Genomic DNA, 72,089 nt, shown 5'->3' with positions numbered 1-72,089 from the left:
AGACTGGTAAAAATGTGCAAAATGAGGCTGCCTAAAGGCAGAATGCTGTTGTAGTCAACTTTTGAAGGTCTTTCTCAACTCAAAATTGAGCTCATGATAGCGCATTGGAAAGATATTTGTGTCTAGTTATCATTTGACTCATCAAGAAAGTCATTTGGCCAACAAAGCTAGGAGAAAACTTGATTTTACCAAGGTCACTTCAGAGGTGCATCAATTCTCCTGAGGCAACTATATTTTTGACATTTCTCTAAAACCATGACACCTGTGTAAAAAGTGAAGGAGGTTTTCCTTCCTTGGCATATTGTGAACAAAAATATCTCTCAGTTTTCCCAATTTCTTCTTTTATTTCTCAGAAACATCATTGGAGTAAAACCTATCCCGATGTGTGGAACAGGGGATTTGTCGAAATGAAGTGAAATGAAGGGGATAAGGGGCTTCTAAATTCTTGAGAAAATTTTGGGAAGTACGGAGAGATGTTAGGAAGCAGGGGAAAGTGGAATTTCAAATATTGAGTGAGGGGAAGGGGTCCAAAAGGGCAAAACACAGGTCTAACCTAGAAAATTGCCAAGTTGTAGCAAGAAACTAAGGTGGGGATCTCAGTGATGGGAAGTGTTTAATAAGGTACATTAAGGATAGGGGAAGGTGTATGAACATCAGGATACAAGTTTTGCTGATGATTTGACCATCCAAGAGAAATTTCCTTCAAAACCCTAGGAGAGGGAAATGAACCTTACCTAGGCACAACTAAAGCATGAATAAGGTGTAAAATGACCCAGTGGAACTTGACATGATGATGACAACCCTATGAATGATGGTGCACTTAGCTGAATGGTGACATGGACTGACATTTGAACAACTTTGAAAGGAGTAAAAGCAAACCCTAGGCCTAATACCTAGTGAACAAATTTGTTTGAAGACTCACTGAAATGATAAAATTTTACCTTGACACCTTTAAATCACTTTGTAAGAGCATGTTTGATTACTAGAGGAAGGCTGTAAAGACTGACACTAACATAGGGTAGAAGTTCACATCTAAGTGCGCGGACCCCTTCAGTTGTGTGTGCAGGGTGGACAGAGTCTGTAAACACTTGGAAGATATTAATAAAGAGAGATATTCTACAATTTCTTTGTCTTTGTTCTATTGATACATCTGGATATTTATGTATGAATTTCCTTTTATTGTGCTTATATGATGTGAAAGACAATAATTACATTAATTAATTGGATGCAATTATGAATATCTGGTTACACGGTGTTAACCATAACTGTTTGATAAGATAAGCAAGTCACTTAGATTAATTGGGGAACTTGTACAACACACTGCTCTAGCAGCATGAAAGTACCTGAGCAGCAGGTTAGGGCTACGCGAAGGTTGATCATATACTTTCCCAAAGGTATTAAAGGCCGGAATAGAGGGTTTGTCTTGCAAGTCCTAGAGCAAAGCGACCTGCGCGAAGGCAGGGATAGAAGGAATCAAACTATATCACAACCATCTCAGGGTGTGGAAACTTGGTTCCAGCATCCCCCCATACTGCCTCGGATAATACTTCGGTCCGCGCTCCGCGAGCTGATGCCGAAAGGGCTAGTAGTGTAGGGATTTGCTTGGATAATTAACATTGAACCTAGGTCAGGCCCCCTCAAGCCAACATCTTGAAATGAAGGATCTTGGAAAACATAAGAATGATTGAAAGCACCTTCACCTTCCTGGTCCTCCACCTGTGTAGACTAACTTCCTTTTGCATGATTTTAATTTGAACCAGCAACGTGAAAAATCAAGAAAGTGTGGAATACTAGTTGGTGGAACATATTTCTCAAGTGGATCATGATATAATGAGTCATAGCCTATAGATGATAGAGGATGGGAGAAATCCATATTAGATCCAGGATTCGAGTTATGAACAATGACATCATCTTGTAGACTAGAGGATTTAGTCTTCTCCATAGGCCTCATAAGCCATTATGGATTTCCTCCATTGAATCTGAGTCATGAAAGGTAGGAGAAGAACAAAAGATGGATTGGGAATTTGATTTGTGGACTTTTCAACTTTGTTACCATTGTAGAGAGGCACCCCTATCGGAACTGGAAAAGGAGGATGACAAAGAACAAAAGGGGCAATAAATTTATCCTCTGAAATTAGAGGTGTCTCATGATTCACAAGAGTTGGGGAAGAAAAAAATCAGGGGGTTTAGGTTCACTGCATGAAGCGATAAGAACCAAGCCCTTTAAATATTGTTTCAAGAATTCCAAATTCAAATCTTCTTATGGAATTTCATAGCAAAGGTGAAGGAACCGATCACAAAAATTATCAACTTATTCATTAGGCTCCATTCATAAGAGATTGATTCTTTTACAAAATTATAGCCACCAAAGGCTTGATGAAGCTCCCTGATGATGTGACGAAGGGAATGAATGGAAGCAGGTGGCAAGGAATCACACCAATGATTAGCATGACATATAACAGTGAGGAAGAAAATCACACAATCCAATTCTTCATCATCGATTTCGTAAGATTCACAAAATTTAAGAAAATTGGGAATGTGCTCAATTATGGATGTTCCATCCTCATCATCAAACTTTAACTGGGACAAGTGATTGAGAGGCTCATTGGGGGCTAAAAATTGATGAAGGGAAAAATTGGAGAAACACTGCAGGAGTATGATTTGTGTATGAGCCATATTAGATAAGAGATTCAAGCCAGATGCAATGGGCTCATCTTGTCATTTGGCCGTCCTTCTAATGCCATTTTTTGATGGTGTTGGAAATCCATCAACCAAGGGGATATCACCGATATGAAGTCCCAATCAAACCTCACACCATTTGGTGTAGGAGTCCCATCCAGTATAAAGATTTGGTTTCCAAATCCTTAAAGATTTTCCTTGGCTCTCATTGTCAGCACAAGATAGTGATGTAATGGTATCCTTGAAAAGAAAGGTGAGTGTTCCTAGTGAGTGTGCAGTGCAATTGTGTCTAGGTTCTCTAACTACAAAAGGGGGAGAAAAATGGGCCTCTAAGTGAGAGGTAGTAGTAGCACCTAGGAAGAGACACACATGAACCAGAAGGACTTTTCCAACATCTAGTGGAATAGTCCACAGTGGATGCGAAATTCGTTGCAACCAATGAACAATGAAATATCCATCTAACATCCAGCGGAATAGTCCACAACGGGTATGAAAATCATTATAACTGATAAGTAAATAAATTTTTTATGGTATCCCACAGAATATTCCATAAGGATGAGACAACATTAACAACCATTACAACACATTCTCAGCAACGAAAATAGTTCAACTATGTTAGTACATGTGAAAGAAAACATGAAATACAAATGTTCATAAGTCATGCATGAAGAATTTGTTGGCCTTAAAAGGCTTTTTTTATTAAGAAAAAGTTCCAAGACACATATTTACATTATACATCACTAGCCCTAGTAGTGGGACATTGGAGCCACTCCTTGCTCCTCAAAGAACTAGTTAATCTCTCTAATGCCTTGTGGGAGGAGCCAAGGTGAAAAGTCCTTTGCTCATACAATTAAGGGGTATATATAACCAAGGGTGATTCCTTCCCCTTGTGACTCTTCGACTACCCTCATGACTGTTCAACTTCGTATGACCTTTCAACTTACATGACTCTTCATATTCTTGTGTGCCCATTGGACTATAGTGATGTGGCGCATGACAACTCATGACACGACTTGACATGACACTGCTAACATATACTATCTTGATGATATTGTTAATGAATGCTAGATGTGTTCTTGGATATGTTTTCTCTTCTCCTCCGCAAAGCTTGATGATGCAGAGTTTTCAATGATCTTTAGTCTTGGGAGGTGGTCGCAAAATTGTTTCCCTTTGCTTTCTCTTCATAGGTTCACTCATTCATTTAGCTACTAGTGAGTATTTAGGCATTCTTCCCTCCTTCTTCTCCTTATTCATCATTTCATCATGACTTGATAATGTACCTATTCCAGCAATTCGCTCATGACTGGACGACATCAATCCGAAAACTATCTACTCTAAGATGGTGCATTATTATACATGAATTGAGCTTGGGACAAGTCACAGGTTGGGAGGTAGGGATTAGTGACTGTGCATTGTGCAATTCCAGCTGGAAGGGAGAGAGATTGGTCATTGTGACTGCGCAGAGTGCAACTCAGGCTTGACTTAGGAACTTTTGTGCATAGTCCTCACTAAGGAGAAAAATTATGGAGTGGCCATTAGGAGTCAGGATTGCGCAGTTCAAGAAGACAATGGTTGATGCAGGATGAGATAATGGGAGATAGATCTATGCAATTTATAGAGGCAAGGATGATTGGTCAGCAGAGAGTCTTGGAGGATAAATCTTCGCAGTTCTTGAGGATAGTGAGCTCCGGTTGAGGGAAGGTCAATGGAGTATACACCTGCGTAGTTTTGGAGGCCAAGGGAGGCTTGGTTCTCTAAGAATTATGGGTTTCCATTAAGAAAGGGAAAAGCTTGAGGAATGAAAGTGCGAAGTGCACAGTTCAAGCAAGCTAGGAGGCACAACTGCACAATTTTGGGGGTCAAGGAAGGTTGTTGGACTCAAGAATTGTGCAAAGCAACAGCCCTCGAGGAGAGTGATTGTGAAATTCGTAGTTCCAAGTAGTAAGGTCACATCCATGGGGGTTGAGACTACGCATTTCACAGCTCAGACAAGGCCCGATGAAGCTGAGTTTCCTGATCGGGAATATTTTCCAAAAATGGATGTGTAGAAGGAAGATAGACTCATGATGAACTTGAATTGTGATCAACACTTAGCATACTTCGATTACATGAAAACATATACCATCGGGACAAAAAAAAAAGAATTAACCTCTATGTGACTGTCTCAGGTCAAGAAGCGACAAGTGCGACACATGAGATAGACTTTAGGACATTCGTGTTGACATTTGTGTGACAGTGCTCAAGACTTTGTGTATGAGTGTCACGGGTGTTTACATGGCTAGGAAAACTTAAACATGTCATAACAGTCAAACATGCCAAGATATGACAGTTGATCCAACAAGCGAAAGGGAGAAAAACACTTGGAGAAAGCACATGGAATGAATTTTAGTGTTTGCGACCATACATGTCATTGAAGACATAATGGTATGACAATGATAAGTTGTCATTCATACTATGCTAAGAGGTGTATTTCAATATTTATGTGATGTGATTTGTTTTTTGTGCTTACCCTCCAAAGGGTTATGAAACATATGGAGTCTTCATGCGCTCCCGATCTTCTATAATATCCCCGGTTCCTTGGTCTTCTTATCTTATAACTATCTTTTATCCTCATCTCATAAGAGTCATCTAGCATGTCCTCCTTCTTCATCATCTTTCCATAGCTTGGTAGAATTCCTGTATATGTAATCCACTTATGACAAAACGAAATTTGTCTTATAAACCCCTAGTCTAAGATGTTGCATGATAATCCACTAACTGAGGTAGAACTGGTATTAGGTCATGAGGGATAAGGCTTAATGACTTGGTTGGACTGATGGATAAAGCTGCACATTTCCCACTGAGCGAAAAAATTACATAGTGCCCACTGAGGGAAAAAATTGTGCAATTCCCACTAAGGGACAAAATTGCGTAATTCAAGCAAGCAAGGGTTGTTGCAGGATGAGGCCCTAGAGGAAAATTTTGTGTAGTTTTCAGAGGCATGGGGGACTGGGTAGCAGAGAGGCTTGGAGGAAAAATATGTGCAATTCTTAAGGGAAGTAAGCTTCAGGTGAGGGAAGGTCACTTGAGGTAGCCTCTACGTAGTGTTGGATGCCAGGGGATGTTGGGCTTTCTATGCATTATGCAGTTTGAGCAAGCAAGGAAAAGGCGTGAGGGTTATATATGTGAAGTGTGCAATTTAGTAAGGCCAGATGAGGCTCGGTTGCTAGGAATCCTCTAGAATTTGGCTAAGTGTGGGATCAATGGAACCGATGTGAATAGTGATAGAACTTGACAGTGAACACACACTTGGACACTTAGTGATACAACATAGATCATCCATAACATATGAAAACATAGTTTGCTTAATGCAACAAACTTTGTGGTAGCTTATAACAAGTATGGATCTGACAATAGACTTTGTGAGGATAATGACGATAATTGTGTAATAGTGTGTGAAACTTTGGAAATGAGTGAGAAACATGTCTACATGATGGGAACAACTCATTTTCACAAATATTTCCCCTTGAAGCAAACCAAAACTTCCAATTTCATGACAAACGATAATCTTCCATGCCCAAAGATGACACTTTCTATATAAAGATAGAAGCATTAATGACTCTTGAGATCAAAGAAGAGAGGTTGAAATCATTAGCATACCAATAAGTGTCTACGGAACGACCAATCACAGGATCCACATTAGGCTCCAAAATTTGAGTGTAGGCCAAAATTTTGGAGGGTGTTGCAGTCGCTATAACACCCCCAAGACCAAAAAACCTAATTCACATGTGTGAGCTCAGACCCTACAATTTCGGACCTGTATGAATAAATTTCGTGAATTAACCTTAGAACTGTGTGAGTCAAATCAAATAAGAGAGAAGAAGAAGATGCTTGATTAGTTTTTCCAAACGATGTTCACTTGACTTATATATATATGCTTCCAAGGGTATCCAACTTCTCTTTAACATCAACCTGTCCTTTTGTTCACATGTGGGTTTCCATATTAAAAATAAATTTTTCCTTAGCCAAATTAAATTCTTCCAAGGGCTAGGACAGGTCTTTCTTGATGAGGAAGATCATCCAAAGGAGGGAATCCAAGGGCTAGGATGGGTCTTTCTTGATGAGGAAGATTGTCCAAAGGATGGGTATTTCTTGATGAGGAATATTTTTCCTTAAGCTACCAAATTAACATTGGTGATCAATCTCATATTTTATCCATCTTTTCTCTATCTTAATTTCGGTCCTTTCAAGGCTAGAGAAGAAATCTAGGGATTGGTGCAAATTTCTAGGGAAGGATGATTTTGGTGGTTGGAAAGCCTAAGCATCAAGCTGGTAGGGATTATCACAAAACTTATAAATTTGGTGGAAATCCACTTCAATTTCATCCATAAATTCTCTTTCCCTAGGCATTTTTCTTAATATGGAAACCCTAGTTTTTCTTCCCTAAACTTAAGGAATTTATTGAAGTTTTCATGAGATTTGGATTAGCTAACATTCATTTTAAGAAACCTTTCATCCTTGTCTTAACCTTGAGTTATCCCAAGACTCATCAAAACAATCAAGCCCTAGGTATTGTGCCTTCATTTTTAGGTATCTTCATAGAAAGTGATTTATTTCCTTGTGAAGCCTTGAACCAAAATTGTTTCTTTCTTGAAGATCTGTGAAAGTCCATAAAGAGCAGGGGGTTTTAGCTGTGGTGATAGTGGGCCATGTTGATTTTTACATGTTCTATACTAATAATTATTTTTTATGATTTAATTCATTTTTTATTCCTAATCATTACTTCACCATTCAATAATTACACAGAAGACATCAACCATATAATACTTAAGACAGAAGGATCATAAAGAGTCAACCACAAAAGGAACACAAGTAATTTACCTTGGAAATTTACCCTCATGAGGAAAAACCCAATAACCATTTCAATAAAGAATTCTTTAATTCAACATAGACACATCAAAGTCAACAACTAGGATAAACCTATTCCATTTTGTTGGAAAATCAAGGAAACTGTAGATGAAGGGTTATTTTCCTTACTTGATAATTACTTGTGATATTTGTTGGATCTTTATTATTTAGTTTTATTTCTACATCAAGCAATTACAAAAACATGAATATCACAAATACACAAACAACATAAGATATAGGCTCCAATCCATGACAAAAATCCACAATTGGGGAAAACCTAAAAAATCCTCTTCTTATAGAATTAGATCAAATAATACCTCCAAGACCCAAATACCAAATCCAAGACATCCTCAACACCCATGTCATCCATTCAAAAGTATTTCTCAATCAAGTCAAATCTCTCCAAGTCAAATATGCCCAAACTCCATAAATCTCATTCCTCTTCATTAGGTCTAGAATTTGGCCTACAATCTTCACTCCTGCAATAGCTGTAGAAATCCTAGGAGTTTCACACATGTAAGAAGAAATGATCAAAAACATTATATTTTCTTCTTCTTCTTGACTTGGTCCTCCTTCCTCTTCCTTAACTCTTATTTCTTTTTATCTTGGTGTAGAGATCGAATGCTTGATTGTATGTCCCAATAAGTCGAAGTCTTCTTTCGATATATACCCTTTTTAAGGGGTTGAATAGGACTCTCCTAGGTTGAATTTCTCTGGCAAGGCTGATTTGGTCTTGGAAGATAAAATTGACTTTCTAGACTCAAAAATATCTTTTCTTTCTTGTTAAAAATTTCCCAAATGGGTCTTATACATATGGAAAATATTATTTTGACTCAATTAACCCTAGGAGCATGAAAAATATGCTTGACCTAGACTTGAGCATGAAATTCATGCTTAAATAAAATTATTATTTTTATCTTACAGGGAATTTGATAAAAGTACAAAGATAAATATGAATACTAAATCTAGTTAATTTTCCAACACATCCTCCTGGTCAATTCAAAGAGCCCATGTTCTGGTTTATCCTTCTTCTTCACTCAGAATTATTCCTCAGAATCTTGTTTCCTCAGAAGACATATATTTTGGCTAGCTCATGTCATATACTTGCTGCCTCAAAAGACATATCTTTTCTGCCTCGAAGACCTTAAATTCGTTGCCTCAAAGAAATCCTTTGTTGCCTCATAATTGGCCCTTAGAATAGGTCGAACCATAGAGAAGAAGAGACCCAAATTGATCAATGTGAATTTCCTTTTGGATGCAGAGAAGTCACCCCTATTACAAATATTTGATGGATAAAAGGGTGTGTATTTAGCTGGAGCCGACTTGAATTCTTGATGAGTCTGACTTGAATTGGAGGAGCCTAATTTTACATTTTGGAGCCAAAAACTTTGATTTCAAAAATTCCAAATTTCTTTCTCTTGAAATTCCAAATGGGAACTGACACAATAATTTTTATTTTGGCTCTAATCATTTAAAATATGCTCAAAAAATTCATTGTGACTCAAACATAAATTATGAATACCGACCATAATTACAAAAATAAGCACTCCCTCATAACTAGGGGGTATTCATAATGGCTATCTAGATGTCCTTGTGTTGACAAATTTTTTCTATGAAAAGGTTATAACAAATCCAAGTACCATAATTAGGTCAACAATTGTGACATATGGTACATAATATTAAGATAAGCATCATCATCAATATCAGAATCACTAGCATCAACCACATTTCCATAACAATACTTGTGACATATGGCACATTTACATCATTTAATATTCACCAATAGGCCTCAACAAACAAGTTCACTCGAGATAGAGATCAGAGCATGATGCCAAAACATGCTCACTCAAGAAAGAGATCAAAGCACAAGTTGGTATGCTACAACCTCTAGTACCATTCTCCCTAATTCATGTCAAGGTGACATAGGGAAAACATCCCTAATCAGGTCACTATACAATGACACAGGGAGAATGATTTTACTTTGGTAGACCATCTTCTTATACAGGTCAAAGTGACACGGGGATTACATCCCTAATCAAGTCACTATACAATGACATAATAAAATGTCTATCCACTGGACCATTCTTTCTAATTCGGGTCAAAGTGACAAAGGGACTATAACCCTAATCAGGTCACTATCTAATGACATAGGAAGAATTTCAATCCATGATGTTATCTAATACGTCAAACCATTCTCCCTAATTCCATAAAATGTACTTGAAAAGGGGATAGCATCCATAATTCCGGTCAAAGTACATTACACAAGGAGAAACCACATCCATGATGCAATCATCACTCCCTCCCAATTTGAGAGGCATTTTCCACTAGCCCAAGCTTATCCTGAAAGTTAAAAAACTTATCTCTAGAAAGTGTCTTCATCAACATATCGGCTATCTTCTTATTAATGAATATATTATCGAGATTCGTTGCTCCCATATAAATCATATTGATTATGATGGTCATCTCCTACTCTTGATCAAAACCTGTAAGTAACCTCTGCAATATTGCTTCATACTCATCAAAGAAATTATAATGGAGCCCAAACTAAAGCAATATCTTGATGAAATTTGTGCAACTTCACATGATCCATCATCAAAGATGTTTTTCAAGTCACCTTGACTGGGTAATCCCTCTCACACTGACAATTCATTGTCTAGGAATTTGGTATCAAGTCTGATATCAACAATAGGGCCCGCTAACTGCTCCCTTTGGAAGCAATTACTTCTCCACAGCTACTCCCTCTAACACATGAATCCTTCTTCTTTCATCAGAGAAAAACTATATATGATCATCCTTGATCCATTCAGTCAAGCCCAAGTTACAAATTCTTCTTCAATCATGAGACTTCTTTTCATTTTCTTCAAAATCTTGAGATAGTTCTTACAACAGAGGTAAACATCTTGTCATGATTCTCTCCCACTTGTTGGAAGATACTTCTCAAATATTACTTTCATGATTCCATATGTTTCATGCTAAATCATGAATTTTCTTAAGCATTGTTGGGTGATTTAATTGTGAGTTAAATCCCTGTCATTAAATTGTCAACCCAAGGTTCGTGAATTGATGAGGTATACGTGCAATATATGTACTATGTAATTATTTCTCAGAATAGATTAATCTAATGCAAGAAACATGAAACTAATTTCAAAGCAAATTAAATCAATCCAACCCAATCCAAGCATAAGGAAATTGAATCAATCTTAACAAAACAACATGAATCAAAATAACATGAAAGAAACTAAACTAAACATTCATAAATGAAACTACACTTTGTTAGGACCCTATACTACTAGGGTAACCCCTTATTGTTATTAGTACAACCCCCTTATTATATTGATGTACCCATGTAGTTCCCATATTGTTACTATTGTGCCCCATAAAATCCCATTATTGTTATTATTGTGCCCTTACATTATTATTGTTATGTCAGCTCTGATTATATTATGACCCCTTATACTCCTATATATAGAAAGGACGTTTTTTCATTTGTATCATACAAGAATTATTCATTTGTGTAATGTAAATGAGGTTATCCCCTCGAAGAGATTGAATTCTAAGGCATTGATCTATCTTTTCTATCTTTTTGTGAGCTGGTTTCATAACATTTGGTATCAGAGCTTTGGATTCTAAGGTTTCACTGCTCCAAATAGGTCATCTTGGCATTTTCGCTATAATTTTTTTTTTGCAATGTTTTAGAAGTGAAAAAGAAACCCATTTGAGAAAAAATCACATTGAACCTGAGGTCTGAATTTCAGAGCTTTTGGCACTATATTTGAGGAGATATGATCTGAGGAAGTTGGTCTTTTTGCAGACTCCTGAATTACATTCCAAACAGGTGACCTGGGGAAAATCGTCATAATTTTCTCTCTGAGCATCATATTTAAATTTCGTAAGAGGTTACAAAAAGAGACGGACTGTAGTTTCTTTTATATGTTTTACAGAGCCAAATCTCGAAACAGTGACACGTGGCACATCGTACAAGTTCGCTCTACTAAACTAGTCTATAATCAGGTCACTGTGGGAGATTTGGCATAACTCTTCCTTGGAGAATCCAATTTGGATCAGTCTGGTGGCATTGGAAAGAGGACGCATAGGGATACTGCAGATCACAATTTCAAAACTTGAAGAATTAAAATTACAGAGTTATAGTCATTTCAAGATCAAGCTCCTAAAATCAAGAAAAGGCGATATGAGGAAGTTTGATGGAAAGGATCCGGTAAATTGGATACTTCAGATGGAGCAATATTTTGATCTACATGGTGTACCACTGTTACAAAAGGTATGTATTTCATCTTCATATTTATAACCAGACCAATTTTTATGGTATAAAGGGCTTTGTTCTTGTAAACAACTTGTTACGTGGTCAATTTTCACGGAGGAAATGATAGCACATTATGAGGATACTGTTAGGCCCCTATACTACTAGTGTAACCCCTTATTGTTATTAGTACAACCCACTTATTATATTGATGTACCCATGTAGTGCCCATATTGTTACTAATGTGCCCCATAGAAGCCCACTATTGTTATTATTGTGCCCTTACATTATTATTGTTATGTCGGCTCTGATTATGTTATGAACCATTAGACTCCTATATATAGAAAGGAGGTATTTTCATTTGTATCATCCAAGAATTGTTCATTTATGTAATGTAAAGGAGGTCGCCCCCTCGAAGAGGCTGAATTCTAAGGCGTTGATCTGTCTTTTCTATCTTTTCTTGAGCTGGTTTCATAACATTTGGTATGAGAGCTTTGGATTCTAGGGTTTCGCTGCTCCAAACAGGTCATCGTGGAATTTTTGCTATAACTTTCTTTCTGCGACGTTTCAGAAGTTGCAAAAAAAACCCATTTGAGAAGACATCGTGCTGAACCTCGGGTCTGAATTTCAAAGCTTTTAGCGCTATATTTGCAGAGATATGATTTGAGGAAGTTGGTCTTTTTGCAGACTCCTGAATTACATTCCAAACATGTGACCTGGGAAAAATAGTCATAATTTTCTCTCTGAGAATTGGATTGAAATTTCGTAAGAAGGTACAGAAAGAGGACGGAATGTAGTTTCTTGTATATCGTTTTCAGAGCCAAAGGTCGAAAAATTGACACGTGTCACTTCATACAATTTCACTCTTCTGGAAAGGTCTATAATCAGGTCATCTTGGGATATTGTGCATAACTCTTTTTTGGAGAATCCAATTTGGATCAGACTGGTGGCATTGGAAAGAGGACATAGAGGGCTACTATAGGTAGCAATTTCAGAAATTAAATATCCGCAAGTACAGAGTTACAGTCATTTCAAGATCGAGGTCCTAAAATCAAGAAAAAGCAAGATGAGGAAGTTTGATGGCAAGGATCCGGTAAATTGGATACTTCAGATGGAGCAATATTTTGATCTACATGGTGTACCACTGTTACAAAAGGTATGTATTGCATCTTCATATTTAGAACCGGATCAATTTTTATGGTATAAAGGGCTTTGTTCTCGTAAACAACTTGTTACGTGGTCAATTCTCACGGAGGAAATGATAGCACATTATGAGGATACAAAGAGCAACACCTTCTTTAGAGCAACACCACAACAATTGGAAAGAGTAAAAGGGATTTGTGACATATTTGAAAGTAAAATTATGACAACAAGGAAGTCTAACCCTCACAACTTTAAAGATGGACGTGTTGTTTCTCCTAGCCTTCCACAACCTACAAGGGTTACACCACAACAATTGGAAGAAAAAGAGAAAAAGGGATTTGTTACAATTGTGACAGCAAATGCACTAAAGGTCATAAGTGTGCTGAGAAGAAATTATTTTACATAGAGTATGAAGGGGAGGAAGAAAAGGATCAAGAAACATCAAAATAAGAGGATATATGCTAGGACCCAACCCCAGAGAAAGAAGAAATGAATCAGAACATATCTTGTAAACTATTGGCAAGAATGACCACTCCTCAAACTCTCAAGATAGAAGGACATATCAAGAAGAAAAAGGTGCAAGAAGTGAAACATCACATCAAGAAAGAAGAAATGAATCCAGCCATATCTTGTAATTCACTGATCGGAATTACCACTCCTCAAACTATCAAGATAGAAGGACATATCAAGAAGAAAAATGTTCAAGAAGTGAAAGATCACATCGAGCGTCAAGAAATGAAACCGGCCATATCTTGTAAAGGATTGGAAGAAATTACCACTCCTCAAAATCTAAATATAGAAGGACATATCAAGAAGAAAAAGGTTCAAGCAGTGAAAGATCACATCGAGCATCAACAACAAGTTCTCCAACTTTTAAAGGATAACATCAATTTGGTGCAAAATCAAATGAAACAACAGGTAGATCAACATCATAGTGAAAAATGTTTTGATGTAGGTGACTGGGTATTTTTACTGCTACATCTAAAGCAAGCTATTTATGAGAAGGAAATGTTGGCAATACTACATGCACTTAAAAAATGGTGACCTTACCGAATGGGAAGACTCTTCAAGGATGAGGATGTGGAAGCATTGTTTTGTGCTATTTCTATTATCCAACCAGATTGGATAAACGAAGCAAGGGATGAATGGAAGAAGGACAAAGAAGTATGGCCACTTATTCAAAAGTTGCAAAAGATCCCAATTCAAACAATATTGTCAGATATTGAAAAGGAAGGAAAAATCATATTGGAACCTGGAGCAATCACAGAAACAAGAACCCAACAGCTACGAAATCGATCAATTTCAGAGTATCTCATCAAGTGGACGAACTTACCCACTGAAGATTCCACATGGGAGGACAAGAATTTTATACAGAAGCATCAAGAACTACTCAAGCATTGAGGACAACACTTTTTGAAGGAGAGGAGCATGTTAGGCCCCTATACTACTAGTGTAACCCCTTATTGTTATTAGTACAACCCACTTATTATATTGATGTACCCATGTAGTGCCCATATTGTTACTAATGTGCCCCATAGAAGCCCACTATTGTTATTATTGTGCCCTTACATTATTATTGTTATGTCGGCTCTGATTATGTTATGAACCATTAGACTCCTATATATAGAAAGGAGGTCTTTTCATTTGTATCATCCAAGAATTGTTCATTTATGTAATGTAAAGGAGGTCACCCCCTCGAAGAGGCTGAATTCTAAGGCGTTGATCTATCTTTTCTATCTTTTCTTGAGCTGGTTTCATAACATTTGGTATGAGAGCTTTGGATTCTAGGGTTTCGCTGCTCCAAACAGGTCATCGTGGAATTTTTCTATAACTTTATTTCTGCGATGTTTCAGAAGTTGAAAAAAAAACCCATTTGAGAAGACATCGTGCTGAACCTCGGGTCTGAATTTCAAATCTTTTAGCGCTATATTTGCGGAGATATGATCTGAGGAAGTTGGTCTTTTTGCAGACTCCTAAATTACATTCCAAACATGTGACCTGGGAAAAATAGTCATAACTTTCTCTCTGAGAATTCGATTGAAATTTCGTAAGAAGGTACAGAAAGAGGACAGACTTAGTTTCTTGTATATCGTTTTCAGAGCCAAAGGTCGAAAAATTGACACGTGTCACTTCATACAATTTCGCTCTTCTGGAAAGGTCTATAATCAGGTCATCTTGGGAGATTGTGCATAACTCTTTTTTGGAGAATCCAATTTGGATCAGACTGGTGGCATTGGAAAGAGGACATAGAGGGCTACTACAGGTAGCAATTTCAGAACTTAAATATCCGCAAGTACAGAGTTACAGTCGTTTCAAGATCGAGGTCCTAAAATCAAGAAAAAGCAAGATGAGGAAGTTTGATGGCAAGGATCCGGTAAATTGGATACTTCAGATGGAGCAATATTTTGATCTACATGGTGTACCACTGTTACAAAAGGTATGTATTGCATCTTCATATTTAGAACCGGATCAATTTTTATGGTATAAAGGGCTTTGTTCTCGTAAACAACTTGTTACGTGGTCAATTCTCACGGAGGAAATGATAGCACATTATGAGGATACAAAGAGCAACACCTTCTTTAGAGCAACACCACAACAATTGGAAAGAGTAAAAGGGATTTGTGACATATTTGAAAGTAAAATTATGAAAACAAGGAAGTCTAACCCTCACAACTTTAAAGATGTACGTGTTGTTTCTCCTAGCCTTCCACAACCTACAAGGGTTACACCACAACAATTGGAAGAAAAAGAGAAAAAGGGATTTGTTACAATTGTGACAGCAAATGCACTAAAGGTCATAAGTGTGCTGAGAAGAAATTATTTTACATAGAGTATGAAGGGGAGGAAGAAAAGGATCAAGAAACATCAAAATAAGAGGATATATGCTAGGACCCAACCCCAGAGAAAGAAGAAATGAATCAGAACATATCTTGTAAACTATTGGCAAGAATGACCACTCCTCAAACTCTCAAGATAGAAGGACATATCAAGAAGAAAAAGGTGCAAGAAGTGAAAGATCACATCAAGAAAGAAGAAATGAATCCAGCCATATCTTGTAATTCACTGGTCAGAATTACCACTCAAACTATCAAGATAGAAGGACATATAAAGAAGAAAAATGTTCAAGAAGTGAAAGATCACATCGAGCGTCAAGAAATGAAACCGGCCATATCTTGTAAAGGATTGGAAGAAATTACCACTCCTCAAAATCTAAAGATAGAAGGACATATCAAGAAGAAAAAGGTTCAAGCAGTGAAAGATCACATCGAGCATCAACAACAAGTTCTCCAACTTTTAAAGGATAACATCACTTTGGTGCAAAATCAAATGAAACAACAGGTAGATCAACATCATAGTGAAAAATGTTTTGATGTAGGCGACTGGGTATTTTTACTGCTACATCTAAAGCAAGCTATTTATGAGAAGGAAATGTTGGCAATACTACATGCACTTAAAAATTGGTGACCTTACCGAATGGGAAGACTCTTCAAGGATGAGGATGTGGAAGCATTGTTTTGTGCTATTTCTATTATCCAACCAGATTGGATAAACGAAGCAAGGGATGAATGGAAGAAGGACAAAGAAGTATGGCCACTTATTCAAAAGTTGCAAAAGATCCCAATTCAAACAATATTGTCAAATATTGAAAAGGAAGGAAAAATCATATTGGAACCTGGAGCAGTCACAGAAACAAGAACCCAACAGCTACGAAATCGATCAATTTCAGAGTATCTCATCAAGTGGACGAACTTACCCGCTGAAGATTCCACATGGGAGGACAAGAATTTTATACAGAAGCATCAAGAACTACTCAAGCGTTGAGGACAACACTTTTTGAAGGAAAGGAGCATGTTAGGCCCCTATACTACTAGTGTAACCCCTTATTGTTATTAGTACAACCCACTTATTATATTGATGTACCCATGTAGTGCCCATATTGTTACTAATGTGCCCCATAGAAGCCCACTATTGTTATTATTGTGCCCTTACATTATTATTGTTATGTCGGCTCTGATTATGTTATGACCCATTAGACTCCTATATATAGAAAGGAGGTCTTTTCATTTGTATCATCCAAGAATTGTTCATTTATGTAATGTAAAGGAGGTCGCCCCCTCGAAGAGGCTGAATTCTAAGGCGTTGATCTATCTTTTCTATCTTTTCTTGAGCTGGTTTCGTAACAGATACAAAGAGCAACACCTTCTTTAGAGCAACACCACAACAATTGGAAAGACTAAAAGGGCTTTTTTAGAGAGTGGAAAGTAAAATTATGGAAACAAGGAAGTCTACCCCTCACAACTATAAAGAAGTGTTGTTTCTCCTAGCCTTCCACAACCTACAAGGGTTACACCACAACAATTGGAAGAAAAAAGAGAAAAAGTGCTCTGTTACAATTGTGATAGAAAATGCACTGAAGGTCATAAGTGTGCTGAGAAGAAATTATTTTACATAGAGTATGAAGAGGAGGAAGAAAAGGATCAAGAAACATCAAAAGAAGAGGATATATGCCAAGACCCAACCCCAGAGAAAGAAGAAATGAATCATACCATATCTTGTAAAGCATTGGCAAGAATTACCACTCCTCAAACTCTCAAGATAGGAGGACATATCAAGAAGAAAAAGGTGCAAGAAGTGATATATCACATCAATAAAGAAGAAATGAATCCAACCATATCTTGTAATTCATTGGTCAGAATTACCACTCCTCAAACTATCAAGATAGAAGGACATATCAAGAAGAAAAATGTTCAAGAAGTGAAAGATCACATCGAGCATCAAGAAATGAATCCGACCATATCTTGTAAAGGATTGGAAGAAATTACCACTCCTCAAACTCTAAAGATAGAAGAACATATCAAGAAGAAAAGGTTCAAGTAGTGAAGGATCACATCTAGCATCAACAACAAGTTCTCCAACTTTTAAAGGATAATGCCACTTTGGTGCAAAATCGATTGAAACAATAGGTAGATCAATATCATAGTGAAAAATGTTTTGATCTAGGTGATTGGGTATTTTTATTGCTACATCTCAAGAAAGCTATTTATGAGAAGGAAATGTTGGAAATACTACATGTACTTAAGAAATGGCGACCTTACTGAATGGGAAGACACTTCAAGGTAAAAATGGATCATGATAGTCTTAAATACTTTTTAGAACAACTATTATCTTTAGAAGAAAAAAAAAATGTGTCACAAATATGATGGGTTATGACTTTGACATCATCTATAGAAAATGGAAGCAAAATTTTGTTACAGATGCACTTTCAAGAAAGGATGAGGATGTGGAAGCATTGTTTTGTGCTATTTCTATTATCCAACTAGATTAGATAAACAAAGAAAGGGATGAACGCAAGAAGGACGAAGAAGTATGGCCACTTATTCAAAAGTTGCAAAAGATCCAAATTCAAACAATATTGCCAGAAATTGAAGAGGAAGGAAAAATCATATTGGAACCTGAAGCAATCATAGAAACAAGAACCTGTTATGAAACCAGCTCAAAAAAATATAGAAAATATAGATCAACGCCTTAGAATTCAGCCTCTTCGAGGGGGCAACCTCTTTTACATTACATAAATGAACAATTCTTGGATGATACAAATGAAAAGACCTCCTTTCTATATATAGGAGTCTAAGGGGTCATAACATAATCAGAGCTGACATAACAATAATAATGTAAGGGCACAATAATAACAATAGTGGGCTTTTATGGGGCACAATAGTAACAATATCAGCACTACATGGGTACATCAATATAATAAGTGGGTTGTACTAATAACAATAAGGGGTTACAATAATAGTATAGGGGCCTAACATGCCCCTCTCCTTCAAAAGCGTTGTCCTCAATGCTTGAGTAGTTCTTGATGCTTCTGTATAAAATTCTTGTCCTCCCATGTGAAATCTTCAGCGTGTAAGTTCTTCCACTTGATGAGATACTTTGAAATTGATTGATTTCGTAGCTGTCGAGTTCTTGTTTCTATGACTGCTCCAAGTTCCAATATGATTTTTCCTTCCTCGTCAAGTTCTAGCAATATTGTTTGAACTGGGAGCTTGTCGCCTATAACCTTCTTTAAACATGAAACATGGAAAACTGGGTGCAATCGAGAAGCTGCAGGAAGCTCCAATTTGTATGCCATAGTACCAATCTTTTGCAACACCTTGTACGGACCATAATACTTTGGTGATAATTTATTATCCTTCTTAGCTTTCTTAAGGGACATTTGCTTATATGCTTGTAGCCGTAGGAATACCCAATCACCTACATCAAAACTTCTTTCGCTGCGATGTTGATCTGCCTATTGTTTCATTCTATTCTGTGCCAACACGAGGTTATCCTTTAAGAGTTGGAGGACTTGTTGTTGATGTTCGATGTGATGTTCCACTGCTTGAACCTTAGAATTTTCTCTTAAATATGATGTGATGGATGGTGGCTTATATCCATAAAGTGCCATAAATGTTGCTGTATGGAAGGAAGTGTTATACCACCATTCAGCCAGAGGCAACCATTTGACCCATTGTGTCTGTTTATTAGATACAAAGCAATGAAGATATCCTTCTAAACATTTGTTTACTATCTCAGTTTGCCCATCAGAATGAGGATGATAAGATGAGCTATGAGCTAACTGAGTACCAAGACAAGAAAATAATTCTGTCCAAAAATTTCTAGTGAAAATGGGATCTCTGTCACTTACAATAATCTTTGGGTTTCCATGTAGCTTTTGAATTGTTTCCATAATTGCAGTAGAAATTGTACTGGCTTTAAATGGATGTGATAATGCACAAAAGTGTGCATACTTGGTAAGTCTGTCAACTACCACCATGATGACACTCTTTCCCTCAGAATTGGGTAAACCTGTGATAAAATCCATTGAAACCTCCTCCGAACGTTGGCTTGGAATGGATAAAGGTTGTAATAGACCCAGTGTCTTAATTGTTTCAACTTTATTTTGTTGGCAAACCAAACATTCCACCACAAAATTTTGAATATCTGATTTAAGGCCATCCCAAAAGGATTCCTTCTTAACCCTATGGTAAGTTTTTAAAAATCCTGAGTGCCCTCCTAAGGGAGAAGTGTGCAATTCCATAAGAATCTTTTGTTTTAGCTAGGAATTCTTATAGAGGTATAAGCGATCTTTGTACCATAACAAATCATTTTTCCAGCTAAATGTATCAGATGTACTGGAGTCTTGTTGTAACTTTCGAATAAGTGCCCACACTTCTTCATTATTATTCCATTCCTCCCTTGCTTCGTTTATCCAATCTGGTTGGATAATAGAAATGGCGCAAAACAATGCTTCCACATCCTCATCCTTGAGAGTGCATCTACCACCACATTTTGCTTCCTTTTTTTGTAGATGATTTCAAAGTCATAACCCGACATCTTTGTGACCCACTTTTGTTTCTCTTCAGAGGATAATATTTGTTCTAAAAAGTATTTAAGGCTATCATGATCTGTTTTTACCTTGAAATGTCTTCCCATTAGGTAGGGTCGCCATTTCTTAAGTGCATGGAGTATTGCCAACATTTCCTTCTCATAAATAGCTTTGTGTAAAAAATTTCCCTTGATTGGACGACTTTCAAAAGAAATGGGTCTTTCATCTTGCATTAAAACAGCGTCAAGTCCATTTCCTGAAGCATCACATTCCACAATAAATTTTTTGTGAAGTCTGGTGTAGCTAAGACCGGTGCTTGGCACATTGCCTCTTTAAGATGCTCGAAGGCCTTTGTTGCTTCTAGAGTCCATGAAAATGCACCTTTCTTCAATAATGTTGTTAGAAGTGCTGCTATTCTCCCATAATTCTTAACAAACTTGCAATAATACACTGTCAACCCGAGAAAAACTTACAGATGCTTTATGGATGTGGGGATTTTCCATTCCTTAATGGCTTTAATTTTGCTAGGGTCTACCTTAACTCCTTCATGAGATACAATATGACCCAGATATTCCACCTCTTGTACTCCAAAGAAACATTTGGATCTTTTTGCATATAATTGTTTCTCCTCCAATAGTTGTAGCACGCTGTCAACATGTTCAACATGATCCTTGCACGATTTGTTGTAGATTAGTATATCATCAAAAAATACTAACACAAATTTTCTAAGGAATGGTTTGAAAATGGAATTCATCAAACCTTGAAATGTTGAAGGTGCATTGGTAAGGCCAAAAGGCATGACCAAAAATTCATAATGACCCTCATGAGTTCTAAACGTTGTTTTCAGAATGTCTTCAGTCTTCATTCTGATTTGATGATATCCTGAACGAAGATCCAACTTGGTGAAGTAAATTGATCCATGCAATTCATCCAGTAATTCATCAATGACAGGAATGGGAAACTTATCTTTAATAGTGAGCTTGTTGAGCTCCCTATAATCTGAACACATGCGCCATGATCCATCCTTCTTGTGCACCAATACTACTGGAGTAGAGAAAGAACTTTGACTCGGTTGAATTATACCAGCCTCTAGCATTTATGCAACCATACGTTCAATTTCACTCTTTTAGGCATAGGGATATCTATACGGCCTGATGTTTGGAGGAACACTTCCTGGAATCATATGAATAGCATGATCATGATCACGAATAGGTGGAAGACCTTTGGGAGTCTCAAATACCTTGGAATGATTATCCAAGACTTTTTGGAGATCTGGAGAAATAGATTCCAATGTGGAAACATCTAGCGAACACAATTGTGCAATTACACCTATTTGTTCCTTTTGTAGAAGCTTTGTCATATCGTTAGAGTTGATTATCTTTCATGGTTTCCCTGCAATACCCCTTAATTCAACTTCCTTTCCTTCCATAGAAAATTTCATGAAAAGTTCTTGAAAATTAAAAGCTATTGTACCCAAGGATTGTAGCCATTGGACTCATAGTACAACATCAACACCTCCCATTGGAATGGAAAGCATTGGGCTAGTCAATACATATTCTCCCATGGATAGCTTGATATTATGGCACTTTCCAGAGCAATTTACTGTTCCTCCATTTGCAACCATCACTTGACACTCTGGTGCTGGATATAAGAAGCAATTCAATCCTTTTGCTACCTTACAATGAATAAAATTGTGGGTACTTCCTGAATCAATCAACACTATTACCTTTTTCTTCTTGATTTGTCCTTCTATCTTGATGGTTTGACGAGTGGTAATTCCTGCCAATGCATTACATGATATGGTCGGATTCATTTCTTCTTTATCTAGGCTTTGTTCCTGGAGTATGTCCTCTTCTTTTGACCTTTCTTGCTCCTTTTCTTCTTCCCCTTCATAATCTATGTAGAATAATTTCTTCTCAGCACACTTATGACCTTTAGTGTATTTGCTATCACAATGTAACAAAGCCCTTTTGCTCTTTTTTCTTCCAATTGTTGTGGTGTCAACCTTATAAGTTGTGGAAGACTAGGGGTAACAACACTTCCATCTTTATAGTTGTGAGTGGTATGCTTCCTGGTTGCCATAATTTTGCTTTCCATTTTTCTTGCTAACCTGAATGCCTTCTCTAATGAATCAGGTTCCCAAAGGTGAACATCATGTTGGATATTATCCTTTAAATTCCCTATGAACACATCAATCCTATGCTCCTTTGGAATATTGTTTACCCTTATGTTGAATTTTTGGAACTCCTCAATGTGCTCCATTATTGAACCCTTTTGTTTGAGACTTATCAATTGGCTAAAAAAAGTGTTGCTTTTTGTATCCTCATAATGTGTTGTCAATTCTTCCATAAAAATTGCCCAAGTGATAATTTGTTTACGAGAGCAAAGCCATTGATACCATAAAAACTAATTTGGTTCCAAATATAAAGTTACAATACGTACCTTTTGTGTGTTTTGCACATTATTGAATTCGAAAAATTGCTCCATCTGTAATATCCATGTTGCGGGATCCTTGCCATCAAACTTCCTCATATCGATTTTTGGAATATGGTGGGTCTTCGATCCAACATTAAATTCTATGGAATCATGATTAACATTTCTTTTGTTCTCATCATGAGTTTCCTTTACTACCCTTTCACCATTAGTGACCATTTCTTGTAGCAACTTATTCATATTTATCTTCAATTCTTCCATCTTATCATCCATGCCATCAATTTTAGCATCCATGCCATTCAGCCTAGCTTCCATGCCATCCATCTTAGTTTCTATGCCTTTCTTTAAACAATCCATCTTAGCTTCTACACCTTTCTTTAAGCCATCCATCTTAGCTTCTACATCTTTCCTTAAACGATCCATCTTAGATTCTGTTGCTTTTTGTGCAAGTGACACTTGTTGCACTTGGTCTCGTAATTTTGATATATCATGTTGCATTTCTTCCTCTTCTTCATGAGTCATGCTATATCTTTTGGGTTTCTTACTAGGTGTTTGCATTTTCTTTCCTCGGGGCATCAATTACCAATTCAAACTAATTTTTCAAACCAAGCTTATGCAAAAATTTAAAAAAAAACTACACACCTTTTTTCACTTTGTAGAAGCTTGATATTGAATCTGATGTATCTCTGCAATTTCGGATCATCTAGTTCTGAAATTGCGACCTGTAGTATCCCTCTGTGTCCTCTTTCCAATGCCACCAGTCTGATCCAAATTGGATTCTCCAAGGAAGAGTTATGCACAATCTCCCAAGATGACCTGATTATAGACTAGTTTAGTAGAGCAAACTTGTATGACGTGCCACAAGTCACTGTTTCGACCTTTGGCTCTAAAAAACATATACAAGAAACTACAGTCCATCCTCTTTCTGTACCTTCTTACGAAATTTCAATCCGATGCTCAGAGAGAATGTTATGATGATTTTCCCCAGGTCACATGTTTGGAATGTAATTCAGGAGTCTGCAAAATGACCAACTTCCTCAGATCATATCTCCTCAAATATAGTGCGAAAAGCTCTAAAATTCGGACCCTAGATTCAACACGAGTTCTTCTCAAATGGGTTTTTTTTTAGCTTCTGAAACATCGCAGAAAAAAAGTTATAGCGAACCTGCCACGATGACCTGTTTGGAGCAGCGAAACCCTAGAATCCAAAGCTCTCATACCAAATGTTATGAAACCAGCTCACAAAAAGATAGAAAAGATAGATCAACGCCTTAGAATTCAGCCTCTTCGAGGGGGCAACCTCCTTTACATTACATAAATGAACAATTATCGGGTGATACAAATGAAAAGACCTCTTTTATATATAGGAGCCTAAGGGATCATAACATAATCAGAGCCGACATAACAATAATAATGTAAGGGCACAATAATAACAATAGTGGGCTTCTATGGGGCACAATAGTAACAATATGGGCACTACATGGGTACATCAATATAATAAGTGGGTTGTACTAATAACAATAAGGGGTTACAATAGTAGTATAGGGGCCTAACAGAACCTGACAGCTACGGAATCGATCAATTTCAAAGTATTTCATCAAGTGGAAGAACTTACCTGTTGAAGATTCCAAATGGGAGGACAAGGATTTTATACAGAAGCATCAAGAACTACTCAAGCGTTGAGGACAACACTTTTTGAAGGAGAGGGGCATGTTAGGCCCCTATACTACTAGGGTAACCCCCTTATTGTTATTAGTACAACCCCCTTATTATATTGATGTACCCATGTAGTGCCCATATTGTTACTATTGTGCCCCATAAAATCCCACTATTGTTATTATTGTGCCCTTACATTATTATTTTTATGTCGGCTCTGATTATATTATGACCCCTTAAACTCCTATATATAGGAAGGAGGTCTTTTCATTTGTATCATCCAAGAATTGATCATTTGTGTAATGTAAAAGAGGTTGCCCCCTTGAAGAGGCTGAATTCTAAGACGTTGATCTATATTTTCTATCTTTTTGTGAGCTGGTTTCATAACACGCTTGAAATGAAAATCACACTTTTTTTAATTGAAAATCACACTTGCTTAAAATGTAAATCACACTTACTGAATTGAAAATCACACTTGCTTAAAATGAAAATCACACTTGCTGAATTGAAAATCACACTTTCTTAAGATGAAAATAAATGAAATAACATAATTACACAATGTTACCAATATGTACAATAGATGAAAAAGGTGTGAAAATTATGGTTGATGGGGGCCCTCCACTCCTCAACAAGCACACTGAACGATTATCAAATCTTGGAGATCAAAGCAACAATATGTATTCCATAAAATGAAGTTGGAGAAAATATACGAATATATTACAATAATTCAACTCTCTTCCTCTCTATCCTCACTTTAAAAATTACATATCTTGGATGGAACTTTGAATTTGGAACTCTTTTCTATGAAGGATGAACTCCTATTTATACAAAAAAATTTAAGGTAACTAATCAATAAATATTTATCCTCAAATCTCTCATAATTCCACATTTATATGTTGTGGTTACAACCAATCACCTAAAAATGTGAGATACAAATCCTCTTAAACTTCTCTCCTATTTTTGATAGGAGACACATATCAAAACATCCATGATTTTTCTCCTTTGAATGTGCTTAGTCAATGATCCAAATATTCTACAATTATTCCACAAATATTCATGAGTTGGAATTGAAATTCTATTTTGTGGTTGAGTAGCCAAATAAAACGCTTCTATAATCTTCAAATATGCCTGCAATGACATAAAACTCATACCACTTTTAGATATGTATGAAAACATGTTAATTTCCTAATATTTAATCATCAATTCTCTTCAAATACTTAAAATAAATGACTTGGAAAATAATAATGATAAACCCATATAGTCATGAAAATGGTTATTAATGTAGGGTTATGGAGTTAGAAAATATGGTAAAGAGTTATGGAATATGGTAAAATGATGGAAATGAGGGTAAAAGAGGATGAAATTTTGGAGTCCCAACAAGCATGACCAAGGCATACATTAAACTGCCTGCTGCTTTTGAACTTTGGGTCTCATCTAGTATAATAACATTCAAGTAGTAAATTTTTTGAAAGTTCTCTTTTTTTGTTTCATTCTTCCACTTCTTCCATCTGCGTCCAGAGCCTATCCATCCCTTGCCATTGACTTGCAATCCTCATTAGGAGGCCATGGAAGAATAATGATAGTAAAGCAAAGAATTTAAAGACCAAAAACTATCTAATAGTAACAATAGCATTAGAGATATAAAAGTACTTAACTTTTGAGAACAATATCTGCTCCCTCTATCTCTCTAGACTCCTTGCATCCATCTTGCACCTTATCTGTATCATCATCCCAATGTCATTGCTTCCTTGCAATGGTTATGGTATCTTATTTTCAATGGAAACATCCAATCCTAGGGTTTGTTCATAAACCCTAGGGTTTTCTTCTTTCAGGCCTTAATGTAGGCTAGGGTTTTACAAACCCAAGATATCAACAAAAACATCACTACTTCAAGAGGTTCAAATCTTAGCAATAATAAACCAAAATCCTTGATCCGCTAAATTAGCAAGCATATCTTCCACTAAAATAGACTTAATCTTATTAATATGTGCTTTTTACTAGTGACAGTGATACCTTATTTCTGAAGACTGAGCATCCATAAGATAAATATCTTTTTATGATTACTGTATGACACATCTTGTTAATATAAGGTCACATATTTATATGCTATGTCATACTCCTTGAAAGATATATCGACATCTTAACTAATATTAAGTTTGCAATAATTAATGCCTTTCGTTTGTGCTTATTATGTTCAAAAATGTATTTTTGCATCATGTGACTCTTTCAGTGATTCTTGATGATTTCTCAATGAGTTTCTCAAGCTTGAGTTTCAGCCTTATCATCATTAAACTAGATTTCTGATGCAAAATATTACTACATACTTACAAGCCTTATATTTCTTCGCTAGAAATGAGTCTTCATTTGCACAAGATTTAAGATGTGATCCAGGGAAATTTTTGTATGAAGTAGGCATCAAATACTAGCATGATACTTGTGACAATGATCTTGGATCTTTCAAAAGAAACACAAGCTCGAACCCTTTTAATGAACTCGGTCTTGAAGTGACTCAACTTAATGACAATTATTTTGCTTGCAACTGAAAGTTCCTGAGCATAACTTCTAACCTAATAAACTGAGATATTAAGTTCGTCACAACCTCATATTTAAGATTTTCAATTTTATTAATATCTTGCACTTTTTTCAAGTCCAACAGACAAAGATATTTTGTACAATGCATCTAATGTTCTATTGTGGCCAGCAATAACCCCCCCTTTTTTCATTTAAGTGTTGTCCAAAATACTAAATGAATGGGGACCCTTAGTTGAAACTTTAGGAAAAGCTAGAGTTTCCTTTCTTCTAAATAAGGTTACCATCGTAAGCTTAGGAAAATCTTTTGAATACTTTAAAACCTAAGTTTGTGATAAGAAAAATCTTTAAAGTCGCATCATAAAATGATAGAAAAACTCCTCCATTTGGGTATAATCCTGGTATGTGCAAGAGTCCCGTACTAAGAGATATATCGCATCGCAATAAAGTAGTGCCAATGGGAAAGCCTTCAAGATTTCCCTATTTGCGATAACCCCGATCGCAAGATCGCATATCGCAGGAATGGGCTAACAAAAATATGGCAAGCATAAAACTTCTGCGATCTGCGACGTGTGCGATATTGCGATAACGCGATGGTGCGATAATGCGAGAGCGCGATGGTGCGATAATGCGATGTCGCGATCTGCGACGATTGCGAACCAAATCGCAAAATCACCCCATCGCGAAACTTTCGGGCACTTTATTCAAGAAATCCACTTACCATAATCTTACTTAAGATCATGCGCTTTTAATGATAATAAAGGAATTAGTTGTCATCTATTAAACGTAGACGTGTGCTTTTGCAAAGAATTACTTCACGTAAGGTGGCAAATTTGATATATCTGCTGCATTTAAGACTCTCCCATCACCTTTCTTGATCAATCATTTCCATTTGTGCGCTGCAGGAACGAAGAACGAAAGGCGATACAAAGCCATACACAGGAAGAAATGGGAAAGAAAAGTAAGGCTCAGGGCTCTGAGGTGAAGGAGATGGCACCTTTATATACAGACACAGCTTGTAACAGGGACACAGGGATATCAACGTGGGAAAGCATGTACAGACTGCTTGAAGAAGAAAACCCCAGAATAATGAAGGTTACTGCTGTCGCAGATTCACAGGGCTCTTCCGAAGCATCCTTAGAAGAACTGGCGTGCTCATTCCTTCATCGGATAGCAGCAAGGCCTAAAATTCTCCCATATACGGATATGATCAAGTGGATACTTGACAATGCAGAAATGGACGACAGACAGTTCAAAATTCAAGGACATGGGCTCATCGGGTCATTCGCTGCACAAGACTTAAAGCTCATGTATCATCTTCCTGAACCGCAGGCGACCTACAATGCACAATTCATTAAAAAATTTGTGGCAGAGAACCTGAACCTATCAGAGACCACTAAAGATTGGTCCAGAAAAGATGAACCGCTCAAAAAGGATAAAAACGGTATGTACAACACTGGTTCCCTCACCTCTCCGTATTGTTTTGCTGCGGCCATGCTTTGTAGATTATTTGGGATGCCAGATATCAATAAGTTTTCGTCTTAATGGTTACCATTGATTGATGCTGCCACAAATGCCGTTATTATATATTGGGCCAAGATCTTTTCTGATAACCTGTTCACAGCTATTATCAAATACCGGTCTAAGAGATCCATGTCTCAAAGGATCTATCCTCCTTTTTACCTATCCGCATATGTTATGGATTCTATTTGTTATGTGTCTAAATTTCCCTCTATGGGTTGGAGATGGACAACTCAGGACCCATTACCCATACATGTCTATCATAAGATATTATGGGATTCTCAGTTCGTTCCACATTTCTACCAAATTTGTCATGGGCTTATCTTACCCATGTATAGAATGATGTATGACAAAGAACCCCCGAGGTGCTCACCTGAGGCACAGATAGATATCATCCCCATCGCAAGATGGTTCGGGGAAGAATGGTTCACCTATATTAGAGTATTCGGAAGCATCGTCCCTCCTCATGTCCTACCTTTATATATTCCTGACAAACTGCTGGCTCGAGAAATTGCATATCAAACCTGTTCAGAAGGCGGCCTAACCAAAGATCTAAAAGACAAAAAGAAGGCCATATGGCCCCAATTTCCTATAGCTTGTGGGGCCTTTTCATTGTTCGATGTGGGTCACGCGTTCACCGAAGTGGAGAATATGACGTGTCTACAATTATTTAAATTCCCGGCAAGGCCATTTGACCCAAATAAAGTCACCCAAGATTTCACAATGAACGTCAAGATAAAGATATTCTTTGGAAAGAAGGATCTGTTTGATGATTTATTTCAGAATAAAAGCTCACTCCAGGAAATTTTGCGGGAAGCTCAATCACAACTGTGTCCAGATGACCTCCAAAAGTTCATGGTATACAGGGAAAGAAGACTAGCCACTGTTCCTCTAGAAAAGCTGCAACTACCTGCCAGAGAACCTACTCCAAGCATTAGCCTTAGCGAGAATTCAAGCGCTGATGGATCTAAATCTAGGAGTGAACAAGAGATGCCTGAGCATTCTAAGAAATCTGTAAACGACCCAGATAAAGGTGAAGAGTCAGCTAAGGACACCGCGCAGTCAATGGAATTTCCACGGCAGCAAGTTATCGCCTCCTCATCAAGGGATGTTCCCCCTCTCATCGTTGAAGCACCACCCGTCACAACAGAATTAGACAAAGAATGGGAAACCTTCAATGAACTGATCAATCTTGAAGGACAGGCCCCAAAAACACCTGTGAGAAACACACAGGTAACACAAGAAGTGGGCTCAGCGTTGCTCTTCAACGAGTGGGACGATCAAATCAGGGAGGCAGAAGAAGTAGAATGGAAACAAAAGGCACAGGAAAAGGAAAAAGCGGTCCAAGCACTAGACAGGTTAAATTGGGAGTGTTACTGGGCATACTTAGTGAAGCCGCATAGTCAGCAGATGACTATGAAATGTATCATAAATGCGGCCGAGAAAGTAGTGCTAGCTCTCATAGATTCTGTTTTCTCAACCCAGCTCAAAGCAGAAGTCATCCAGCCGACTCTCCTCAAGCCCATGATGAATGCATGCAGTTTTAAGGATCAGATTCAGAAGTAACCTTGTTTAGAATGTTGTTTTTTCTTTAAAATTAGATTAGAAAAAGGGCGGTCATTTGAAAAACGCATCCTAAATTTTGTAAATTGACTATTATTAGAATTAGGAAGTAGTATTTTAACCCTTCTCATGCATTTGGAGAAGGGTCCAGAAATTTGTCAAAAACATGTCCTCAAAACATGCACTTCTGCACCCTCAAAGGAGGTTTTGATGAATGGATGGATCAAGGTTTATTAATGTTTGCATTTGATGTCTTCTACTGATGTTGCACTTTTGTACTCTTAGTAGATGTTAGAACAAGTAGAGATAAATCATTTTTTCTTGAAGCTTATGAGTAGGACCAGTCATAAATGGTACTTTTATCTCTTGGCCATTTCTGCTTATATTCTTAAAGTGATATACAGTTTTTAGTTGTTTATATGTTATTGCATGAATGTGTGAGTTACCATTTGGCACTTTTGTACAGAGGAGTCATTTATTTATGTTTGATATATGAATAACTTATTATGCGATATGTTGTTCACAACTGTTTTGCCTAACTTTTTATGAAAAGTGGTTCATCTTAATTGATTTCCATTCTTATGATGACTGAATGATCTTTATTACCAGTTATTGTTTGAAATCTCTTTAGATCGCATAATAGAAGAAATACACCCCGGGTTAGCATAGATTAGATGTGCTGTTTTCATTAGATTACAATAGCATAGAATTAGATTAAAATAGCTTAGATCAGAACTCTTAGATCAACATAATCCAACTCTGCACACACACACCCTTAGATTGGGAAATTGGTCCCATTATCCCCAGTCGGACCCACTATACCAAAGGGATAAGGAGCTGCCAACCAAGGTCCAGACCGAGTGGGTATCCCCCTTGTTGTCGACCCGATTTTCGAGGCTTCAACATATTTGGCGCTAGAAGGAGGGCCTGAACATAGTGTCTGTTGGAATGGTTTGAAATCGTAATCATTTGAATTAGGATGGCCGCTCACAAACTTCCCATTTGGAGTTGCATCCATGTTCGTACCTATTCCAACACTCCACCTGAAGTGGTAAGACTCTTGTCTCAGGTAAAATTCAATGGTAAGAATAATTCTTCTACTTTTAATCATGCTCTTCAATTTATTCAAAGAGTTTCAAGTGCGAACGTTCAAAGAATTGATGAAGGCGTTTTATGCAGAATTTTTTCTCTTACATTCACGGCGGAAGCCAGAAAATGGTGTAGAACCCTCCCAGTTGCCTCAATTCACAGCTGGGACCATTTTGTCAAAGCTTTCATCTGTAAATTTGATTGCTATGATTATGATCAGGTATATGATGAGATTGAGTATTTATGAAAAGAAGATGAATCTGTTAGGGATTTTAATATGCGATTTCATCTTGATTGTTTAAAATATGATCTTGAAAATGAACTCATGAATGAAGAATCTTCAGATTATTCTGAACATTCCCTACCTCCTATGTCTGATCCATCAGAAATTAGTTCGAGTCTTGTTTTATTTTCTTCTAATAGGAATGAAAATTCCAATTTAAATATGCGAATCACTCATGATGAAGAAAATTCCCAAAGCTTAGGAGATCTGCCTGCTCTAACGCAAGAAGATAAAAGCGAAGATGTTGAAAGAAAGCCTGCCTCGGAACCAGAAGACAACTTGGAGACAAGGTTCGATAATATCATCGCAAGTCAAACGCCCAGGTTAGAACAACAAATTAATTCTCTTTCAGAAAATACAAACACGCAAAGGTATGATCTAAAGCCCGATGTCTACGGTGAATGTGATGAACAAGAATTTTTTCACGATGATATTTTCAAATGCATTGTTCCAGAATCGCATTTTTCTCTTTATCCTGATGTATTTAGTGATGATAATTTTTTCCCCCTTAGTATTAATGATATCTCAAAAAGTACAGAGGATTATTCAAATAAATCACCATTAGGTTTTCAAAATAAAGAGGCAGCTATAGAACATCCTTTGGTCATTAGTAAACAAGAACAACTTGACCTTCCTTTTCTGAAAATATTGGATAAAAAAGAAAAATCTAGAGAGACCAGTAAAATCATTTATGATAGCTATTGTGATGATGATGCTGATGTTGATTTATCTCAAGTAACTCAACAGAGCTCAGATAATGAGAGATATTCTAATTCAAGAATCATATCAGTTGATCCTCATTCCAGAGCGACAGATCATTTGCATGATTTTACTATTCAAAACAATGTCCCGATCTATGATTCGTATCATGAGCAAACCCCTATGCATGTTCCCAATCATAACTTGTTTTCTGATTCACAAGACGTAATTCGAAGTTACTCAGATCCCATGATTCTGGCCAGTTCTTGTGAAGAAGAAGATATTTCATGTCAGTCCCAGTTGTGCTGTAACATTAGCTGTACAGATAATCATTGCATTCTTTTTCGCTTTCACTCATTTTGTACAAAATCGGATTGTGTTTTAAATTTTCAGATTTTCGTTGAATTACTATGGTATATTGAGCACCTTATCAAAGAACATTCGAAAGATGTTTTACCATTTTGGAAAACTAAATTGTGTCAAGGAAATACAAAACTTTTTCAATTCCACGATCAATCAATATCAGCCTTTCAGAAGAAACTTCTGTGTCATCCAAAACATCATCAACAAAAAAAATTGTTTTTGGAAACTTGCCAACAATTCGCGTTAATTGATAAATCTCTTTCCAAAAATTTCCATCTATTCTTCATTAATTTATTTAGTGATTTATATGTGGAAAATTTCCTTTTACAAGAAATTGCTAAAAGCTTGACTTTTACGCATAGTAGATTACAGGCCATCAAAACTAAAAAATCATATTCGCAATCTGGCTTGTCATCTTTCCTATTACGTGATCACCAATCCATAACAGAAATTCATCCCGATTTTTATGATCCAATAGGTATCCAATTGGACAAAAGATTTCATAAGAAAGAAATTTCAGGCGGATTTCCAACTGAAGTTACACTTTCTAATCCTACATCCAATATTCACAGTCCAAGAAAAGTTTTATTCTTAACACTAATGTTTAAAAGGTACATACGTGTAGGAATAAAAATGAAAAGATGGCTCCACTGGAAATATCATTTTACCTAGTTAATTTTTTTGTTTATAGTTAGGATAGGAGTAGGGGTAGTTTAGCTAGGTTGTTAAGTGGATAATTTAGTTTTTTAAATATTGATAGGAAAAATAAGAGAAGAACTTATCCCTATCATGTACATAATCCAAGGGAATAGTTACCTCTCATTTCTTTAAATTTTCCCCTCCCTAATAAAATCTGCCTGTGGTTAACAGCATTTGACATTTACTAAAGACACCATTTCTCTATCAGATTTTGAACTTCTGCTCGTATAAATAGAAAATATTTTGGAAACTTAATCTTTATTATTAGTAGATACAGTTAAAAACTTTAAACTAGATATGATACTAGTTTCAACTTCCAAAAAATTTGACGAAAGCAATCTTAGTGAAGAAATTGTTTTATATCAGTACAATGAAAGGTATCAATAACGAAATGAGGATTCCCTGTAGATCAGCCATGTCCAAAAAACTCTATTATTGTCGTCCAGAGATTTCTTAAGGAAAGCGATGATATCCTCCCTGTTAAAGAAAATCGCAGCATTCAGAGAGACAATCCAAGAAACACTATATCTCAAAGAATAAGAGGTCTCATCACGAGCCGGCTTATCATGATCACAGATATTATAAACTTTGCTGACTTTTCCAAACACTGTCCATCAAAACAGGGCAATGAATCAAGATTATTGAAATGAAAAGACAAGGGGTCTCATCACGAGCCAGCTTGTTCAGCAAAAGTGTAAATCACGTGAATGACTGTGTCATAATTTGGCTACCAAACCAAGACATTGTTCTTTGAGAATAAAAAAAGGAAAAAGTGTCAATATGGGTTTTTCTTTGAAAAGTTGTAGATCACCTTAAGCAGGATAAAGGATCATTACTGGGTAATAGGTAACCCTGTCGAGGCTATGAACGCCTGCTGGCAGCAGAGGCTCTACCTACGACAAATGAGCATATTTTAAAACTGGTACACAGGGAAGGCCTTATTTTTATTTTTACAAGACCAAGTAATGGCTGATGTAAATGCAAGGACCAGCTGAGGAAGCAAATAATTAAAGTAGAAAGAGGTTGGAACGAAATATCGTTGACAGTTTGGGGTATAATACACTTTATCTTTTATAATAAAGTTTAATTTTCCAAAAAAATTTGTTTTGGAAATTTGAAAAGTTCAATAGAAAATCAGAGATAACTGGTTCTCCCAAGTGAATCGCCAATTGTTGTGGCCAGCAACAACCCCCCCCCCCCCCCCCCCCTTTTTTCATTTAAGTGTTGTCCAAAATACTAAATGAATGGGGACCCTTAGTTGAAACTTTAGGAAAAGTTAGAGTTTCCTTTCTTCTAAATAAGGTTAACATCGTAAGCTTAGGAAAATCTTTTGAATACTTTAAAACCTAAGTTTGCGATAAGAAAAATCTTTAAAGTCGCATCATAAAATGATAGAAAAACTCCTCCATTTGGGTATAATCTTGGTATGTGCAAGAGTCCCGTATTAAGAGATATATCGCATCACAATAAAGTAGTGCCAATGGGAAAGCCTTCAAGATTTCCCTATTTGCGATAACCCCGATCGCAAGATCGCATATCGCAGGAATGGGCTAACGAAAATATGGCAAGCATAAAACTTCTGCGATCTGCGACGTGTGCGATATTGCGATAATGCGATGGTGTGATAATGCGAGAGCACGATGGTGCGATAATTCGATGTCGCGATCTGCGACGATTGCGAACCAAATCGCAAAATCACCCCATCGCGAAACTTTCGGGCATTTTATTCAAGACAAGCCACTTACCATAATCTGACTTAAGATCATGCGCTTTTAATGATAATAAAGGAATTAGTTGTCATCTATTAAATGTAGACGCGTGCTTTTGCAAAGAATTACTTCACGTAAGGTGGCAAATTTGATATATCTGCTGCATTTAAGACTCTCCCATCACCTTTCTTGATCAATCATTTCCATTTTTGCGCTACAGGAACGAAGAACAAAAGGCGATACAAAGCCATACACAGGAAGAAATGGGAAAGAAAAGTAAGGCTCAGGGCTCTGAGGTGAAGGAGATGGCACCTTTATATACAGACACAGCTTGTAACAGGGACACAGGGATATCAACGTGGGAAAGCATGTACAGACTGCTTGAAGAAGAAAACCCCAGAATAATGAAGGTTACTGCTGTCGCAGATTCACAGGGCTCTTCCGAAGCATCCTTAGAAGAACTGGCGTGCTCATTCCTTCATCGGATAGCAGCAAGGCCTAAAATTCTCCCATATACGGATATGATCAAGTGGATACTTGACAATGCAGAAATGGACGACAGACAATTCAAAATTCAAGGACATGGGCTCATCGGGTCAATCGCTGCACAAGACTTAAAGCTCATGTATCATCTTCCTAAACCGCAGGCGACCTACAATGCACAATTCATTAAAAAAAAATTGGCAGAGAACCCGAACCTATCAGAGACCACTAAAGATTGGTCCAGAAAAGATGAACCGCTCAAAAAGGATAAAAACGATATGTACAGCACTGGTTCCCTCACCTCTCCGTATTGTTTTGCTGCAGCCATGCTTTGTAGATTATTTTGGATGCCAGATATCAATAAGTTTTCGTCTTAATGGTTACCATTGATTGATGCTGCCACAAATGCCGTTATTATAGATTGGGCCAAGATCTTTTCTGATAACCTGTTCACAACTATTATCAAATACCGGTCTAAGAGATCCATGTCTCAAAGGATCTATCCTCCTTTTTACCTATCCGCATATGTTATGGATTCTATTTGTTATGTGTCTAAATTTCCCTCTATGGGTTGGAAATGGACAACTCAGGACCCATTACCCATACATGTCTATCATAAGATATTATGGGATTCTCAGTTCGTTCCATATTTCTACCAAATTTGTCATGGGCTTATCTTACCCATGTATAGAATGATGTATGACAAAGAACCCCGAGGTGCTCACCTGAGGCACAGATAGATATCATCCCCATCGCAATATGGTTCGTGGAAGAATGGTTCACCTATATTAGAGTATTCGGAAGCACCGTCCCTCCTCATGTCCTAACTTTATATATTCCTGACAAACTGCTGGCTCGAGAAATTGCATATCAAACCTGTTCAAAAGGCGGCCTAACCAAAGATCTAAAAGACAAAAAGAAGGCCATATGGCCCCAGTTTCCTGTAGCTTGTGGGGCCTTTTCATTGTTCGATGTGGGTCACGCATTCACCGAAGTGGAGAATATGACGTGTCCACAATTATTTAAATTCTCGGCAAGGCCATTTGACCCAAATAAAGTCACCCAAGATTTCACAACGAACGTCAAGATAAAGATATTCTTTGGAAAGAAGGATCTGTTTGATGATTTATTTCAGAATAAAAGCTCACTCCAGGAAATTTTGCGGGAAGCTCAATCGCAACTGTCTTCAGATGGCCTCCAAAAGTTCATGGTATACAGGGAAAGAAGACTAGCCACTCTAGAAAAGCCGCAACTACCTGCCAGAGAACCTACTCCAAGCATTAGCCTTAGCGAGAATTCAAGCGCTGTTGGATCTAAATCTAGGAGTGAACAAGAGATGCCTGAGCATTCTAAGAAATCTGTAAACGACCCAGATAAAGGTGAAGAGTCAGCTAAGGACACCGCGCAGTCAATGGAATTTCCACAGTAGCAAGTTATCGCCTCCCCATCAAGGGATGTTCCCCCTCTTATTGTTGAAGCACCACCCATCACAACAGAATTAGACAAAGAATGGGAAACCTTCAATGAACTGATCAATCTTGAAGGACAGGCCCCAAAAACACCTGTGAGCAACACACAGGTAACACAAGAAGTGGGCTCAGCGTTGCTCTTCAACGAGTGGGACGATCAAATTAGGGAGGCAGAAGAAGCAGAATGGAAACAGAAGGCACAGGAAAAGGTAAAAGCGGTCCAAGCACTAGACAGGTTAAATTGGGAGTGTTACTGGGCATACTTAGTGAAGCCGCATAGTCAACAGATGACTGTGAAATGTATCATAAATGCGGCCGAGAAAGTAGTGCCAGCTCTCATAGATTCTGTTTTCTCAGCCCAGCTCAAAGTAAAAGTCAGTCAGCCGACTCTCCTCAAGCCCATGATGAATGCATGCAGTTTTAAGGATCAGATTCAGAAGTAACCTTGTTTAGAATGTTGTGTTTTCTTTAAAATTAGATTAGAAAAAGGGCGGTCATTTGAAAACCGCATCCTAAATTTTGTAAATTGACTATTATTAGAATTAGGAAGTAGTATTTTAACCCTTCTCATGCATTTGGAGAAGGGTCCAGAAATTTGTCAAAAACTTGTCCTCAGAACATGCACTTCTGCACCCTCAGAGGAGGTTTTGATGAATGGATGGATCGAGGTTTATTAATGTTTGCATTTGATGTCTGCTACTGATGTTGCACTTTTGTACTCTTAGTAGATGTTAGAACAAGTAGAGATAAATCATTTTTTCTTGAAGCTTATGAGTAGGACCAGTCATAAATGGTACTTTTATCTCTTGGCCATTTCTGCTTATATTCTTAAAGTGATATACAGTTTTTAGTTGTTTATATGTTATTGCATGAATGTGTGAGTTACCATTTGGCACTTTTGTACGGTGGAGTCATTTATTTATGTTTGATATATGAATAACTTATTATGCGATATGTTGTTCACAACTGTTTTGCCTAACTTTTTATGCAAAGTGGTTCATCTTAATTGATTTCCATTCTTATGATGACTGAATGATCTTTATTACCAGTTATTGTTTGAAATCTCTTTAGATCGCATAATAGAAGAAATACACCCCGGGTTAGCATAGATTAGATGTGTTGTTTTCATTAGATTACAATAGCATAGAATTATATTAAAATAGCTTAGATCAGAACTCTTAGATCAGCATAATCCAACTCTGCACACACACACCCTTAGATTGGGAAACTGGTCCCATTATCCCCAGTCGGACCCGCTATACCAAACGGATAAGGAGCTGCCAACCAAGGTCCGGACCGGGTGGGTATCCCCCTTGTTGTCGACCCGATTTTCGGGGCTTCAACATGTTCTGAAATAAAGAGGACTAATCTAATCCTTATTCATGAACATAGTTTCTTGATGGTATATACCTTTCAGACTTCACTATTTTTCTAGTTTCTTTGTGACTTAGACCTCATAGCTAAATTGACTATAAATCAAATGAACACATAGTCATTTAGTATTAGAAAATTTGAACCATAAGAGCACATTCACACTTGTCCATATTACAATGACATTAAAAGGAAGAGATAAAAGGTCACTTATCTTTATTGAAGATAAAGCTGTCTTTCTTCAACGAGATACAACTCAATTCCTTTGTTGTGTCTCGGCTTTTATCCTGGGTTTCTTCAAATTTTCATTAGTCGTGTATGATCTGAAAGGAAATCCACACATGCAGCCTCAAATAAAAAATAAAAAATCAGACTTTTGTTATTTCTAAGGCTTAGATTTCTAAAATTCTTGACCTCTTGAGGTACTACTGACTAGGGTTTGGTCTTCCTTGATTTGCACAGGACATTGCAAACAAGATTATAACTTTCCAAGTTCATTTCAAGAATAGACCTTAAAGGTGAACAAGTTACATGACATAACTTTCTAAATCTAGCCTGATGAAAAGATTACAAATTCACCATTTCCTTCTGTTGGCTTAGTGGGTCCTGACCCAGGTTTAGAGTTAGTTGTGCCAAACAAAACCCTACACTATTGGCCCCTTCAGCATCAACCTGCATAGCGCAGGCTGAAGTCTCACCCAAAGTAGTATGGGGGGATGTTGGAACCAAGTTTCCGCATCTAGAGATCAATGTGATGTCTTTTTATGCCCTAGATCTGGCTTCGTGTATATCTTTAAGCCTTTAGGGCTTGGTACTGCAATTCCCTTCAAACAGCCTCTAGACCTTCATGAAAGTCTATGATCATGTTTTTCATACCCTGAACAAATGAATTAGCTACTTATGCGCACCATATATTATCCTTAGATCAGTATTTACTCAGATCTACCCAAGTGCTCAATAAACATAACAGAAAGTAGTATGATCTTCAAGTAATCACTTGAAATTAATTGCGTTTAGTTAATAAGACGGATCCAGTAAATTCACGCATCAATACATCATTATCTCACAAAACATCATTCATTATAGCATATATCGCAATCATGAATAACAGAAGTAGAGAGATAAAACACAAGAATTTCTGCAACAGTCTTCTTTATTGATCTTCAGTATAAGTTTACGGACTCAAAATTTCCCTGTGCACTCAGCTACAAGGATCCACGCACTCAACTATGAACACTACTGTAGGCACTCAGCTGTAGAGCCTTTTCCCCCTCTAAGACTTACTTCTCTGCACCAACTCTCTAGACTCATTCCTTCGTACCCATAGACAAAGACATAGATCTACCTTAGACTCTCTAAGACACACCTATTTATACAATCCCATGGTCTGCGGACCATGGGTAGATCTCAAAAACTGACTTAAGTTTACATAAACGATGATAAAAACGCTTTTTGACTCTTGACTAGCTACGTGCTTCGCATCCAAAATTCACGGAGACTTTATATCTTTGTACATCAAAACTTGGGATTTTATCCCAAAATTGACCCAAGGGACCCCATCCCAACAAGCCCCCAACACAAAGGTCATGACTTACCCTTGAGTCACTCGGTTGGCGGGGAGATCTTGATGAAAAGATCCCCCAGCTCCACCTGCACAACTGCTACTTCAGACGTGCTCTGTGTGGCTATATGCTTTACTTGTTCGACCAGTTGCTTTGTAGTTGGTCCTTTATTGACTAGCTTGATATTTTGTTGTGTGAGTTGCAAGTTCTTTAGCTTTTTCTGAATGTTGGTGGAGACTTGGTAGGATTCTTCCAACCAAGGAGCCAACTTGGCCTTAAGCACTTCCTCATTGTTTTGCGCTGCTTCTACTTGTGCGAGGATTTTCTTCCGCTCCTACAACTTGGCGAGGCGCTGCGCTATAGCAATTGAGCAGATCATCACCTTAACCTCATCATATTTCTTTTGGAATTCGCGGATCTCTATACTCAATATCTACAAGTTGAGGCCTTCTTGCAAGGTCGTAACCAACTCCATTGCCTATTCAAACAAGGTTGTGCAGTCCACAACTATGGCATCCACAGTAGCCATCCCTTCCTTGATGGAGGCTCCACATTATTCCTTAACCTCAGGCAGAGTCAAGGGTTGTGACTTGAGCTGCAGCTCCATGATTTTCATATTGAGTTCAAATTAAACTCTTGCCACCTCTGCCTTTGCATTGCAAACGCCTGCAGCAAGTTTCTGGATCTTGGCCTCTAGTTGTGTGTCCTCAGGTATGTGCAACTTCGGCACTATTCTGCATGCTTCTGCCACGTGGCTGCCAACTGGGCGCTCTGTGCCTAGATCGTATCTCTTTCTTTCAGGGCCTGTGTCTTCTCAGTGAACATTTTCTCATTGTTCACTCGATACTTGCTTATTAAACCTAGAGTGCACTTCTCCCACACTCTCAATTCCACTATCACTCCTATCTACAGCACATGAAGAAACTCGTGAGGGAGCACTGCAATATTGAGGCCAATGTACTTCAAGGTTCTTACAATAATCTTGTCATCGATCTATTCTGCAATCAGGGACCCTTCTGGCAAAGCAAATATCCTGAGGTGAGTTGCCCTTACCAGCTATGCAGCCTGAATTGTCCCCAGTTCCAGGCTCGTTTGTGCGTCGCTTACTTGTCCCGTGTCCACCTATATTCTATTGGTTTGGATTTGCAGCTCGCACGGATCCTTCTCAACATTGCCCAATGACTGCATGTATTGTTGCACGAATTGTTGCAATAGTTTGGTTGTAGTGTCATGCACTTTGTCCCCAATCTCGTCGAGATCGCCCTCCATCAGTGTGATGGGATCCAACTATTTTTTAGCTGACTTTGTCTTCTTCTGGGAACCATCCTACTATTTTTCTCTGCACTTCCTTATCCAGAATGGGGTGCGCTACCCCTCATCGCCTCCATCACCCTACACCAACTTCTCTTCCTCCTCGGTTTCGGGCGAAGGGGATTTACTGCTTTGCTTGGAGTCGCATTGTTCCTATTCAACCTGCTTCTTTGCAGCGCGCTCCTTCTCCGCCTATTTCACTGCATCCTTTCGCTTCTTCTCCACTCAGCTCCCCGTTCTTTTTCTAGTACCTACATCTAAGTTAGACGGGGTGTGCCAATTTGTTGACTAGTGCTTGATTACTTCCTGTATGGCATCACTAGTGACGAGATACGACAGATTGAACCACTTCTGTTGTGGGTCCTTCCGCGCCGTAATGTAAATGCAGTGGAATTCTACCTTGAACTTAGAATATTCAGACAAATGTTCATACAAGGTTGGGGAAAACCTTGGGCACTTGTTGATGGCCATGTGGTAGCTTGACTCCATCAATACCCAAAAAATCTTCATTTCGGTGACTCGCGCGGGGTCCTTCATTGCGCAAAGGGAGGAAAACTGTGCAGCCTCTGGAAATCCTACCTGCAATGGAGGAAACCAGCTATCCTCTGTCACCTCCCAAGAAACTAGCACAATGGAGAGCAATAATCACGTGTAGTGGAAGGGCTTTCTCTCATCTTGGGCCTTGCAACAATTCGCAAGGAACTCACTACATAAATAGCGCAACTAGTTAAACTTCATGCCCTTCGCACACTGTGTAGCTAACAAGATCATAGGCACTAGAACCTCGTCCATGCGACATTTCCTCATAACTTTTTCTACCAACATTTGGGTGGAAAATTTTACCATGACGGATGTTATGGAGTAGCCGCGTGGCTTCTTGATAAGGTCATATTTCTTTCTCATCCTATCCACCAAGTCTCTCTCGCTTGTCTTTCTGCCAAACTCCTTGGGCGGATTCAAACCCACATGTGGCAGGTGTGTGATCTGTGGATGAGAAAATCCATGATGGGAGTAGGCATGTTGAGCCATAAGCACCCATTGTGCATTAGAGTAAGCATTTGCCATATACAAGTGGTATTAATGTTAGAGAATTGGTAGTGGGGCACCCACAACAAGTTTAGCAACCCAAATTTCTCTACTTTGTGGATCCATTCAACTATCTCCAACTCAGTGACACCTGAGTCTTTGTAATACACTCGCCTCGTGTAATTTTTAGTCGCGAGGTACGAGAACCTCTCATGGTCAGTTAGGTCCCAATATTCCATCTTTAAAAGGGGAACCTACACCAAGCACGGACCTTTGAAGGTTATCTTCTCTGGCAATAGGGGCTTGTGAATGAGGAACTTCTCTGAGTCTACGTCCTTGGTGACGTTCGCCTTCCCTTTACGTGGAGGGATATAGTCTGGTAACTTGGTGATGGGCTTCGTACCCTCAGCATCTATATCGTCAACACCGTCTTTTTCCTCCAAATCTACAACCTTCTCAAGCTATTTGTCCTTCTTCTATGTCTGGGTAGCATAATTCTTCCTAGGAGACTTGCACACTGGCACTGGCCTTTTCTTCTTGTCTTTCATTGGCTTTTGGGTCTCTCGTATAGGTGTAGGCTTTGGCCTAGGTGACCTCGGTGTCATAGGCATAGGAGCTAGAGCCTCCATGCTCACAACCTCTCGAGCAGCTCCTTTAGAGGTGATAGTTCCTCCAGTGCCTGTAGTCTCAGTGAGACATAGTCTTAACATGATGTCGCAAATGAGTTTCCTGGTTGACTTGGGCAGATTATCAAACACGGGGCTTGTAACCAAATCTTCAAAAACTCATGATTCATAAGCGATGGACAACACAACTCAAAAACTCTAAGGGTGCAAAGTGTTCTCTGCTGGACTGGCATGCATAATTTATAGGGGAATTGGAATTCAAATCCAACCGTTCACCCCAAAATCTGTCCATTAATACTGATTTTGCAGCAGATCTTCAAATATTTCAGCCTTAAATGCCACCCACCCACTCCTCTTAACCGTCTCCTGGATGTCAAATCATGAACAGTGACTCTACGGTCATTTTTTGGCTGTGCTACCTGGTCTCTCCCTCCATAACGCAGCTCCCTTTGCATGGCTTCTGGTACTGTAACATCACCCTTTTTCGTGCAGCCCCTCTGTCGCATAGTCCCCAAAACTAAGCAGTGTATTTTTGTGTCGCGCAGCCTTGCAGCTGCCTGGAGCACTGAGACTGTCCTACCGACATATGGTCATTGAGCCAGGTCTTCTGCATACAGCTTCAATCGGCTTCCATTCAATTTTCCTGGAAAAGATTCTCCATTCAGCTTTGTGAGATGAATTGCGCCCCCATCTGTGATCTCTTTGATGACATATGGCCCCAACCAGTTTATCTGAAACTTTCCTGGAAAATTAGAAAACTTACTATCATATAATAATACCAAATCATTTACCTTGAAGGTGCGGAGCTTGATGTGGCGATCGTGCCAAGCCTTTTCACGTTCTTTCGAGTCTTGCTGATGGAATCCAACCAAGATTTTGTCTTCTTCGAGCTCCATTAGCTATGTGAGCCACTCTTCCAAGGCTTCATGGTCTACCATTCCTATGAAAGCTGCTATGTGGAGACTAGGCACGATGTATTCCATAGAAATCACAACTTCTACGTCATAGACCAACCGAAAAGGTGTCTGATCTATTAGCTTTTTGCAAGCAGTCCTGTATGCCCACAGCAGTACTGGTACGGGTACATCCCAATCATTCTGTTGCACTTTGTAAATCTTTGTCAGCACATTCTCTAAGATCTTATTAAAGGCCTCTACTATTCCATTATCTTGTGGATGATATGGTGTACTCTTCTGATGATACAACTAGAACTCTTTTGTCAGCACGTTGATCGTTTCATTGAGGAAGTGTGTACCATGATCACTCATCAACACTTTTGGGTAGCCAAACCTGGCTAACACATATTCAAACAAGAACTTTGTTGTCGTGGACCCTATACAATCCTTCACTAGTTGTGCCTCTACCCATCTGGTCAGATATTCTATTGCAGTGATGATATAGCACGCCTCTGTCTTCTTGCCTAGGGGATGAATTGGTCCTACAAAATCGATTTCCCATTTCTCAAATGGCTGCAATGACACCTGAGGATTCAGTGGTAGCTCATCCCTTTGTGATGGTCTTCACGTTCTCTGATATGCATCACATGCCCTACAATATGCTTTGGTATCCTTATGTAATGTAGACCACCACAACCCTACATGCAAAATCTTCTGCGTTGTCGCTTTTCCTGCATAATGTCCTCCCAAAACTCTTCCATGAGCTTCAACGAGGATGCTATTTCATTCAAAATTTGGCACATACTGTTGGAGTATCTCATCTAAACCCATCTTATATAAGTGTATCCTTCTGTAGCACATACTAACTCTTTCTTCTGCTGACTGGTGTATCCTTCTGTAGCCGTCCTTGTAGTAAAAAAGTGGATAATATCCACAAAATGATTATCGCTATGTGCACCACGAAGAGCTGCACATCGGGTATCCCTTCCTCCAAATTAGTAGGCTCCTCCCCTGTTTCAATCCATGACAAATGGTTAGGTCCTGCATTCAACCTTCCTGGCTTCACAATTACCTCAAAGTCATATTCTGAAATAGCAGTAGCCATCTGCAAATCTTCCCCCCCAACACATGCTTATTGACTAGGTATTTTAAGGTAGAATGGTCAATGTACATCTTGAAATGTCTGCCCAACAGATAATGCCTGAAATTTTGAAGTGCATACACCATAGCCAATCCTTCATGCTCCATCGTTGAGTAATTCTTCTCAGCCTTTGACGATTTCCTTCTCGCAAATGTTATAGGGTGATCCATCTCTCCTACACCGGCTTGTGTCAATATTGTTGCCAACACAATCCACGATGCATCAACATGTACATGGAATTCCTTCTTCTATTCGGGGAAGACTATGATCAGCGTGGTGACCATCTTTTCTTTTAATACATCCAGATGGCACTAACATTCTTCATCCCAATAGAATGTAGCGTCCTTCTTCAATAGCTTCTCCATAGGCTCGTAATTTGAGCATAAGCCCTGAAGAACTTTCGATAATATCTAGTATGCCCCAGTGTTACGCGCAGCTGTTTGACACTCCTTGGGGCCTCCAAATTGACTATTACCATGATCTTGGCAGGGTCCTGTTAGCCTTGGAGGCTTTTTGCCCAAAAATGGACCCAAAACACTCCCAAATTATTCAAAGTTTGCTCAAAATCATGCCAAAGGATACAAGTATGCCCCAAAATTCTTCAAAATCATCTTAAGGATCATTCAAAGTCAAAACCGTAGTGTGCTAAGAGCCCTTCAAAGGCCAGAAATACACTATCGGGAGGAAAAAACCAAAGAAAACAGTGAAAAACCATTGTTGTAGGCTTAAAACTGAGAAGGCACAAAAACCGTCTGATCTGGCCAATCAACGGTCCAAATCTGATTGGCGGATCTGATCGACATAGGTGGGCAATGTCAATCAGTGCAAGATACCGCCGATCAGCAATCGCCGATGATCTCTCTCGGTGGGTCGCATTGGCAGAGGTATCGGTGCAGGTTGTGTGGAATGAGCGATTTCAATCAACGATTCAACATGGATCGTCAATCGCGCATGTAGATTGATGGCCCACATCACATCGGTGGATCGCAATCAGGAAAACCAAGGGGCACAGCCTTTACATGTATATGTGTGTGACCCGATTTGCGGACCCGACGATATTATAAACAATATTTCATAATATTTGAGTTCTATGGGTAATCCATGGTTTTAATGCATTTTCCAATATTTCGTTATATAACGAAATACATAGGGAAACAGGGCATCACCGATAGCGATGAAGCCTAGACCCGAAAGGGTCTGAGAAGGGAAATATATTAAATTTGAAGTCCGTGGAAAACCGTTTTTCAATGTTTTTTTGCAGTTTTTATGTATTTACAAAATACAAAGGGAATCCTAGAACAGGTCGAGTGAAACATGCAACAGTGACCCAAGGGTGGACTCGATAGAGATTGGCAGGCTTTTGCTGCGTGCAGCGTTTTCTGTGTAAAAACAGGAAAACAATATTTATAAACGTTCAAGGGATTACATGGGCTTGAAGACCCTTTCCATTACCTAACAAAGACCAGGAGACAGGGACAGAGGCCGGAAGGGGAATAGACAGCGCAACACAGCCACATCAACCAGAAACGATCATGGAACCATAGCACAACACAGCCAGAACAAACAGAATGATTGTGGGGCATCTCTGGCATGGGAGAACTCCCAGACATCACAACAAACTACCCAAAATATCTGAAAGCGATTACTCTTTTGTCAGAAGAAGAAGACTCCGATCCCATGCTTTCCTAGAGGGCATCAAATCAGTTAACAAGATAGATCAGACCGATTAAGACTCTGAGCCTCTTAGAGCTCAGGAGCATTGTAAACAGGTTATAAATAGCTGAAAGTAAGATGTAATAGAGGTTCGACCTCTGGAGACTATTGAGACTTTGCTACTCAAGCTTCTCATCTGCATTCATTAGTAATACAAGTTTCTTTTGCTATTATATGTTCAATATCCATTTCTCTTCTATTTTAAGCTTGCACTTGAATAGTTTATTCATGTTTCTTCTGTATCTAATGTCAGATAACTGTCATCTTATCTCTACGTTGATAAATTAGATTTGCAAGATTCTTTACTACATGTAGCTAGCCATTCATATGTGTTTATATATATGCATCGGCCAGTATGGTTAGTATTCTCCATTCATTCATTGAATCTACAAACTATTGAGCATTAGTGGTCTAAAGCCTTGTAAGTTGAGGGTGTTCATGCATGTCTTGAGTAAAAACATAGTTGAAATATGTTGGAAATAATACTGAGAGGGGGGGTGAATCAGTATTATCACATCAATAAAACTTTTTCATTTCCATATTCAGTTAGTTGATCCTTAATGAGTGCATTAGAACATTATCAACCATATTAACAGTAAACAGGTGCAGTAAAATAGAACAGATCATCACACATAAGTCACACACATGAACACCATGATATAAGGTGGAAACCCAATGTGGGAGAAAACCACCTGCTGCAAGTCATCTCAATCTTCTTCTTAATAAGAAAATCCTTTTACAATATTTATGTACTGGTGCAGTCTTATACCAGTACGTAGGCTTCTACCTGCAGAGAGCTACAACCCTCTCTCGTTCTCCAGTCTCTCCTGGAAGGGAGCTACCACCCCCTTAGCTCTTGTACTAGCTAAGATACTAGTACATAGGCGCCGGCCTACAATCTTCTCTCCTCCAGGTACCACATTTCATGCATTTTCAGACTGGATACTCCTGAAGCACAACACATAATCTGAAAGGCCACGTTTCATCCAATTTTCATACTGGACCCATTAATATCATTGAAGCACATAATCAATCAATCTCCTGAATCACCCAAACACCAGATCAATACATATACAAGGATAATATATGTGTTAGCACCCAGATCTAGTCCGCCAGATCACATAAATATGAGTCATTATGATCCTGATTAGTTCTCATCCATCAATACTGAAGCTAAACACAATCAACCAAACAGGATATGCAGAATACTGACACCTTTAAACTGTCATCAGAACCCATCAACAACCAGAACCATCTGTGACTTCAAATATCATAGCTCAAATTGTATACGCTACTACAATGAACCAAACCTGCATATATATGCGCTTACACCAAAGCCAACCCACGTACAGATCTATAAATATTCAAACATGACTTGCAGCGATTTCAAACTTAAGTTATACCCAGTTCAGATCATTTTTCAATATACAGATCTAGAATAAGCATAATCAAATATATAGAGATAGTTCATTTCAAACCATTTGATCCCGATCTATCCTTAGATCTTGTTCTCCATCAACCGGTGAGATCCCTCTTTAGCTCAGATCCAGATCTGCACCATAACCCAATCACAGTATTCCAGATCTAGCACTTTATCAGATAATCAGATAATTCAGATGATGCTTTGTCAAATGATCTCCTTCCTCTTTTATAGCCTTAGTCCTTTCTCAATACCACGGTCCAAAACCATAGGATCAAAAAACTGTTGGACTAATACCATGAACCAACCATGAAAGTGCGTGAGATCAACACTTTTGGATGCAATACCACGGGCCAAAACCATAGGATCAAAAACTGTCGAACTAATACCATGAACCAACCATGAAAGTGCGTGAGATCAACACTTTTGGATGCAATACCATGGGCCAAAACCATAGGATCAAAAACTGTCGAACTAATACCATGAACCAATACTTGGGATCAACACTTCTGACGAGGTACCATGGTCCAAAACCATAGGTTCAAATACCAAGGACTAACTACCATGGACCAAAGGTAAGTTCTCCAACATATACGCGCTTTTCCTTGCATGAAGGTGCGTGAACTTTTTCTCTACATATAATAAACCAATACCACGAACCCAATACTTGGGATCAACACTTCTGACGAGGTACCATGGTCCAAAACCATAGGTTCAAATACCAAGGACTAACTACCATGGACCAAAGGTAAGTTCTCCAACATATACACGCTTTTCCTTGCATGAAAGTGCATGAACTTTTTCTCTACATGAAATAAACTTTTCTCTGCATAAAAGTGCGTGAACTTTTCTCTACATGAAATAAACTTTTTAACTACCATGGACCAAAGGTAAGTTCTCCAACATATACGCGCTTTTCCTTGCATGAAAGTGCGTGAACTTTTTCTCTACATGAAATAAACTTTTCTCTGCATAAAAGTGCGTGAACTTTTCTCTACATGGAATAAACTTTTCTCTGCATAAAAGTGCGTGAACTTTTCTCTACATGGAATAAACTTTTCTCTGCATAAAAGTGTGTGAACTTTTCTCTACCTAAAGGAAACTTTGTTGCACTATAATTTATCAAATAAATTTGCTGCACTATAATTTATCATTTGTGTGATTTTCCATCAAGGACAACACTTGTCTCATAATTCCAACAATCTCCCCCTTTGGACTTGTCATACTAAGAATTGTCATCTGATATCTCTTCCGTAGATTCATCTAGATATATATAAGTGAGTTGATCTTCTATGAGTTTCTTGCCATCAAGTACAACACATGCATCATAATGCCAACAAAATATTTATCTAGCTTGATCCAAACCATCATCCATTCCAATAGCTCTGAGAATAATATTGAAGATTATATGTTACCGGCATCTTCGAGCTGCAACCTTGCAGAGTTTCTTTGAGTGATAACTTAATTGGCGTCATTGCCGGGGAGAGGAAACTGAAGCTTAGCTTTCCTGGGAAATGACACAGATCTAGCATTGATTATAGACAAAGTCTGGGCACATTTTTGGTTGTAATCATCTATCTATTGACTCTTCTGGAGGTCGAACCTCTTAGCGACTCCACATCATAGTTCTGGCTCAGTTTGTGAGGCATACTTAGAAAAATACTCAGAAGTCACAAGCTGACCCAGTACCTGACCCTGAAAAGATCATCAAAGAAATAAAGGTATTGCAGAAAGGAGCATCAGGTTCAGGTAAACCTAAATAATCTCCTATATCTCTTCAAGAAAGGCCTGTAATAAAGCAAATATATGTTGAGAGTATAGCTTCTAATACTAGCAGTGAAGAAAAACTCTTAGAGATTCATAAAGCTCCTTATTCTTTAGGTTTTCCTTTTGTTGTATACCCAAAGGAAACCTCAACTCCTATCCATATACTCCTTTAGTCTTATCAGTCACTCCTCAACCCTCTATCATTCAGACTGCTAGTACTCTTTTAGCCATCACAACTATGGCAGGTCCACAAGCACCTACCAAAATGGAAATAATCATAGCTGTTAGGTATGGACCTCTAATACTACCCACTCCTTTGAATTCCATGCCTACTAGAGAATATCAGAAGTATATTCCTAAGTTCACTAGGATTGAAGGTGTTTCAACTGAAGAACACCTTGAGTCATTCTATAGCTATGCTGATAATCTAGACATTAGTGAAGATGATGTCTGGATGAGACTCTTTGTCCAAAGCCTAGATGGAGAGGCTAGAAAATGGTTCAGAGAACTAACCCCAAGATCTATAGTAGATATTGAGGCTTTACATGATGCATTCCTAAAGCATTGGGTGGATAAGAAGGATCTCCTTTACTACCACACTGAGTTTGGGAACTTAAAGAGGGAAAATGGTGAGTTGCTGTATGATTTTAATAAGAGGTTTAACCGCATGTACAACAAGATACCAGTTGAAGTAAAACCCACCACTACCTCTGCTAGACTCATCTATGCCAGTGCCTTTGATTCTGATTTTTATTTTATGTTGAGGGAGAGGTGATGTGCTACTTTGGCTGATATGTAGGATGCAGCCTTGGAAGTAGAATCAAACATCTTGGCTATAGAAAAGCTCAAAGGTAATGTTGATAGAAGGAGACAGAGGGGCGAGTCTTCATCATCTGCAAATCCCAAGATAGATAAAATGACCAAGATGATAGAATGATTAGCCTCTGAGATCTCCAAATTAAAGGTTAAGCAACACTCTGGGAAAGAAAGATTTCCTAACACCTTTGCTCCTCCAAATCCAAATCCATATAGAAGGGCAAATGACTAGAATTGAAAATATTGCAAAGAAGCAAAGATGCCAAGGAAGACCAAAGGGTGAAGGTCTTTTTTTGGAATGCAGTCATGGAAGAAGAGCAGTTTGAAGAAGATGATAAGATCCATTGTATGGAAGACAAAGGCAGTGCCACTTTTTTAGCCAAAGCTGCCTATGAGAAGTCATTATTCAATGACCAGATCGGCCAAGAATGGGACGGTGCAATTGTTCTACAAACTGAAGACCAACACAAATATAATCTGAGGTAAAAAATGAATTATGCCAAGAAGACTCCTATTCATAAAGTTGTTGTCCCTATAGAACAACAAGCTAATAAGCAGAAACAACCAACAGTTGATCCTATCATCCTCAAAGCTCCAATAATAGAGGTAAGAGGCCTTGACAAGTCCCCTTCTTCTTTCAATTTTCAATCAAAAATTCAAAAGCCAAGAATACCTATACCTCTGATTGAACCACTGAAGAATGAGTTCTTCAAGAAATCTATCCTTGAGGCTCCTTAGCCTAATGCCATCCAAGCTTCCTCTGACTATGTAAATCTGCAAGATGACCAACCAGCTATTATTCTCAACCCAATGATTGAAAATTGGGAAGACAACTCCCCATCATTCTATGTCTCTCTGACTATTCATGATAAAATCCTTCATAATTTCCTTCTGGACATTGGAAGTAGCCATAATCCAATGCCCAAGGCTATCATGGATAAGCTCAGCCTTGACATTACTTAAAAAACTAGTTTTCCAGATCACAGAGGAAGAAGGCCCACAGATTTGGGACATGTTCTTTGATGGAGCTTGCTCTAAGGAAGCTGTAGGAACAGGTGAAGTCCTTGTGTCCCCCACACAAGAATGAATTGATTCACCTTTTATATTAACTTTTTAGGTCACAAATGACACAACAGAGAATGAAGCAGGCCTTATCGTTCAGCATGTGTACAAAACCTTCCAAGCAAAACATCCAAGGCTGAAAGCATACAAAGATGAGGTGAAATATAAACCATCTCTGCCTGATAATACCACATGTTAGAAATTTTTTGAAGTAGAGGATCAAATCAATAGGCTTTTGCAAGTCTTTGATGAGTTTGCTAATATGCACATTGACCAAGAGAAAGGTAAAAAGGGTCAATTTTCAGTTTGGTGACTATTTTCTCAAAACGGGTACATTAAAGGAAGGGGGATCTATTTTTGACATCCCAGTCAATGGGCTGTTCTTCGAACTTTATTTCAGTTAAGGCTTTTAAGCCTTTGTATTGTAAATATGTTGTTTTCAAGCTTTTATTTCATGCTAAATAGACTCCATGCCCAATGCAACACTAGGAGGAAAATTTGATCTTATTTTTTATAAGAAAGGCATTGTTTTTTAGTTCTTGAAACCTCACAGGGAGGATTTCATCCCCAGAAGGAGCCAGTGTTAGCCTTGGAGGCTTTTGGCCCAAAAATGGACCCAAAACACTCCCAAAGTCTCCAAAGTTTGCTTAAAATCATGCCAAAGGATCCAAGTATGCCCCAAAAGTCTTCAAAATCCTCTTAAGGATCATTCAAAGTCAAAACTGTAGCATGCCAAGAGCCCTTGGAAGGGAAGAAATACACTATCAGGAGGAAAAAACCAAAGAAAAACAGTGAAAAACCATTATGGCAGGCTTAAAACTAAGAAGGCACATCACCCATCCGATCTGGCCAATCAACGGTCTAGATCTGATTGGAGGATCGCATTGGCAGATCTAATCGGCACAAGTGGGCAGTGGCAATCGGTGCAAGACACCGCTGATCAGTGATCTCGATGATCGCAATCAGCGGGTCGCATTAGCGGAGGTATCGACGGAGGTATCAACATAGGTTGTGTGGAATGAGCGATTGTGATTGGTGATTCTATGTGGACCATCAATTGTGCACGCAGATCGATGGCCCACATTGCATTGGTGGATCACAATCGGGAAAACCAAGGGGTGCAACCTTTACATGTATATGTGTGCGACTCAATTTGCGAACCCGACGGTATTATAAACAATATTTCATAATATTTGATTTCCGCGAGTAAGCCATGGTTTTAATGCATTTTCCATATATTTCATTATATAACGAAATACACAGGGAAACAAGGCAGCGCTGCTAGCGATGAAGCCCAAACCCGAAAGGGTTCGGGAAGGGAAATATATAAAATTTGAAGTCCGCGAAAAGCTATTTTTCAATGTTTTTTTCGTAGTTTTTATGTATTTACAAAATACAAAGGGAATCGTAGAACAGGCCGAGTGTGACATGCAACAGCGATCGAAGGGCGAACCCAATAGATAATTAAACCATATATAAGGGCTTTTTAAAGTCCAAAAAAGCAAAGATTGGCGGGCTTTTGCTGCGTGCAACGTTTTCTGTGTAAAAATAGGAAAACAATGTTTATAAACATTCAAGGGATTACACAGGCCTGAAGACCCTTTCCATTACCTAACAGAAGCTGGGAGACAGGGACAGAGGCTGGAAGGGGAATAGACAGCACAACACAGCCACATCAACCAGAAACGATCATGGAACCACAACACAACACAGCCAGAACAAACAAATGATTGTGGGGCATCTCTGGCACGGGAGAACTCCCAGACAGTGCAACAAACTACCCAAAATATCTGAAAGCGGTTACTCTTTTGTCAGAATCAGAAAACTCCGAGCCCATGCTTGCCTAGAAAGCATCAAATCAGTTAACAAGACAGATCAGACAGATTAAGACTTCAAGCCTCTTAGAGCTCAAGAGCATTGTAAACAAGCTATAAATAGTTGAAATTCAGATGTAATAGAGGTTCAACTTTTGGAGACTATTGATATTTTACTACTCAAGCTTCTCATCTACATTCATTAGTAATACAAGATTCTTTTGTTGTTATATGTTCAATGTCCATTTCTCTTCTGTTTTAAGCTTGCACTTGGATAGTTTATTCATGTTTCTTCTGTATATAATGCCAGATAACTGTCATCTTATCTTTGCGTTGATAAATTAGATTTGCAAGCTTCTTTAATGCCTATAGCTAGCCATTCATATGTGTTTATATATATGCATCTGCCGGTATGGTCATTATTCTCTACTCCATTCATTGAATCTACAAACTATTAAGCATTAGTGGTCTAAAGCCTTGTAAGCTGAGGGTGTTCTTGCATGTCTTGAGTAAAAACATAGTTGAAATGGTTATCTAGCTTGATCCAAACCATCATCCATTCCAATATTTTTGAGAACAATATTTAAGATTATATGTTACCAGGCATCTCTGAGCTGCAACCTAAGAGAATTTCCTGGAGTGATAACAGGTCCACCATTAGTCCTTGCTTGCACACCACATGACCTAGAAAAATTCCAAAGGGGATATAGAATAAGCACTTCTTCAGGTTCCGCGCAATCTGATACCTTCAGCATGTATCCAACATTAAGGGGTAGACTGCCTACATGGTGCTTTACTAACCCAAACAGTTTCCAGTAATCAAAATAGACCTCCAAAAGATTTTGAATGAACTCCTTGAACACGTGATAACTACATGAGAGAATATCGTCGACGCAATCTTGAGTCCAAATGCATCATATTATACTAGAAACAACCCCATTCCATCATAAAGGTTGTTTTACTCCTGTCTTCTGGCGTGATCTTAATCTGATGGTATCCAAAAAACCCATCAGTGAATGAGTAGGCCTCTGGCCCTCCAACATTATCCAGTACCTCATATGTAAACAATGTCGGGAAATGATCATGGATGCAGGTGTCATTAAGATTCCTTAGATCTACACAAATATATATTTTTCCCTTTTGTTTCTTTTCTTGGACCACCATTAGGCTCACCCAATCAGATTCCTCCACAGGTTCAATAATTCATGCCTCAAGCATCTTGTCCAACTCCAAGCAAACATTTTCCTTGTATTTGGGATTAAGCCAATATGATCTATGTTTAATAGGCTTCGTTTCCAAATTCAAGGTAATTTTCATCATGCCCAGGTCACCTATGATTCCTTTTAAGTCTGAAAATTTTGTAGGAAACAAATCCCGATATTCATGGAGAAACTCAACAACTTTATCTACCATGGCATCATCCCAATAATCCCCAATCTTCACAAATTTTGGCTCTTCTTAAGTACCAAAATTCACTTGCCTAGTCTTCAATGGCGTGGTGATTTCTATATTTTCTATCTATGGACCTTCGACCTAGCAGTGGCCTTCATCCTCTGGGATATTAATATTTCTCATATCTTCATCCACCCCTTTAGCAGTCATATTATAGCATTCCAACGCATGGCACGGTTGGGTGCTCCAATTTGGTTGAACTAATTCCAAAGGATCCTATGAAATTCTAAAGATTGCTGCCTTAACCTCCTACAGAGATTCATCAATGCTTTCAAACCTCTATTAAAAACTGAAGGTCATCAAGATACCTTCCCTTAATATATCCCACTCCGCAGTGCCATGGTGGAGCTCTGTTTCCAGGTACCAATTCATAGGGATTATATCCAAATTATGACAGAATAAGTGCACCCACTCTGGTTGGGGCTCTGTTGGTACCATCCTATGACCTCCTTTTTCCTCCTAAAACATATCATTTGCCTACTTCTTTCCATCATATATCTCTTAGAAACCTTGGAAATTGATTAGTTAATAGTCCTATAGTTATTAAAATGCATTGAAATTGATTTAGGAGTTTTATGTTAAAGAATTAGGGATTTTTGGTAAAATGGCTACAGGAAGTTCCAACATCCTGTAATTGGTTCATTGTTTGACATGTGGCATGACAGCTGGGCTAGAACGAAGGGTAGGGATGAAAAGTAGAATGTCCAAGCATGGACGAATACCTATCCTACAGCAGAATCGACCTTCCTACATGCGCGGTCAACAGTGGTCAAAGTATAGCATGTTGGCGACAAAGGCAGCAACAGCAAAGCATTCTAAATTGATTTAGTTTTGTTCCTTTTTGAAATCAGTTTAGGATAGAAACATTTTAAAAATCTCGACATGATAAAAGCGGCAACAGCCATATCATGAATGTACATTCGTTTTCGAAATGTAAGGGTTGTAAAAACATATGTAAATACAGTCCTGTGTAATCAATGTTTTGGTAATCATTGTATCGTTTGAAACGGAGTTTGAACTTAATATCAAGAACACAGTTACAGTTACGATCTTTGTCTTGTTGCGTTGATTTGATAATCGGTTGAACACAGTCCAGTATACCTCTGGAACGCGGACGGGCCCTGCGTTAAACTGGTATACTGTTATTTCCTTTTCATTTGCAACTTAGGGTATTACATGACATGCACAGTAATTAGAATTGGTTGTTGATTTCAATCGAATGCGTATGGTTTATGTTTATGAGATCGCTTGAACAGTTCATCACTGGGATCGTGAATCGTATCCTGTAAGGGATTCGATCCTCTGTTGTCCTCTAAAGCAATGTTATGAACTCTGCTTTCATTTCAAAGTATGTTTATAATTTCTAGATGTCTTTAGCTTGCATGAATATTAGTGAATGCTGAGTATTTGTTAAACAGGGGTTTCGCGTATGGTGTCTCTGTAAGGAGATTGAAATCTTGGTTTGAAGTGATACACAGTGTTTTAATTTGATAAATGAATTGAGTGACAGTGTGGTAATTAGGTAGATTAACTGAGTGACCTAAGTGTTTGGGTGATAGGTAACATACCTCAGTCTTCCGTAAAGAAGTCCTGTGACCTACCATCATAACCACTTAGCTAATAATCCTTTATGTATATATACTTTAGACGCATGCCTCTAAGTCTACGCATCCTAGTCGATAATAAATATAGCCTAGTCTAGCACCCTAGATAGGACACTACATTTTGGCGCCGTTGCCGGGGAGGCGTACTTAAAGGATTTAAAAAGAAAAAATTCAATAAACAAAAACAAACAAAAACACAATTAGAAATCATGTTCATTTATGCCTAGATTTAGAGACAGTCAGGGTAGATTTGTAAAAACCCCCCACCATCTAAAAACTAACCCATCATCATCAGGAGCAGACTCTTTAGGGAATACAACACCAGCTGAGGAAGTCATCCAAGCATTAGAAGAAAAACAAAATTCAGGACAGAGACTTACTCTCATTGAAAGGCAAACTTTATTCACACATAAATCGCAGAAGAAGCACTTTCCTAGATCTTCCACACAAGGAGAAAGTAGCACAGTGACCGAACAATCTTTCTTTAATCTCCTCTATCAAACAAGTGACACTGACACAGAGAGACATATTAGAATGGCTGAGGAAGGAGCTGGATCAGTACCACATCAAGGACAGGGAGATGAAGAGGAGTCAACTTTTAAGTTTCCTATACATGAACCACAAGAAGATGATGAGATCAAAATGAAAAACATACCCCCATCCGTGCTACCAAACTTCTATGGTATGGCTTCGGAAGATCCAGACTCATTCTTGTTCGAGTTTGACATTGTATGTCGAACATATGGCTATACAGATGATGCCCATAGGCTTAGACTCTTCCCAGCGACATTAAAGGCATCAGCCTTAAGATGGTTCATGAGGCTTGGTGAGCATGCTATAGTTGATTGGGATGGCATGAGGAGAATATTTCTAAGGAAATATCAGCCTTATTGCAGATCCAAATATTCTAAAGATGATATCTTTAGAATGAGCCAGCAAGAGGATGAAACCTTAGAGGAATACTTAGAACGGTTTGTCTACAACTTACAAAAATCCAAACACCGAACTATGCCTCTTGATCTGATCCGCACAATATTCTTGAAAGGTATCCGAGAGGAATACATGGATGATCTTAACTTGATGGTTGAAGGTGACATTTCTGCCTTACCCTTTGAAGAAATCGTTGAGTTGTGCGAAAAGTATTCAAGGAGTAAAGCTAAAATGGGAAAAAGAACCCTGTCATCCAAAGTCACGAAATCTGCCTCCGCAAGTGTCACAAGAGCTGAAATAGGGAATCTTTTAGAAGAGTTTAAAACAGATCTGTTAAGCACCCTAGGGAACCAAATTGAAACTTTAAAAGCTAAGAAGAAACAAGAAGATGAAGATCAGATAATGGCTATCTTCTGCCCAAAATGCCGGAAGAAACATGCATTAAAAGACTGCCCACTAGAAAACATCCAAGTTTGTGCTTTCTGTACTGAACATCATGATATGTTTAACTGTCCTAAAGTTAAGGTTTTGCAGAACTGTAATATGGCAGCCAATGCAGAGATGGAAAACGTGTATTACATGGGCACAAAGAGACCATGGCAGCCAAGGCCAGCACCTCAAGGTATGTTTCCAAATCAAAATTTGCAATTTCCTATAAATGATCAAATGTATGCACAGAACTCATGGAATGTACCCATGCCATGGCAGCACCAAACCCAACCACAGCAACAATGGAGACCATCTCAACAGTACTCTCAATCTTATCATACATACCCTCAATCATACCCACCATATTCACAACCATATCAGCAATACCAACAGCCGTATTCATCACATTCTCAACCATATCAGCAGTATCCTCAGCAAGTTGTTTATCAGCCTCAACCTACTCAACAAGCACTGCCTGCTCTTCCACCAATAAATCCACCACAACTGCAATTTCCAGCTAACTCACAACCTCCCAGACCCACTCAAATTCCTGCTCAAACTATCCCAAATCCAAATAATAGAGCAGAGAGGCCAGCCTACAATGTAGAAGAGGGAACCTCATATTCCACACTACCCTTGCAAAATATCAACTTGAGGTCTGGTAGGGTACTCCACAAAGATTCTCCAATAATAGATAAGCAAGAAGAAAACACACAAAATGAAAATGAAATGACAAATCAAAGAAAACCAAACGATGATACCAAAGATAAGCAGATGCAACCACTGCATCCACCTTTTCCAAACCGATTGGTCCAAATAAAACCTCCACTGTCTATACCACAGTTTGATGTCTTAGATGAACTCAAGAATGTCTACATAAAAATTCCACTGCTGCAAGCTATAAAAGACATTCCCATCTATACTAAAGCCATCAAAGACATATGCCTCAAGAAGCCTGCTAGAAAAAGGATTGATCCTCAAACCATTCATGTTATAGGACATTTAGCAGGCCTTATGACCAATACCATCTCCATGGAAAAGTATGTTGATCCTGGCATTCCCAAAGTGACCACCATCATTAACAACATACAAATTCCAAACACTTTGATAGATCTTGGGGCCGCAATCAATGTCATGACTCTTGAAACCATGAGAACACTCCAGCTCATAAATTTGCAACATACAACGATTGTTCTAGAACTAGCTGATAGGTCTAAAGTGATTCCTGAAGGGATTTTGGAGGACATAATTGTCTCACTGGACTCTTGGGAGTATCCAGTGGATTTCTTAGTTCTTCAACCCAAATCCAATTTAGGAGGGCACCCTATCATCCTTGGTAGACCATGGTTAGCGACTACTGATGCATTCATAGGATGTCGATCGGGCAACATGATCATTTCAAGAGGGACCGAAAGAAAACAACTCACTCTTTATCCATCGGCACAATCACCAGCAGTAACACACAATTTGTGGCTTGATGATAAATTCAATGATAAAGAAGAAGTACAATCTGTTTTTAGCATTGACCAAATCTATGATTTCCAAGAACAAGACAATAATGATTTGGTAGAATTATTCCTTTCTCAACCTGATATGTCCGAAAATTTGAGAAATGACCAATATCATGCTGCAGATGTACTTTTGGCCCAAAACTTTCAGGAAACATGCACCATTCAATCTTTGCAAACCACATTTCACGACATTTTTCCAGTTCAATCCATCACCAACACACAGAGTCAGATCATAGAGATTAGTCCAGGGAAAACTCTGAACATAGGCAATCACCTAGACTCATCTCAGCAAGAGAAATTGATTCGACTATTGAGAAAATACCAGAAAGCCTTTGCTTGGGACTACACCGATATGCATGGGATTCACCCCGACACATGCACTCACCATATTTATACGGATAGCACCATTAAACCAGTGAGGCAACCACAGAGAAGAATGAACCCCATGCTCCAAGATATTGTCAGAGAAGAATTGCAAAAACTTTTGAGAGTTAATTTCATATATCCTATTTCTGACAGTCAGTGGGTATCCCCATTGGTTATAGTGCCCAAGAAAAATGGTAAGTGGCACATTTGTGTTGATTACAGACAGCTGAACAAAGCAACGCTCAAAGATTATTTCCCACTACCATTTATTGACCAAGTGTTAGACACCCTAGCTGGGAAATCATCATTTTCTTTTCTTGATGGTTTCAGTGGCTACAACCAGATCAGGATAGCCTCAGAAGACCAGGACAAAACCACATTCACCTGTCCTTGGGGCACTTATGCTTACAATGTTTTGCCATTTGGACTTTGCAACGCTCCAGCTACATTTCAGAGAGCTGTGTTAGCTATTTTCGCTGATTTAATTCATGATTCTGTTGAAGTTTACATGGATGATTTTTCAGTATATGGCAATTCATTTGAACATGCATTAGAAAACCTTGAGAGAGTTTTGAAAAGATGTATTGAAGCTAATCTGTCCCTCAGCAATGAAAAGTGCTTCATGATGTTAAACGAAGGGATAGTATTAGGCCACTATATTTCTTTTCAAGGCATCAAAGTTGACCCAGCAAAGATCCAGATCATTGTTGATTTGCCAATTCCACAGAATCAAAGAGAGGTAAGAAGTTTCCTTGGGTATGCAAGCTATTACAGAAGGTTTATTGAACATTTTAGTAAAATAGCTTTACCTTTGTTTAAACTTCTAACCAAAGATGTACTTTTCAACTGGAATGAGAACTGCCAACAAGCATTCGAACTACTCAAAAAGAAGTTATCAACCGCACCAGTCTTGAGAGGGCCTAATTGGAGCCTACCATTTCATATCTTTACAGATGCATCTGACACTGCAGTGGGTGCCTCATTAGGCCAAAAAGAGGAATCTTGTAATTATGCCATTTATTTCATTAGCAAAAATCTAACACCTGCAGAGTTAAACTACACAGTCACAGAAAAGGAAACACTTGCCATCATATATGCTGTGAATAAATTCCGACATTATATAACTGGTTATGAGGTCTTTGTACATACTGATCATTCTGCCATTAGACATTTAATGAATAAACCAATAACTAGTGGCAGAGTTACCAGATGGTTATTATTGTTACAGGAATTTAACATCACAGTGTTAGATAGACCAGGCAAAGAGAACCAAGTGGCAGATTTTCTTTCTAGACTACAAAATCGAGGTGAGGTTGTTCCGGTTGAAGATTCTTTTCCAGATGAAAATTTATTTGAAATTTCCATAGTAAATCCTTGGTATGCTGATTTGGCCAATTATTTGTCTACAGGAAGGACACCTCCACACTTTACTGCAAAGGAAAAGAAGAGACTAGTCAAACAAAGTGCTAGATATTCATGGCTTAATGGCGATTTATTTTACACTGGTTATGATATGATCATTAGAAGATGTGTAAGAAATGATGAGGTAATTGATATTTTAAAATCTTGCCATGATGAACCGTGTGGTGGGCATTTTGCAGCTAAGCGGACAGCATTCAAAGTTCTTACTCTTGGATACTACTGGCCATCCATTTTCAAGGATGCCAAGAAGTATGTAAAGAGTTGTGACAGCTGCCAAAGAATGGGCAGGCCAACAGCTACAGATGAGATGCCCCTTCAGCCCCAAGTTCACCTAGAGCCATTTGACAAATGGGCTCTAGACTTTATAGGACCCATTAACCCAACCTCCAATGGTAAGAAGTACATCTTAGTATGTACTGATTACGTCACAAAGTGGGCTGAAGCAAAAGCACTGGTTAGAGCCACCGAACACACAGTGGTAAATTTCCTTTTTGAAGAGATTTTTGTAAGGTATGGAGTACCAAGAGAAATAGTGACTGATCAAGGTACTCAATTCACCTCAAAGCTAGTGAAGGACATCACAGACAAATACCAAATCAAGCATAGGAAAAGTACCCCTTACCATCCACAAGCCAATGGGCAGGTGGAATCCACAAACAAAACTTTGGAAGGGATCATTACTAAAACTGTGGCAATGAACAGGAAGAATTGGGAAGAGAAGCTCAAAGATGCACTCTGGGCTTACAGAATTACGTGGAAGGATACTACAGGATTTACACCATATCAGTTGGTGTACGGCAAAGAGGTAATGCTTCCTATTGAGTTTCAAATACATACTTTTAAACTGGCTGCAGATTTGCAAATTGACTTGGACCAAGCACAACAAGAGAGAATTCAGCAGTTAAACCAGCTGGATGAAATGAGGCAGCAAGCAGAGGAAACCACAATCCTCATGCAAAAACAAAGGAAGCAGTGGCATGATGCACATATCAAGAAGAAGCAGTTCAAGGAAGGTGACTGGGCTTTACTTTTTGACTCTAAATTCAGAGATCATAAAGCCAAGTTTACCACCCATTGGATGGGCCCATACCAAATTATTCAGGCTTACGACAATGGTTCAGTCAAACTCAAAACTATTGATGGAGAAGGTCATTCCTTTACTGTCAATGGTCATCGCCTGAAACTATACACTAAGCCCATCAGCAAGCAAGATTTTCTCCATACAGTATCTCAGCAAAGAGAGGTTGAGATATTGCAGCCCTCAGCTGCAGTATCCCTGCCTTAGTTCATTTCCTTTCAATTTAGAAATTCAAAAAGAAAATTAAAAAAAAAAAAAACACAAAACAAAAACTAAAAAAAAAAAAAAAAAAAATTAATAACAATGGGTTAGATGTGAAAACCAGCCTCTGGCACACTCTAACCCCGAATTCCTACTTGAAAACCAATTCGTTGGCGGGTAAGAATTCTCTTTCTTTTGTTCACTGTTTCATGTATCAACTGAATCATGACTTGAGGACAAGTCAACTCTTTCGTCGGGGAGAGAAGCATCAGCATTTTGTTCTCTTATCTCTCCATTGTAAATTCTTAAAGATTTCTTATCTCATCTCCTCACTGTACATCTTCAAAGCAGTTTGTTCCAGCATTCCAGATTTCAATAAATAAGTTGTTTTGTCATTGTTTTATCTCAAAGGGACCTGGTTATAAACATTATGCAGGGGGACCTGTTCTGTCCAGAAGACCATGCTACCAACACCAGCAGTAATGGGACCTGTTTAAGACACATAGAAGGGACATGTTAAAGAGATTGATACTTCAGGGCTACTTCAACAAAGTTTCATCAAGTTTCTACAAGGATTCACAGGTTGTTGGGCACCAAGACTCCATCAAATGCCCAAGCTCAATGAACCTGTATACATATAAGGAGCTGCATGAACATCTTCAAGATTTCAGAGGGACCTGTGCATTCAAATCTATTCAGGGGACCTGTGATGAACAGCAAGGAATAGTCAGCAATGCCAATGCCAATGCCAATCCTACTCAGCATGTCAATGCAACAATAACCAACAAAAGTGTAATATGTTCCTTATTCCTAACATTTAATTTCTTAGATTAATTTTTAATGTTAATTTTAATGACTGTGACTGTATGATCGATTTCAAGGGCACTACATTTTCCATCATCCCTTATCTCACTGTTAATTCTTATCATCTGTCATACCCCAACCTATTTCATACTTCTAAATCCATTACCCCTTTTCATATCAACCTTGTTATGCCAACCGCACCCTACAGTCATACCAACATCTTCCATTTGGCTGAGTACCAATAGAAACAGGACATGTGGTGGATTGTGTTTTAAAAAAAAAGGGGGAAGGAAACAAATGTTAAAGCGGGCCTATTAATTGTATTCCACACGGCTGAATTATGATTCCACCACCCGACATGGTCAAATGATTCAGAGGACTCCCTGAAATCATACCCCAGTATTGCATATACGCTTCCAGCGCTCCTATGATGACATCTATACAAGCGGTACGGCCATTCCTCTGTTCCAAAGGATGAATACGCTATGAAGTAAGTATAGTGGTTATTTCACCATCATTCTCAGTTATTTTACGCTAGCATTTGACTCCCGTGACTTCCACAGTAAGGATTGAAAGCAGTGAGCGCCACAACAAGGGAAATATAACCATTTGGTTTCGACAAGGATTGAAAGCAGTGAGCGCCATAAGAGGGGAACATAACCATTCGGTTTCGACTCCCACCAAAGTCACAAGACAGTCGACCGACCGAGCATCATACTGGATATTAAGGGAGCGACACCACCAGGTAACAAATTGAAATTTCTTTGTTGAAATTGCTAGAGCACGACCCTCTGCCAAAATGACCAATAGGGTCGAGCCGAGCATGTTTGACAGTTCTCAATATCATGAAGATTGCATTTCGATTCTCAGAGAGATACAGTGGTTGCCCTTTTTAGAGAAATTTCATGGAAGTAATGAAGAGGTTACCAAGCAATTCGCCTTCACATTCAATGGAGAAAAAGCCCTGATAGGTAACTTCTCATTCAGGGTTTCAGAGGACACCATAGCCCAGTCAATAGGGATTAGCCCAGAAGGGGAGAAGTACTTTAAAACAAAGCAATTTAAAGAGAAATCGTGGACTCAATTTATGTGTAGATCCAGAGTCTCATCAGTTAACTGGAAGAAAGGTGTTCCAAGGAGTTGGTTGATGCATCCCTAGGATGAGATGGTCTATATTCTCCAAAAATTCGTAACCTGCGAAGGCCGTTATAGTATTGTCTATCTATACCATATTAAGTTATTGCTACACTTGAAAACACAATGCGTTATCAGCCTACCATATTTTCTATTACAAAGCTTAACCAAGATGTCGAAGACCATACAAAAGCAGAAGGGAAATGAGGACAAGAGCCTATATCACTTTGGCTTAATTAAAATTCTTATTGAGCATGAATTGCAGAGAAGAGGGAAACCGTGGAAGGAGTTCTTAGCTGCTAATCAAATTAAAGATGAGGAAGACAAAGAATAACTACAGGAGAACTCAGGTTTCATGAAGGATATCGATGAAGAGATCCCAGTATCCAAAGCCAGCAAGGTACCTCCACCTATGAGCAGCATAAGGACTAGGAAAATGAGAAAAGAAGATGCTCAGAAGGCAGAGCAAGATAAAATTTTCACCACTTATTCAAGAAGAACAAGGAGAGCACCAAAATCCCAGTTACAAGAAGACCAGCTTGAATCCAATGCACCTATACCAATGGATATTGAAAGTAGTGACCACTCACCACCAGGACCAGGAGCTGATATAGAGGTTGAAAGCCATAACAGGCAGGAAAAAGGTTCACCACCTCCCATTAAGAAACAGAAGAAACTGGAGAAACAAATTGAGAAATTGAAGGAAGAACTCATGGAGGCTAATATGTTAGAAAAGGTTATCAAGAAAGAAAATGAGATGCTCCGAGCGCAGAGTAAAGAGACCCAGCAGAAGAATGAAAAGTTAAGGGAGCGAATCAGTGAACTTGAGGCTGAGCAAACGGATATTTGTAAATGGGCCACCAAGTGGTACAACCAGAAGAAGACCCTCAAAGAAAAATACAAAAGATTAAAGCAGGAGCTCCATGGTCAAAAAGATGCCCAGGTGAAAAAGAATGTGGACACATTGCTAAAGGCAACAGAGATCTAGGCAGGGACAGAGTTCAAGGGAAGCACTTCGGGGTTAGCATGAGGACATGCTAATTCATTAAGTCGGGGAGAGATGTTGGTACCATCCTATGACCTCCTTTTTCCTACTAAAACATATCATTTGCCTACTTCTTTCCATCATATATCTCTTAGAACCCTTGGAAATTGATTAGTTAATAGTCCTATAGTTATTAAAATGCATTGAAATTGATTTAGGAGTTTTATGTTAAAGAATTAGGGATTTTTGGTAAAATGGCTACAGGAAGTTCCAACATCCTGTAATTGGTTCATTGTTTGACATGTGGCATGACAGCTGGGCTAGAACGAAGGGTAGGGATGAAAAGTAGAATGTCCAAGCATGGACGAATACCTATCCTACAGCAAAATCGACCTTCCTACATGCGCGGTCAACAGTGGTCAAAGTATAGCATGTTGGCGAAAAAGGCAGCAACAACAAAGCATTCTAAATTGATTTAGTTTTGTTCCTTTTTGAAATCAGTTTAGAATAGAAACATTTTAAAAATCTCGACATGATAAAAGTGGCAACAGCCATATCATGAATGTACATTCGTTTTCGAAATGTAAGGGTTGTAAAAACATATGTAAATACAGTCCTGTGTAATCAATGTTTTGGTAATCGTTGTATCGTTTGAAACGGAGTTTGAACTTAATATCAAGAACACAGTTACAATTACGATCTTTGTCTTGTTGCGTTGATTTGATAATCGGTTGAACACAGTCCAGTATATCTCTGGAACGCGGACGGGCCCTGCGTTAAACTGGTATACTGTTATTTCCTTTTCATTTGCAACTTAGGGTATTACATGACATGCACAGTAATTAGAATTGGTTGTTGATTTCAATCGAATGCGTATGGTTTATGTTTATGAGATCGCTTGAACAGTTCATCACTGGGATCGTGAATCGTATCCTGTAAGGGATTCGATCCTTTGTTTTCCTCTAAAGCAATGTTATGAACTCTGCTTTCATTTCAAATTATGTTTATAATTTCCAGATGTCTTTAGCTTGCATGAATATTAGTGAATGTTGAGTATTTGTTAAACAGGGGTTTCGCGTATGGTGTCTCTATAAGGAGATTGAAATCTTGGTTTGAAGTGATACACAGTGTTTTAATTTGATAAATGAATTGAGTGACAGTGTGGTAATTAGGTAGATTAACTGAGTGACCTAAGTGTTTGGGTGATAGGTAACATACCTCAGTCTTCCGTAAAGAAGTCCTGTGACCTACCATCATAACCGCTTAGGTAATAATCCTTTATGTCTATATACTTTAGACGCATGCCTCTAAGTCTATGCATCCTGGTCGATAATAAATATAGCCTAGTCTAGCACCCTAGATAGGACACTACAGGCTCCGTGCTGTAGACTTTAGTCCATTTTGCTAAATGATCATGCGGATCATTTCTCCCGTCATATTTATCAGTCAGCCAAAATTTTGGGTGACCAAATCGCAATCTCATCATCCTCCTATAATTGCGCCATTCATCAAAGTTTTCCTTGTGCGTACCCCACCATCATGCAGGCGTAGCACGCAGTGCCAAATCCATCACTTAAAAGCAATGATCCTCTGGGACTTCTATTTCGAAATCATCCAAAAACCTATCTACATCATTTAAACCATCGTAATAAGCTTAATTTCTTACCTGTGATGACACACAGTGTAGCGATTTGGTCATCATGTTGTAGCGTAGTGTAGACACTTCATGTAGTCAGTTCTACCAGCATTCCAACTCTTCATCCGAATCCGAGGTACAGGAACTTTCACGGTCCCATGCAATCCATCCATCAGCTATAGGATTAATCTAGTCTTGTTCTCACGTTGTAATTTTGTAGATTTGATCCAAATCATCATCGTTGTCCTCATAGTTGCGGACCGGTTCAATATAGCTGTTGGGTTGTGTTATATTCTTTCCACGACTAGCCTACATAGTTAACTGGGGGGTTAGATGGGGGGAAAAGCCCCCCTTTTGTTGCGTCGATTGCACAGCAGGGGGGTCACAGGGGGTTTGAGGGGGGTGCGTAACCCCCCTCTATGGGGTCCGGGGCAGCGCCTTGGGGAAATTTTTTTTGGACCCTATATTAGGTTGGGTGGACCTACCTATGGTTTTGTGCATGGTTTTCACACATGGTTTTGGACGCGATGGTTTGCGGTCCATGGTTTTGGATGCAATGGTTTTCAATCCATGGTATTGGATGCTTCAGCATGTATAAATATGTATTGTAACATTGAAAGGAACACAATGAAAAATCAAGCCGGTAGTCCTGGTTTTGGGATCCAGGGGAAAATCTCTGTGTATATGTGTTTTATGTGTTATGCTCTCGCATTTTTTATTTTCTGTTCTTAGAATTCATATGCAGGTAATTTTTGTACGGGGTTAAAACCTACAATAGCACAGTCCTTCTACAGGTTCCAATGGTATTACAACATGGAGCGATTTCCTTTCAAACGACATTGTCCACTTCTTCAAATTGATGACCCCATTCATATCAATAGCCCAATCAAATCCTAGGAGCACGAGGTATATACTGTTGTCATAAAAAATTTCTATCACTTCAAAATCAGCCAGCGCGCTCACACCTTCAATATCTTACTCCATGTAACATCCCATCGGGATAGTATTTTTTTGTTTCGCCATCCTTAGTTGAATCGGAGACCATTGTAGTGTAAGTCTTCCCATCCTCTCCCATGTTTGTTTAGGCAAAACGTTTGCATCAGACTACAGATCCAAAATAACCTGGTCCATCTCATAGTCTCCTATTTGCGCGGTGAGCCTCATCTTTCACCCTATTCATGTTTTATGTTTGTCAATCTTTCCTACTACATGGTGTCCTTCAGGAGCATTTTCCTTACCATCACACTTATTTATCAACTCTTGTAGCTCTTTCACGGCCTTTCTATCGTGCAACAATTTCATATAGGTTTCTAAGAACGTGGTGAGTACAGAGGGATCAATCTCTGCAAGCGCACTGGTTTCTGGTAGCTTGTCCTCACTGCCTGAGGTGGATGCCTCAACAAAGCTTTTCTTTGCCTCCATAAACATCTCCTTCACACGTTCTAGATCAAAGCCAACTTCCTTTCGGGGCCTTGCGGACCCACCCACTTTCCTCGAGTTGTTTTCCTTTATCATCACCAATCATTATTCCTCTTCTCAACACGATATTCACATTTGGATCTCCCTTACAGGGCTCGGCCCTCATCATTTGAAAGTTTTTGGTAGGTTTTTGAGGTTGTTCCTTCTTCTCCTACATCTTAGCTATCAACACAGTGAATTCTTCTATAGCGTGGTCAAACTGAGTGCAGTATTAACATGACGGGCGTGTCTAACTCATACACTCCCATGCATAGTGACCTGGTGTTCCGTAATTATAGCAAACAACCTGTCCAAAACCTCTACCAGGTCCTCCTCCTCCTCATCTGTGCCCCTGATATCCTCTATGTGCTCCTCCAATTCCCTGACCTAGAGGCTAAGTTTCTACTTGAATTCGATACGTAGGCATTCTTTCCATCATCAATTTATAGCTACTGCAGTGGAGCTCATCGTGGCCCACTGATTTGCAGAAACTGCAGAAAAATTGTTGTGGTGTTTGCACAAAATTTTGCAGCAAATGAAAATTGTTTTTTACATGTTTTCCAACCACTTGACAAATAGCACACCATAGCACAGGCCCCATACTTGGTCCTGCTAGAGCTTCTTGCCTCAGGGGCATTGGTCCCCCCCTTGTGATATAATTCACAAAGACAGAGCAGTGATCTTTGTCATGCCACTAGATTTTACACTTGAGGCACCAAACTTCCTCACGCACCTCCGTCTTAGCCTCCTTTTCTTTTTTCAAGCTCTACAGTTCCAAGTAGAGGTTATGCAATTGCGAGTGAATTTGTTGAAATCCCAAAGATGTGTCCTGAATAGGTGTTTCATGCAAGCTCATCGTGATTTCTAGGGCTTCCACATGAGTTCCTATCTTTTGCTGCTATAAAGTGATCCTCAAGTGGGGCAGAAGCGAGGCTATAACCCACTCGCGGTGCTGACTATCAAGGAGCTTCATATTAGCTTCGCGGATCACACACTTCAATCTTTGATCTAACTTCTAGGGCGTTTCACCATCCTTCATAGTAATTTCCTTGAATCCAACTACTAATTGTGAGTTAGACTTAGGCTTGTTGAATTCCTTATTCAAAGTGGCCTTAGTATCTATTAATGATGCCAAAGGATTATCAGTGCAGTACTTGACATACCATGTCAGCACGCAATCCTCTAGAGCAGTATCCAACTGCACATTTTTCATATTATCATCTGTAACTTGTTGCACTGTCCACAGAGCCTCTGCAACAAACCAAAATTGATTTGTATTCTCACTCCCTATACCCTTGAAAACTAGTAACTTCATTGTATTTGACATGTTGAACGGTGGCGGTGGTGGTGGTGATGTGGGCGACGTTGTATGTTTTGGAGGTGAAGGTGGAGGTGGCGTGGATGGATGATGAATTCATGGAAAACCCTACCTTATTAGTTGTACAACACTCTGTAGTGAAGCTTGTATCGCTCCCTCGTCGTCACTTGAAGGAGGTCCAATCAATGGGCTATATTCATACGCTTCTTTTTCTTTATTTCTAAAGCTTCATCCACTTCACATAGACCCAAACATGAAGGTAATGGCATAACCCATTTTCACACAACATCATCTTAATCTAGGTATTCAAATATCTTATATACTTACCTCACGATCCTTTAAAGAAGCATCGCTCTACTTCGTTGTAGCTTACTGAGGTATCAACTGTGAACTCTATCACAAATCTTCCTATGACTCGATCAAGCTAGTGGTCAACAACACCTGTAAACTTATCTTCAGAATCTTCTAGCCTCCACACTAATTTTGGAGTCCAAACTATTGGACCGTCAATATTCCACCTTCCTTGGTCGTCTACCAATTAGCTATCTACTCATATAACTCAATCGAGAAGGTGCAAAAGAAAATTTCATGTATATTTGTGTATAAATATATGTCCAACCATTTTTCTTTTTTCAGGCACAAGTTTTTGTTCTCCTGCATTACGAATTCATGAATCTTCCTATCCAACCACTTCTCAATTTCTGTTTTTGGTCAGATTCCAGTGATGCAACATCACACATTTCCTTAAGTAGATCCCAGTCCTAGAAATGGAACCATTTGTTGGCTTAGTGGGTCCTAACCCAGGTTCAGAGTTAATTGCGCCAAACAAAACCCTACACTACTGGCCCTTTCGGCATCAATCTGCGCAGCACAGACTAAAGTCTCACCCGAAGTAGTATGGGGGGATGTTGGAACCAATTTTCTGCATCCATAGATCAGTGTGATGTCTTTTTATGCCCTAGATCTACCTCCATGCATATCTATAAGCCTTTAGCGCTTGGTATTGCAATTCCATTCGAACGGCCTCTAGACCTTCGCAAAGGTCTACGATCATCTTTTCCGGATCCTGAACAAACGAATTAGCTACAACGTGCACCATAGATTATCTTGAGATCAGTATTTACTCAGATTTACCCAAGTTCTCAATAAAGATAACAGAAAGTATTCTGATCTTCGCGTAATCACTTGACATTAATTGTGTTCAGTTAATAAGATGGATCCAGTAACTTCGCGCATCAATACATCATTATCTCACAAAAAATCATTCTTTATAGCATATATCGCAATCATAAATAACAGAAGTAAAGAGATAAAACATAGGAATTTTTGCAACAGTCTTCTTTATTTAACTTTAGTATAAGTTTACAGACTCAAAACTTCCCTATGCACTCAATTGTAGGGGTCCGTGTACTCAACTACAAACACTACTCTAGGCCTCTGCATACTCAGCTACAGAGCCCTTCCCCTCTAAGACTTACTTCTCTGTGCCAACTCTCTAAACTCCTTCCTTCATACCCATAGACCAAGACATAGATCTGCCTTAGACTCTCTAAGACACACCTATTTGTACAATCCCATGGTCCACAGACCGTGGGTAGATCTCAAAAACCGACTCAAGTTTACATAAGCGAGGGTAAAATCCCTTTTTGACTCTTGACTAGCTACACACTCCGCGTCCACAATTCGCGGTGACTTTACATCTTTTTACATCAAAACTTGGGCTTTTACCCCAAAACTGACCTAGGGGACCCCATCCCAACATCTTCACAGACCAAATCTTTGATACGATGTTGATTTTTAACTGGTTTTATATACTAATAATTATTTTTTATGATTTAATTCATTTTGATTCTTAAACGTTACTTCATCGTTCAATAATTACACATGATACATCAACCATATAACATTTAAGATAGGAGGATCATAAAGAGGCAACCACATAAAGAACACAAGTAATTTACCCTCGGAAAAGCCTCATGGGGAAAAACCCAACAACCATTTCAATAGATAATTCTTCAATTCAATAGAGACACATCTATGTCAATAGTTAGGTCAAACCTATTCCATCTTGTTGGAAATTTTAATAGCCATAGTCGGTATTTTCATCAAAAGAAAAAGAAAAAAGAAAAAAATTGAATTTAATGATTGTCAACTCGACCTCCTCCTTGATCAAGTTGGCCCCAAGTCAGCTAGGCCCTTGGAGGCACCCCTTCTACCCCTTTGGAAGACTATAAATATGAGAGCTCCCCCTCTCATCTTTCACATCAATTAATCTATTGTTTATCTCTGTTCTAGCGAAGAAAGGAGTAAGAAGAGGTCGAGTTTCATAAGAAAGGAGGAGAAGTTTGGCACTTATGGGAAGTTCTTTCTTCTAGTGAGATGTTTTCTTGATGTTTTATTTCTA

This window comes from Pinus tabuliformis, chromosome 5_1 (genome assembly GCF_031772625.1).
Source record: "Pinus tabuliformis cultivar Carrire ecotype Pingquan chromosome 5_1, CPIR1, whole genome shotgun sequence".
Lineage (NCBI taxonomy): Eukaryota > Viridiplantae > Streptophyta > Pinopsida > Pinales > Pinaceae > Pinus > Pinus tabuliformis.
The sequence above is the reverse complement of the archived record's forward strand: the minus strand, read 5'-3'. Positions refer to the sequence as shown.